At 37.4% G+C, this 60,948-nt stretch overlaps 1 protein-coding gene across 1 annotated transcript; it reads right to left on the bottom strand.

Annotated features, from left to right (window-relative positions):
- Positions 1 to 5,836: 5,836 nt before the first annotated feature.
- On the bottom strand, positions 5,837 to 50,323 carry COBLL1 (cordon-bleu WH2 repeat protein like 1). Its single transcript, XM_062498253.1, has 14 exons — positions 50,190 to 50,323; positions 39,356 to 39,535; positions 34,047 to 34,248; positions 32,925 to 33,153; positions 31,241 to 31,279; positions 30,283 to 30,377; positions 29,919 to 30,158; positions 22,480 to 22,624; positions 21,458 to 21,526; positions 16,012 to 16,270; positions 13,450 to 13,535; positions 10,453 to 12,059; positions 9,659 to 9,841; positions 5,837 to 6,933 (listed from the first exon to the last, which is right to left on the bottom strand). The coding sequence occupies exons 1-14, from the start codon at positions 50,321 to 50,323 to the stop codon at positions 6,847 to 6,849; spliced, it is 3,555 nt and encodes a 1,184-aa protein (XP_062354237.1). The 3' UTR covers positions 5,837 to 6,846.
- Positions 50,324 to 60,948: the final 10,625 nt, after the last annotated feature.

Below are 60,948 nucleotides of genomic sequence, written 5' to 3'. Positions count from 1 at the left end.
CCCACTGATGATCAGGCAACTCACATTTCACATCACCTCCAAATTTTGTTTTTAAAGTAATGTAATAGTTACACAAGACACACCTACTTCCTTTTCCTGACAATATGGTCTAGCAGACCCTTCCTTACACCTTTTCAGCCTTCCATCTTTAGTTGGCAGCAAAGTCTTTTATGTCTATTGAACTTCCAAGCACACCTGCAGTTTATAAATACTTTTTTTACTCCAGAAATTTTCTTTTAAAGAACACAACAGCAGAGTTTGAATAAAATGAAAAAAATTAAACTCACCATTTACAAGTAGAGCCTTGCAGCCCATGTCCCCCAGATCTCTCTCTCTCTCATGGTTCCTTTTCCTGAGGGGCCAAGCCCTAGGTGATCTTGATACATAGAGCTTGTGCCTGTGTCTCATGGTAGCTTCCATTAAAGCCCTTAACACAGCTCACAGTGGAGCTCAGACAGAGGTTACACAGATGTGCAAGAGATGGTCAAAGCATGCTTAAAGAGCTGGGGCCACCAGCAGCTCAACTGCCTGCTGACCATTCAAGAACTACCCTGGCACTAGTGCTGCTTTTGAGAAGGGTAGCAGTATGCAAATCCTTGACAGTGAGGCACCTACCTGTGCAGCTGCCTGGGTGCCCAGCTTGCTCCTAGTCCTCTGCAACTGAAAAAGGAAGTTGGCTGCAATCCACTTCCTCAACCTCCTTGTTGCTTTGCTTCACCTCCTTGCTTCACTTAGATGCTGAAGTTTAGAACTGGCATTCATAGAATAGGGATTTCCTTTTTGGTACATGCACTTTGAAACTGCAGGTGGCCAAATACACTCCAGTTAGCAGAATGCAAGTGTTTAATTAGCTTTTAGCAATTAAAGCAATGGAATAGTGTCTGCTGATCAGACCAATCACGCTGTTTAACCAAAGGTGACCAATTGCAGCTCCTTCTGCATTCTAGCTTCCCATTTAGTTCAAGTATTTAATTTTAAAAACTGCAATCAACCTAACTATTTAAGATTTTGTATTGTTGATAAATCAGAGCTAATATAAAGCCTTAAGCAAATGTGAATTAAATTAATTTTTTCTTGCTTTGCCTCTTCATATTAAGCCTGACTATAGCCTGCTTAGATTGTAGTCTTACTTGCTCAGGATCACATGGTGGGGGGGGGGGAAATGAAAAAGAGACATTAAACAGGCAGACAGACACATATAGCTGAGGGGAACTTACAAAATTCTGAGTCCAGCTACAGATTATTAAATATTTTTAAACTAGAAATACTTTAACCATTATTAATATTCTAGTGGTTAATGTACACCAGAATTAGCACACTGAGTACACTAGCACTTGCAAACAGCCACTGTTGGCCACATTTCTTTTTAACAGCTGTTAGAGGTTCCCTAGTCTTAACTCTGCCTCTGCCCTGAGCTGACTGTATGTTCCTTTACTCCTTTGGATGTTCACAACAACATACATAAGCCTAGTCTTTAGTATTCACATTCCTTAAACTATTCTGTCCCTTGTGAAGATTTCCTTGGGTGTCCAGTGTTTTAGCATGTGCTTGTTGCTCTGGCTGGGATGACATCAAACATAACAGGCAAAGCAAAGTCTGCCCTGCTTAGTATTGAGAACAACTAGTAAAATGGATGAAGAGGCTAAAGAAAATTTATCCTACCAGTCTAGAAGACTAGGAATTTCTGGAAATGCATTCTGGTATTGTCTTAACAATGACAGCTTATATACCATGTTTGTTATTTTACTAACAGTGACCCAACTCTCAGTGAAGAGTGTACCAGTTGTTCTGAGAGTATTGAAATTACTAAGGGTAAACTTAAGAATAAGCTTTCCACCCTACCCCTAAAACTCCTTTTATAAGCATTGTTTGGTAATGTGCAGACACTTATGGAAACTAATGCTTTAGAAATCACCAAGCAGATTTGTTGCAACAGAAGACAGTTGTTCTTCACCCACAACAGCTGCTAACAACAAACAACTACTAAAAATACACTCATTTTACAATCACGAACTGGTAACAAGCAAACATCACTGGCATTTGTGTATAATGACACTGCTATGTTATGGGCACAGGACTATTCTCAAAGTTTGGGAAGTTTGCAGAGGAATTAGTAACTTCCATTCCAATTAAACTCTTTAGGATTCCTTTTGGCACTAGGGGTCTATTTCAGTTGGGAAGGATACAGCCCTTGTTATTTCCAGGTCTATACTTGCATAATCACTCTAAAATAATACTAATACTACTACTAAGTTGAAATTTTTCCTTTTCTCTATGCTAAGAGATTTTCTACCATCACTATATTAGCAAATGTGGAACATGCTGTTCAAGAAAAGCTTCCAGATCAAACAAAAGCAAAATTCCTTTTATCTCTACCTCATCCCTTCTCCTTTCCCCTCCCAGTTTTTTTTCTCTTAACTGTCTTGAATAATTTAAGAATAATTTAGTCCATTAACAGTTTTAGTGGTCTTTTCATGGTGGTGGAGGGATGTGGGAAGAGAAGTGTTCATCTCCTCTTTCCCTTAAACACTAGCTGTTGTACTGTTTATGAATGTGAGGTTTAATACAGCTAAAAATGAGAAAACTATACATCTCTTCCAAAGATGCTCCTTGAGACATAAACCGACCAAAAAGTAAATTGCTTGTGTTAATAAGTAGGAACAGATGACAAAAAGTAATGCAGCTTTGTGTACAATATATTGCTATAGACTTGGCAAAGAGTTCCTGTGTTAGTTCCCATATCACATAGCTCCTTCAAGGAAGTCAAAACAAAATTAAGTATTTAAGTTTGCAACAAGCACAGTTTCCCTAAGCTTGTAAACTTCATGTCTTTTTAACAAGGACACCTTCCCTCTCACAAAACTACCTAATCAGAAATTTTAAAGAAAAAGACATCCATCTTAGCTGTGATTTTCAGTTGGGTTGTATAAAATAATCCCCCATAGAAGGCATGCTTTTCAATTAGAAGCTGTGAAACATTTCCATTGATATTGCTACAGCTTTGCTTTGTCACCAAAATAGAGTTCATAAGCAATCTGTCTACAAGTGATATTTCAGCTACACCACCAGCAGCCAAGCGCTAACGGAACACCACAGCTCCAGAACCTCAGACCATTCACAGCATCCACAAACAGTTTTGGGCACTGATTGCAGCAGCTCCTGTGCAAACATCCCGTTTTGACTTCAGCCTCGCAGCCAGTTAACACAGACACAAATTATGACATGTTCCCTCCTGCAAAGAGCTCTATTTGTTTGGCTACCAACCCACCTGCTTTGTCAGTTACATTTAGTCCTTTATCTTGCTGGAGCTGTCCAACACCTCAGAGAATGCAGTCTGGCCAAGCATTCAAGGATGCACACCCTACTTTTCAACAGCACTTTTTCCTTGTTTCTATTTAACAGAACTACTGCAAACCTTTTGGCAACTTAAAACAGGATTCTAAGCAGCTCCAACTGAAAATGTTTGCTTTGGCTGGTAATAGCTACCTGTAATAAAGTTAAAAGTATTAGGTGCTGTCATGTGTGATACCATGCTTCTTGGTCCATAACCACATAATTTTAATGTCTTCCTTGGAGATCATTGTGTTGTATTTTACAATTACAAGTAGCTGGAAAAACTGGGCGACTGATTACTGAATGTACATCCCAAAAATAGAGACACTGCGTGGTCTAATATCTTGCAGCTGCAAAGTATGAGAGCTCTTACCTTGGCCTTACAACCTTTAGTCACAAGAATATTTCCAAAAGTTATCTGGTGATGCTGTCCCAGAAAAACTGCTCCCTTCTCCAGGTACATCTGTAGTCTTAATTTTGTTCTTCTGTAGAATAAATTTAAAAATACCTCTTCTATAATTGCTAACAAGATAATTTTTACTACCTAACTCTCTTTGCTTTGCTAGACCTCCTTAACTTGAAATCCTTGAAGTCTGAACTGTGTACTATGCTATGTGGATACCTGCTGCTTCTTACAAGTAGGTACCAGTAGGTCATAATGCACCTTCACTAGGGCCTGCTGTTGTGTCTGAACAATTACACTGACATTTCATTTACTTCAGTATCCTGATCTTCATTCCTGGACATTTTGACTGCCATGCAAAAGCAAGGGGATTATAAGAGGTATGGCATAACTAGTAGCCTCCTGTTGGAAGATATCTGTGATGCAGGTTGTCCAAACTGTAAGTATTCTTGGGCTCAAAAAATAGTTTGTTTACCCTGCATGTAAGGTATCCACAACAAAAAAGAAAATGCTGTCTAGCTTGGGCTTGCAGTTACTAGAAACACTTACTTGTTACTTGAGCAGAAACATTTTTATGGTTGAATAATGAATAAACACATCATGTTCATCAACAGGCATTTCTCTAGTAGACTTTAATAAAAGAATGTAAGAAAAAAAGCATCTGTAGAAATACAACAGCAAGATTTTAAAAATGTCTTACATATACATGTTGTAAGAAGCAGGAAAGAAAGTTTTGCTAATCAAAAGTGCCAGCTAGTAACAAAAGGTCTCACTGAAGAGTTTCACAGTACTATAGAATGTGTAGACATTTCAGTCAGTTACCAAGCAAGTTCAGTTACAGAAAGAAGAAAACCTAAAATTCAAGCAAAGTGGTTTTAATCTCTGTTACATAAGATTTGCCTTCAGGAGTTCACATGAAAAGGCAGTTTATTTTTAATATATGGGACTAAGATACACATGGTAGTACAGTTTTGTAGTCAAAACTAAAGAATAAATTATGATCATTTGAATTTTCCTGAAAACAAGAAATCAGACTTTGTTGATTTGTTTGAAAAAGTGAAACATCATATATATTTGTATTAGCACAGATGGAGATTAAAATAATTTTACGAAATAACTTTGGTCACCTTGGCAGAGAATACCAACATTTGAAAAAAAACCCTGTAACCCCCAGACACCCAACGTATAAGAAATTCTTCACAATGCAACCCCTTCTCTGGCAGTTACAGATCAGCATGTTGTATAGGGATGCCTAAAACACAAACTCCAAATATCACAATGAGCACAGACTAGAATCCAGGGAGCAAGTTACAATTTTCAAGTCTGTCCCTCAAGATGCAGTGAAATCTAGAATGCAAGCCCCAGTTAGAAACTAGAAAAGCAACTGTATCTTCTATCTCACTATTTTCAAGTGAAGCTTGAAACTTTCTTATGCAGTCAGATCCTGAAACAGATCTTTTCAACTACCATGTGAGTTTCCCCCACCCTTGGAATGAACTCTTGATTGGAAGCAAGAACAAGGAGATGGAGGTGGTAACACAGTGACAAGGGACTAAGATACAGGAGAGAAAACAGGAGAACAGCAGTGAAAAGAATATTAATCAGATCTCTTTATGAATTTTTATTTACTAAAACATTCCTTAAAGAGTTTCAGCATTAAGTTAACACCATAACCTGTAATCAGTAATTGACTCTCTACTAGGAAAGTAATTAGACCTCTTTGAGATTATTGCACAAAAACCTGGCAGCAAACAATTTGAAAATGCACATATAGATCAGTTTTTGGAACTGAATTACATAATGTTTCTAAAGTACAAAATATATATGTTGTTAAGGAATCGAAATTAAATACAACTGCTTGATTTTAAATCAAGTCCAGCATGAAAATATTTTAACATGGCAAATATCCCAGGACTTGCTACATGCATTCACAATGTAGCTATTTCATCACAAGTGTGATCATATTTCCACCCTCTCCCAAAAATGTATGATCTTGACAAGAAACTCAAAATAGATAAACTATAATGTGAAATATTTTCTTTTAATATATATTCCCATTTTGGTATTTAATGCTTAATCTATAAATAGATGTTCTCTGACATAAGCATGATTTATGTGTTTTTGTGCTGTTTTAAGATTAAAATCTTTCATATGAATAAGTCCAAAGCAGTTCATTTCTTAGTTATACTTTGAGTGAAAAAAATATTCTATTTCATTAAGTATCAAAACTGGAATTTGTTATTTATTAGTAAGTAACTATATGTTGATGACTACTTAAAGATATAATTAGTTCACAAAAAGTATTTTTTATCTGAGTGCTAGGTAAATACTATATACAGATATTTAAAGACTAGTTGAGAAGCATCATGTAGTGCTACTGTTAAGAAAAGGTTTTGAGTAGTACAGAAGTTTCCAAAAATTTATGTCCTGATTTTTGTGTGTGTGTGTGCTATCAGAAAAAAAAAAAAAAAAAAAAAAAAAAACCAAAAAAAAAAAAAAAACCAAAAAAAAAACCCAAAACAAAACCAAACTACAGGAGGGTAAAAAAAAAAATACATATTCCCAATTACTCTGCTAGAGGGACAAAAACAACTATTTTTTTACACAGAAACAAAGTATTGCATTGAATTAAGATTCCTACTAATTACAATTGTAACTTAATAAAGTAATATGGAGGCAGCATGTGGTAGATTTAAGTTCATACAATCTGTTAAAGTAATACACAATCGAAACTTAAATTATTTCCATCTAAAACTTTTAGGTTGCTTCCAATCTGCAATTTCAGCATAGTGCTACATACATATTGTTCAGTCTTGAAGGCTAAAATCAAGAACCTTCAATTCTCATTCTGTAAGCAAAGTTCACCTACACCTCGTCTTAAAAATTTTTAGCAGCATAGTCAGCTTTATAAAGAGAAAAAGGCAAAGTATCACTATAATTTACATACTCTAATAATCTTTTCAAGGCATCAAAAGACCCAGCTCGAAATTGTTATAACTGTTGACAAAAATATATTAACATACACTTGCATTTACAATTTCAAAAATCTGCAGTTAGTATTAAGTTGGCCTATGAAGCAGTAGTAAAGTGCAAAATATTTGGTATAAAATCTAGGGATTAGCCTTAGATTCTGTGGAATACAAAGAATTAAGCCCGGCTCTTCCATTGACAGCTATGGTGTTTGATGGAGGACCAACCTGGAGGCAGGATGGAGGGGAAAAAAAAAAAAGAAAGAGAAAAATTATTAGAGAAATGTTAAACTACATTTCCAGATTTTTATCTCTCCACTATGTTGTACAATGTGAATTCATTTAGTGTTTTTCTCATTGCAACAGAAGACCTCCTATGTGATTTCTTAATTAAGCATGCATTCTACAGAAGTGGAAACAGAAGACATTGCTTAAAAACATATTTTATCCTGACTAAATACTTCATGTATAACTATTCAAAAGACATGTAATGTTTAGCCCTTCTCTGCACATGGTTGCAAAGAAGTACTTGAAAAACATCTCTAAACCAAACTTTTTATAAATTATTGAACAGACCTGACTTCTTACTAAATATTCTAACACTTCTTTACATCATAGTAATATTTCTTTTATCAGAAGAAAACCATAACTTTTAGCACAGCTAGCCAAAGCCTGATTTTCAGTGGAACTGTATAACCCAACAGCTCCAACTGGAGTTAATGGGAGCTGTAGATGCTCCACAGCCAGGAAAAGCACATACCACAGCACAGAGTTTACTACACACAATGAAAACATTCTCAAGAGAAAAATTGTTATAAAGAAACCTCACTTGACCCATTTTAGGTCAGTAATTACTGAGGGCCCTATTGAACAGGAAAGACCAGCAAGACAACAGGACACAGATCTCAAGCACTGTATACTCACATTAAGTAAAGCAGGGGGTGAAAAAAATTAAACAACTTGGCAAGTAGTGCCAGGATTTTATTTTTTAAATGACTCTCAGAGCTGCAAGAAGAGAGTATGGTGAGAGGTAAAAAGAGAAGCAAGCCCTTGATGGACATCACTCATTATTCAAAGGGATCAGATTATGACTCCTTTTCCTGACTGCAGCACAATACTGGAAGCCATGAGGTGTATGCATTCTACAAGTCCTCTCAACTCTCAAAAACACTTTTGGGTTCAAAGAACTTACTGATATAAAATGCTTAATTCCTCTGTCCCACTACTGCCAGTTCTCCATGTTAAACACAAAATGAGACCATGTTTTTATTAAATTTGCTGTAGGGCAAAAAAAAAAAAAAATCTCTTTCTGCTGTCAGACATACCTGTACCACAGCATATGCACTCAGAGTGAAAAAAACAGCATGTACAATTTTATGCTTGGCAAAACTTCAGTGAGTTCTTCACTGCATTTTGTTTGTGTTCCGGGGGGTTTTAAGCCTGGTTCAGATTTCTGTACTGCAGACTGCTCTTCTTTATGGTTACAGCTTCTTCATTATTATAATTTCTTCTTTAAAAGTACAGCCCTTTCATCACCCAGTCTCAACATGTAATTTACTGACAAAGCACATCTCCCACCCACAGAAGAGAAAGGGAGAAGAAAACCAATTTCAGTCATAATCTCTCTCCCCTTCCCCATGCCATTTTTGTACCTAGACTGATAAAGACTATATGGGTCAAACACTTCACTAAAAACATTTCTGTTAAAAAGAATGACTAAATAAATAAATGCCATATTATTCAGAATGAAATTATGCACTACAAGAAAAAAAATTAAAAATATATGCAAATAAAATCCAAACAGTATTTCTGGTAGAACAGATTTTACCTCTAACAGAATCTGAACAATACAGCATTTTCTTAATCTTATCCTGTTACTAATATGATTACTGACATGCAGTTAGAAGCAATTCTACAGTGTATTATATACCAGTTTTACTGACTAGAGATCAAACCCTACTTGAGCATGCTTGCAACTTTTCTAGGAAACTCGGTCTTCCTATTCACTGTAGAAAGGATGGGAGATTTACAAGCCTCAGAGAGGCTGTTGCACTACTACACTGAAACAAAAACCTATGAAATGGAATGTTCCACTATCTGATCATTCATTGCAAGATTTTGACCCAAAGGAATCAGAGACTTCCACAAAACAAACAAAAATGTCCCTTGTATCCACCTACCACACTTCATTAGTTTCTTTCAAGTAGAAAAGGGAAGAAAAACAAAAACCTACTGAATTTCTTTGACCTGATTCCTCAAAACAGAATGTAAAATACTAATATGAATTCAAGAAAACCTTGTGAGACTATGACTGTCTGGTTGCAAACTTAAAGCAGTACAGATTTCAGAAATGTAGACTGTTTTACCCAATGAGAGATATATAGGTTAATTTTAGGAAAGAAAGTTTTTAACCAGAAGGGGTAGGGGAAGATGGATTTCCAAGACTGTTGACAAAACATTGAGAAATATCTTGGTTATGATGCCTAAAAGATTAAGGACCTGATATAGTCCAATAAATAGGAAAATCATCTCAGAAAACAGTCTCAGAACTGTGCGCTGTCTGCCTGCAAAAGGTTGCAGCCACTTCAGGTCTAGAGCAAAGCTGCTCAGCAGATTTCTAAAGCCATACCATTTCAAATCGTGTAAACACAAACAAGTCAGATTTTATGGATGGGATACTCAACTGATAACCTAGAGATTTCTGTTTCGTTTCAGGAAGATTCTGTTTACATTTGTACTGTATGAAAATAACAGACAGTTGAAGCTCTGTGGGTGCATTCACCAGTTTATCCTGCAAAATTGACCCTCTTCCCCACCTCCCTTCCCCATTGCTAAGAGACCTCCCGGCAGCAGTTTGTGCCAAAACTAACTGCTTTAGAATCAGGCATTAGTATGGTAATTTTGAAGGAAGTACCATGAGTTCTTTGTTTTGGATGCAACGATGAAAACTCACCCTTTTCAATTTGGCAGCAGCTTCTCCAGAGCGGATTGCAGCCAGCAAGCTCTGGTGGATCTGTTCGGGGTCAGCGCACGGGAGCGTCATCGCCGTTTGTCTCTTAGTGACAGGGCGTGGGTGGTCAGGGGAAGCACCTGACTGTGCCTGACTCTTCTGCTCACTATGCACATGGCTGCCTTTCTATAAAGGGAGGAAATGGAAAGAAAATAAGCCAAAAGCGTTTAATCTGAATCAGTTATAAATGGAAATCTGAATCAACCTGGCACAAGGTTGCATAGCAAACTGCTGCCATTCTAGTGTTTGCCTGGTTCAAGATTTCTGAAATCAGCCACGTTTCCAGCATAGCATATGGTTTCTCTCTCAAGTAATTATGCCAGCAAAACTTCATATCTCCATTCAAGAGTGCTTGTAGCATGACCACTTGAAACCAAATGGATCACACCACTCAGAATTAAATTTAAGAAACCAGCACGCAGAACTATAAAGAAAAAATAATAAGTATTACACAGGATGAATGACTGTCTAATTTACAGTTCTTTAAAGTAGGAGATGATAATTAAGGCAGGAAATAATTATTTCCAATCATCTGAATGATGTTGCTCTCATTTTTAACACTCCCTGCAATCCTGCACTTCATTATAATGCTGTGCTACTGGTGGACACCGCAGGGTGCTTTTCCTGCACAAATACAGCGCTGTCTGACCAGGGAGTGGTTCAGAAGCCAGCCTTCACACCAGCTGCACTTGATGGCACCAGATCCACAGTCAATTAGTATTAGAAATAAAGTTTACCTTATCCATTAGACTATTTTGTGACCCCGCTGTTACAGTCTGTAAGGAAGGACTTTTCACTTCAGGCATAGAGGTAGCTGAGGAGAATCCAGCTGCCAAAGGGACAGAGGAGAGTTCCATTGGCAATTCCTCTCTCAGTGCCTGGCTAGTGATCGTACGTGTCTTATTGAATGATTGTGACCTTTTTACTGCAGATGAGACAGCAAGAGCAAAAGGGGATGGTCTTGAACTAGAGTATGGCTTAGGAACTGCAAAAGTTCTGAGAGTTCTTAGATTCAACGGCGCTGGAGGGCAGGAGGGAAAACTTAAAGGCTTGTTGCTTTTAACAGGAGAGGTGGAAGATTCAATGTTTTTTCCATCATCAACTTTTTCTTGATCTGCAGGAGGAGAGGGAATACTTGTTTTCTGTAAAGCCAGAGAAGTCATATCAGGTGATGAGACTTTTTTACCCATCTCTGCATTCTTAACTTCATTTTGAATTGAATTAGGAGCACAAACCGTGCTTCTGGCAACTGCAGATGTCACATAGTGACCTGAAGCTCTGCGCTGCATCTGCAGATAAAAAGAACTAGGCTTGGTTGTAGGACTTAATGGACTTAATGCATTTGACTTGTCCTGAGTCTCAGAAGAAGCATTTGTATTATCCAAGTTCAGCATCAGTGGGACATGTTGCTTGAAAGACTGTCCTTCCATCTGGTTGCTCTCAGTAGTAATCTCAGCTCCAGAGGTCACAATATGTTCAGAAATGCTGTTCACTCTCTGCAGCAGACCATTTGCTGCTGCAGCTTCATTTTGTGAACCGGCCTGTAAAGGACCCACACTTTTTGACAGATGAGGAATTTCATTTTGCACTATGAATTCCTTGGGGTCTTCCAAAGTAGATACCTCTTGATCCTTATGATCTGATAGAACTTCTGATTCCCAGCTCTTCATCATTTCTAAGAATTTTGGAGGCACTATCTTATAAGTAGTCATCCCAATTTTTGGTATGTAGTCCCTTGTAATTTCATTAGCAGGTTTGGGCTTAGGTTTGGTGTCCTGTCTATAAAAGGGGTGACCTTTTACAGGACATTCTTCTGGAATTTCAGCAGTTGTTTCTGGTGAAGCAAGACCACTGCCATTTATACAGATGTGAATCTGGTCTTTTACTGGAATTACTTTTTTATTAGTAACTTCTTGTGTTTCAAGATTTTGCTCTATTGAAGTATCTTCACTCTCTTGGTGCATTCCATGCATCACTTGAGCAAGGGAGTTGTTCTTATCTTCATCATGTTGAGGGGCCAGTTCTCTAAATGGGGAAGATTTAACACCCTGAGGAACAATAATTTCCTTCTGCACAGTCCTTCCCAAATTGCTGTCCAACGTCTGGATTCCAACATCCTGAGTTTTTACTGTGTCCAAGCCAGTTTGATTTGTTTTGTTATCTTGCTTTTCTGAAATCAGTTGAGGATAATTCCTATGACTTACAGAGATGTCATTTTTACATGCCTGGCAGTTTGATAGTCTGTCAAGATTGTTATTTTCACTAAAATCTACTGTTTTAATTTCGGCTGTCTGAAGTTCTTTCCCTTCTTCTGTTGTTGGAAGGAGTTTTGTATCACTGTGATCTTTAAGTTAAAGAAAGATTACAAAATTAATAAAAATTACAAAAAGATTCAATCTTTCAATTCAATTACATCATGAAGCTCTGCATCCAGTGTATTTAGTAACAAACACTAGCTTCTCACTGATGCTAATATTTTCCCTTGCCCTTTTAAAGGCTATTTAAAGATATGTTTACATTTGACTAATATTGCCAAATAACTGTTTTCTAACTCAGGTATTCTTCTCTAATAAACAGGTTACAAATGCCATGCATAAACTAAATAGAAAAACTAGTCTAGAACAATTTTAAAAGTACTAATGAATTTCAGTTCATTATATAGGTATCAGTGACTTAAGAACTCAAGGACTATTCAATATTGAGTAAGATGCAGTTTTTATTTAGTTCCACACATTTGTGGCTTCTGTTCTTCAGTTTTAATGTTATAAATCTTGTCAACTACACCTTGTGTATTTGTATAAGGAAACAACTGAAAAACATATGGAGAAGAGCAATTTGCCAAACCTATTTTCCCTACCCTTTAGTTGTCTGATATTTCAATTTTCTACCCCGGACTAAACGTGATCATCTCCCAAACACATTAATATTTTAGTCAAATTGTTTAAAACACTTTCATAAAATTGTTTAAAACAACTGAATAAAAATATTGGGAAAATTAAATTCTTCAGGAATAGTCACATGAAGTGGTATTTTATGGGGGGGGATCCTCATTTCATGTATGCTATAAAACGTCAGTTAAAATTTATATCACATATAAACAGGACTTGTGTTGTTATGATTTATTAACAGAGGTGTACTGAGTAGAAAAGACTATAGAAGGCCTAATATATAAATCTGAAAATCAGTGTCACAAAAGAGTAAAATGAAATCAGTCAGGTCACTAAATCCACAGGGAAATTTATGACCCATTAGATGCACAGGATGTCGTCATTTTGTTTCAGATCAGTGTGTCACTTTATTTTATTTGTTCTTAAAAATATTTGCATTTTCATGCAGAAAACTCACCCTAACTTCATAAGCAAAGAACAACCGATGGCTTCTTCTTCCCCAGTGGGATGTGGCAGCCATGTCACCCCATGTGATTACCATGGGGTAACAAAGGCAGGATTACCTTTGTGTCCAGCCTTCCCCCTCCTCAGCACTGTCCCACCCACACCATCTTATAACAGCACAATGCAGCTTTGACTACTACTAAAATAAAAATATATTAAAAACAAACCAAAAAAACCCCAAACTGCAGTCAATTTTTGCCACTTCATCTCAAAAAAAATACAGTAGAGCTAGGGTAAAGAAAATAATCTGATGATAACAATTCAAGAGTTGACTACATAGACATTTCTTCAAAGGAATAGAAAAGTTCAAGCTTCAAGTATTAACAAGTGGGAACTACTCACCATTAGTTTTATTTTGATCTAAAATGTTAAGCTTCCTGTCTGTTTGAAATCCAGCATCCTCACTGCTTATCTTAGTCTGTAGTCCTCTGCAAAGCACAACAGTATATTAAATATGCTGGTACCATTCATTTCAGTAAACACAAGGCATGATGCAAGAGAACTGGCAATATTCTCCAAACACAGATGGACAAAACAGAACCACTCTGCCAAACACTGGAATACTCAACAGAATCAATTTAAAAAAAAAAAAAAAAAGAGAAAATGCTGCCATGATATTATACCAAAATGACATGTAGCTCTACTTGCTTCTGTGTATGCAGATGATCAGTCCTCTTCTCCCCCTCCTTTTGTTTACATGTGCAGTTTGAACAAGACACTTTCCAATAGCAACTCAATTCCAGTGAAGCCACAATGGTTTTCCACTCATATAAAGTTTTCTGACAATGCCCAGTCTAAATTGTGTCCCTGACTTTGTCCCCACCACACTGCATGAGACACTGAGTGTGTATGAACACACCAACTGAGCAGTGCAGACTTCTCAGCAGTCCCTTTCAAGAAACACCTTAAGAACAGCAAAGGAATATACACAAATGTTCCTTGCATACTAAACATCTTGGAAATGCATACAATAGCTATTTACTCCATTTCATGGGAGACAAGAGAACTGCAGAAATGCTGAATAAAAACCTCATCTTTTTGGGGGCAGGAGGACATATTAAGTCCTTGGCTTCAAAAGGTAAATGAAAAAGGCAAAAATACTTAAAATTTCTTTATAAAAAGTTATTAAAAATGTCAAACTTTGTTCAAGATATTTTTATAATATCTAGTTAGAAATACTGGCACTATGAAGATTCCAAATTATTTGCCACATCAAATGCATTAGTTGTCAGAACCAGTGCCTTAAGCTGACACATCTGCTTTGAATCATTTAAAATTATCCATTTCTCAATAACCATCCATGCCTGTGTTGCCTGCATAGTCCCAAACATACTGTAAGTGTCCCATAAATCACTGAACAGGAGTGTATGCTCCCAAAATTATTGTTGGAAGAAAGCTAAAGCTCAGTCCTGCACTCTGTACTCTTGCTTAGCTCCATCCCTTTTAACACAGCTGGGTGACTGAGCTAAAACTATTAACAACAGGCTGAACTAGATTTTTAATAGGAATTAGGAAAAAAAAAAAATCAAAACCCACCAAAACCAAAAGTACCCAAACACCACAGAGTATCATTATAGAAACCAGTGGGTTTGAATTGAAAATTTTGCATATATTCCCAGTTTGATAAAAAACACACGTCTCAAAGTAACTAGATCTTCTATAAAAGATCAAAATTAAGTTCTCCCAAAATATAATGTCAGAAAAACCACACTCCTTATTTTGGAATCCCCAAGATATTTCAGGAAGCAATTGCCAAACTAAAGCCAAAGTACAATCTACCTGAGTGTCACCAGGATAACAAGATGTAAAAGGTTACTACCAGTTAACAGAGGGGAAAGGAAAGAAACATCCCCTGGACAATTAAGCAAACTGACCCAATAACACAGGCTTAATAAATTACAAATTCACGACTATTTATTAGATCCCCAAAGAGGAGAAACACCCAAGCAACTGGGACAATATTCACGAGGACAGAGTATCAAACATTTTTGCAAGGCCACATTTGGCCTTGGACTGACAAAAAAAGTCCCTTCAAATACAAGTTAAGCCTCTTTTTACTACCTTGAAAGTTCTTGGCTACTAGGGCAGTAACACATTTTGGCTTCAGTACAATAATCGAAATAGTTCTTTCAATTTAATTTGGGAACAGTAGCCAGCTTAGTTGCCCCAGGGAACAGAGAAATAGTGAATTACATTAACACAATGGGACTTCTCTGGACAATCAACATTTATTTCAAGCAGGCACTAACTCATGTTGGAAACCTGCTGAGTCAGGTAGTTTAACAAACATGCTGAAGGGCAAAGGTACAGCACCACCAGAAGGGAAAAAGAGCGGTTAAGGAAACTAATGTGTTTATTCTTTAAAAAAGCTGAATTAACTTGTTTTCCTGAGAGCAAATGGATTGAGACAGGTCAAGACCACATATAAGGAAAAGAAAAAATAAAAATTAAAGCCAAAACAAATACGCATGCAATAAGAATCGTACCCAAAAGAACAGAAATGGCTGATGTATCCATTTCCCCCCATCTGCAAGAATGAATTTGTATATTTTTATTTAACTAACCAACCCAATTTTTTTTTTTTTTTTGCAGCATGCTGCTCTAGTAAGTACACTGGCCATTTTAGAGCTGGGTTCAGCTTTTCTGGGCTCCAGCTGTTTGAGTAGTAAGGAAAGGGAAGATTAAACAGAATAGACTGCAGAACACTTCACTGTCATTTTTGTTGAAAAGCTTCATGAATTACTGTGCACAGAAGAGTGCTACAATGAAAGCTAAGCATATTAAAGCTCATTCCTCTTTCACAATTCTCTATTCTGTGCTTCACAATGAAGCAGCACTCAGTATTTTATTTGCCTCCCCCATTGTCCCCCCAATGCTCCTTTCTTTGTCACAAAACGTACTTACTTGCCATCTGTGCTCATATTTTCTTGTTTTTCTTCCTTGAAGCTTTGCGAGTTGTCTATGGGAACACTGCCAGGAACAGGAGCTGATGAAGCAGGATCGTTTTTGTCATTTTCCAGTGGTACCTCAGCAGAGCTGAAGGCTGCAGTAACCTCTCCTATCCCAGGAGATGTATTGGTACTTCCACTGTCCTCTCCCTGCTGCACACCTATCTCTTCCCTTTCATCAATTTCTTCCAGGTTGCATTCTGAGATCCTTACATCTACACTCACAAAATAAAGGAAAAGAAAGTAAAAGTACCCCCAAACCAAAAAAAAAAACCCAAACCAACCCACAGCTCTTAATGCAGGTTGTAGATTCAGAGGGACTGTTCAAGGCAGCCAAAAAATTTTGAAGAAGGAAAGCTATATTTTATAATTCAGGTAAATTTTAAAAACTAATTTAAAAAAGAGATACATTCAGACTTCACAGAACTTTCTTTTCAGCTTCTCTCTTGACACAAGACTATGCTTATCACCATGCTCCTGTCCACCTGGTTCTATATCTGTACCTACTCTAAAACATTTTCCATATTTAACCCAGGTATTAAGATTGTTAAATATATTTTTATCTCATAACACCAAATCTGATTATTTTTTTGCGGTTGCTTTTACCCAGACCTCTTGTACGTCCATTAGCTCTCCAGTGAGTTTTAAAATACACAGTTCCTCTATTATCAGAGTAGGAATGTTCAAGAACTAAAGAGTAACCCAAATATCAATTTTGCCTATGGTTTGAACAAGTTTCACCACCACTATCAGAAGTTTCCCAAAACCATCCTAAGTGTATTAATGTGTCTTGTGCAGTGCTTCATGTTACAGTAGAAAAATAAAGTTAACAGAAAAGTGCTAATCCATAAACATAGTGACATTTGCAGACAGAGCACAGTTAAACTAAAAGGTTGAGTTGCTGGATTAGGCCACAGATAAAATCAGTGTATTTGAACTAATAAATACACCTGATCAGGGTACTCCCATCAGCTTTGGGTACAGTGACACCTGTTGGGAACAAGTCTTGCACTTGGACAATTAGGTTTCAGTCTAAGTAGTATCAGTAAATTTCCAAGCATAAGCCAAAGTCAACAAAGAAAACAAAAAGGAATACTGGAAAGTCACAGATTCCAGAGTGAAAAAAATTAGTTAGCCTGACTTTTTTTAGTGACTCCAGTCTACAATACTTCCAGTAGAAGCACCTCCAGAGAAGTACAGTGTTACAGAAAAGTAATAAGAGGATGAATGCATTGCAGAAAGGCTCACTACAGAACAGAAACTTCAATGTTTACAAGAGGGTCAGTAGCTAATATTACCAATCTTTGGTAATAGCAAAGATACTCATTCAGAATTACAGAGAAACTACAAAAGACAAACATTTTACTATTTAATTCCTGGTTTTGCATTCCAATCTTGTAACAGTGTTTTGTAGTTACACATTAAACAATGTGATCAACACATGCCATAGTGCTGAATGCAGAGTGGATTTGGATCCCCAAGGAAAGAAAGGCAGGACTGCAAAGTGGTGCAGATGATCTCTTTCCATGTGGTTTCAGCACAGGTACATACAAATATGTCACACTGGTATTACAGGACTCCTACAGGTTTACTAGTCATAAGGACCTTCTCATCTTTTCATTGTCCATCAACCCCTTTTCCACCTAGGGAAAACTCATACCCAGCAACCTCATACTTTGGGGGATCATTTTCGTGATGGCAGTATCATTTCATGTATATATATATATATATATATATATATATATATATATATATATATATATCAAAATGGACAAACAAAGCATAACGAATGTGAGCAAACATTAAACCAGCTACGATCATCCCACAGCCCATAGCTGGCTCTCTAGGACATTGCCTCCTTCACTGGTGAGAACTAGCTATTATGCCATGGGCCTGAGCCATCATCAGCTACAGGAACAAAGATTGAGATTTTCAGTCTAAATGCTCTATGGAAACCTGAATTATACAACAAAGAATAGCCAGGACTTCTGACAGGAGAAATGGAAGCATTCTGGGGCTGCTATGGCTTTGTGCCCAGGCACTGCTGTCATTTCTCTGCTGCTTTTCCTCTGGAGAGCAACGTAACAAAGACTGAGTTGTATCTCCTGGGATGGAAACTTAGCTTGGGCTGGTAGGAGACATTCCTGCTATGTGAAAGTCTGTTCTTTGCTGTGCTAGAAACACTTCCAAGTGTTGGGGTGGACTAACCTGACCTACAAATGGATAATACCAAACAAAAACAGGCCTCACACTTCAAAAATGCTCTACCTCGTTTGTCAGCACAACATCAGCCTTGCTTGCTAGTGGATTTTCATCTGTTACTGGGTCTCATTTCAGACCTGGGCCATCGCTGCTGCAGCAGAGCAAAATCTGAGCACATTTGAACGCAAACAACATTTAACAACCATCTTTCACTTACATCATTCAGGTAACTCCCTAGGGGAGCAGTTCTGATTCTGATTTGTTTCCAAACCCTCAGTCTATAGCTTTTACATGCAATGTATTTTTAGGAAGAACTTACAGCAATACTGACTATATACTGTTGCCTTATTGCTTATACCCCCTATCCATAGTTCCCTATGTAATATAAATTGCATTTCTACCTGCATATAATTTACTCTCCTAGAACATTAGTCACTGGGTTTTGAGTAGCCCTAAACCAGTAGAGCTAGTGTGTCACTGTGAAGGTAGATACATAGATAAGTACACACACCCCCCATGACTGACATAACAACTGCAAGTCTCCTTTGAGCAGTAAGAATACCCTTTGCCCAGCAGAGAACAGGCTGGTGCTTCTCTGTGAGTTCTCATGTTTGTAAGCACCAGAGCTGGAAAGCCTGACTACATCATGCAAATCTGCTCTTGAATCAACAGCCCCTAACAAAGTACTTAAGAAATACTGTAACCAATAGGATTATATCAAGTGATTTGTTTGATGGAAAACTTCAAGAAAATCTCTAATTTCAAAATTTGTTTTGAATACTGTTTTACTGTCTTTCCTAGAAAAAAAAAAACCTAAGCATTAATTAAACTTTGGGAAGGTGAACAAAAATCATAATTGATAAAGACAATTGTTTATAATCCCAAATGTTCACATTACTTTTCTGTCAATGTTTATTTCAGTAGATGGGTGTCTTTGAACTACTTTTGTCAAGGTACACACTGTTTTCACATCATGGGAAAACTGTGATTTCACAAGAGAAATGTTGCCTATTCCATACTATATAGCTCCACTTCATGTGTGTGAGTCTTAGTGGTGCATAGCTAACAGACACCAAATTGAACATCTGCAGTGGTTCATTTTAGGGCAAAAGGTAATACTAGATTTGCACCTTAGGGTTTTTTGCTTATTTGCTGAAGTAGCACTGCATAACAGAACCCCTCTGGAATGCCAGTCACAGCTCAACAAAAACTCACAATGCTTCTCAGATTCCTGACAATCATAGCAGTATTAATCCAAATGGAAGGAACTCCTGGGTTTTTGTAAAGTTACAATTATTTCCACCTTTAAGTGATACTGAGCTATTTTATCCATTTAAAACAATGCCCAAACATGGATAATTTTCAGACTAGGAATAGGACAGGTGTGCTGCATCTGATTTTGCTGTGGGTTAATATTGGTTCTCACAGCATGAGGGACTTTTCTAAAAGGACCCTTTACACACGGGCCTCAAGACAGTTTCAGAGATGCCACCAGAGAGCAGCAGTATCCCATGAGAGAAAAAAAGAGGCAATGAAGCTCTGCTATGTGACTTCTATGTACATTTTAAAAAACTGCAGTACATTAAGTCTTCAGCAAAGGACACTGAATGAAGACATGAGGAAAACTGGAAACTGAAGATTGTCACTAACTGCAGAGGTAAATCCAAGGGCTCAACACAGACTGCCCAGTAAAGATTATTATCTTTTTCTATTTCTTTCCATTACAGCTTAAATTAAAATACTAAATTACAGAATTCAAATGTCTCAAGCAAAAGTTTCTAAATCTATGGAAAAATCAACAAGCCATTCCTTTGAAGTCCAGGGTTGTTTATCTACACAGCATTTGGACATTACAGTGATGGGAGAGGCAAAACTTCTAGAACAGATCAACAATCTTAAGACAGAAACAAGAAAACAAAAAAACTTGATTTAAAATCACAGTATGATAAATTTGCTCATCTTAGACCCAGTGCATGTAGATAGCTTTCCACACACGAAATTCGGTACTACTAAACAAACGACTCACTCAGAATTGATTATTCTCTTTCATCTGCTACAACAGCTAGGACAAGGAAAGGTTACAACTTTGTTAGATCTTCAACCCCACAATGTATGTTCCTACTCCCATTTATTACATTACATATTGTTTCTACTTAATGTTTTTTTCCAATCATTTACATAAATTGCCTTAAACACAAAACAAGCACAAATTTACTAATTACTGATTTTTTATTTTTCCCCTCTTGCCAGAGACCTAGCATCCTAGCAGATTATTTTTTCAGCTCTTGTGGTACATTTTTGTTTTGTCACTCCAAACAATTTGACGGGCATCCAGAATAAAACAGCTGGAAAACAACTCAAAAATTCCTGTCAACTAGCACAGTAACTGAGTGCTTAGCTTCCTATAACAACAGAGGCACTCCACAGGCTTAGCATTTATATACTTCATTCTTATTAAATGCATTGAAGAGTTATTTTTTCAGACTGCACTGGCACTGATTATTCTAAAAGCTTTTGCAAATTTTACAAGACTTCTAGATGTTGTATCTTATAACTGAACTCTATAGTCTGGTGCTTACAAACAGTAGTATTTCACAGTACAAACTGCATAAATTTAAAAAAGCATTATGTTCAGCAGCTAAATAACTGTATTTTAAACTGCTCTACTTTGATATATCACATTTTTCCCATAACACCCAACAAATAATTTAATGTATAAACAACTATTTATGCATTCCGTTTAGATTTACAACTTATGTTTTCAAAGGCTGTTCAGATGCCAACCAAAAGCCAGGCACAGATTTGCTCCTGCCCCTATGTTATGCTGGTCAAGGGCAGCACAAGGCAGGGTTCTAAAAACAACACTGGGCTTTAGCTTTTGAAAAGCTTGTTATGAAGTACAAATAAAAATATCACAGAAATTCTGGATAGTTTTCTCTCCTTCCTCACAAGTTACAGAGAAGAACAGGGATAATGTTTAGTTTATTAAATGTAAAGCACAGATACCAATACAAAATATATTGCATTTTTTCTGTACACAACAAAGGTAAAATATCCTTATTTTAGAAGGAAAACTTAATTGAACAGAAGCATTAAAATTAGTTCTATACTTATGACACATCTACAGTAATTTATTGCTATGAATTATCATAATTTGCTATGAAGTAAATTTTATCTGGATTTTTGTAGAAAAAACCAACCTGTTTCAGGCTTCATTTCAGTGGCTCTTCCTTCTGCTTTAGTGGAGGCTGATTCTGTTGACTCTGTTACTGCAAAAATGAAGCAACAACCTTTACACCTCTGTTTCAGCACCAACAAAAGTTCTAGATAAAATATTAGATTGTGGTCATACAGACTAGTGATTTCTTCAAGAAACTCCTCTGAAGCAACTAGTGCTCATTGTCACATTTTCCAGATATTTTAACCTCAACTCTTCAGTATTTTTGACCCAGAAAATGGAATTTTTGATCAAACAGAAGAATTGCAAGAAAACAAGTGGACTTTCTCTAATCTTGTTCTAGTTAGTCCATTTGCTATTATTACACTTTCTGTGATCCAGAGAAGCCAGTCTTTTCTCCCCACCCCAAGTAGTCCACCTGAGTAACATGAACACAAATCAATACTTAACCTAACTAAAATTAATTTGGCATTGTCCGGGTTTTTTTTTTCCAATCTGCCTGCTCTAAATACCTCTCACACTTTCTCACACTTGTGGGAAAATAACAGAAGATTGGTGAGGAGGATTGCAAACACACTCAAGAGACTTGCAGTAGGGGTGCAAAACCCCTCATATATGATAATTGCTGCTTAGCCTTGTGTGTTTGACAAGTGGAACACCTGTGTTCAGATAATATAGGCGTGTGATGGACTCACAAGGCATCTTATGGGACATGCTGGAGATTCCCGCCCTGTTGTGGGAAAGATCAAAGCCCTGTGGTAAATACACCTGTGTGAATCCCTGACACAGAGGGAAGGGAGCAGGTTTGGCCATCATTTGGCATGGACTGAGCTCCGTGGTGCCAGTGATCCCCCTTGGGTGCCTCTGCCTGGGTGCTGTTTCCAGGCTTCCCCGTTGGTGAGGAAACAAAGATAAATGCATTCTTTGCATCTGCAGTTTTGTGGCTGCCCACTTGAGGTTCTTATCTCATAAGGTGGTGTTGCTTTAATGCTTAGCCAGCTATACTTTCTGTTGCCTTCCAATTAAACAGCATAAAAAGATTACCAGGCTCATTACTGGTTTCACTTTGATCTTCTGGTGCTCTGGAGGGTGGTGAGGGCGCCTTGCGCTTCATCCTGCGCAGAGAGGAGTTCACAGGAGCGGTGTCACCGAGCACCAGGGAGCCTTTCCTCACCAACCCCACAGGGGCCTGGCAAGGGACACAGGGCAGGAACATCAGCAGCAATCAGTGGAAAACAGGCAAATAGCTCCAGTAATTACTCTCCAGAAGTATTTATAATATATATTTGGGAAAGAGAGAATGTATTACCAAACTTACAGCGTTTTTCATCTTAAATCCTCCAAGGAGTTGTTTTGTTTTTTTTTTAAATAAAAAATACTTTCTCAAGTAATTGAATATATTCACAGAGGTGCAACATAGTGCAATAAAAGAAAATCACTTGTTACCTGCCATGGAAAAGAGAATTTGAATTCTTTTATGACCAAAGGCTATTCTACAAACCCAAAATAAGTATTTTCTAAAAGTAGCTAAAATCATTGTGGAAAGAAGTTTCAACTACACCGCCCCCACAACAACATAACAGTGTTTCCTTCTCCACTCTTTCAACAGCAGTCCTAATTGGCCTGTATACATAATTATCATTAATTTCTTTCACTCACTGAAATACCTGAACTTTCGTAAAAATGTTTGGAATGCCTGATTTCAAAACTTATCAAGTACAACCGTCTCATAATATTTAACAAAGTTAAATTTGGTACGTTGCAAAAAAAGTTATAGTACCTACTGATGTTACAGCATAGTAATGTCCTCATTACTGCAGCAAAGTAAAAAATCTTAATTCACAAATAATCAAAACAACTTAAAAAATGGACAAAGGATACCTGCTGAAGACCTCATTTTTATCATATAGCTAACCAATTGCATTTTAAGCTGTTTTAGAAACACATTCTCTGTCTCAGAAAGACAGTGGTTGTAAATTTGCCTGCCATTCTTAACTACAGTTTGCCTTATACTGAAGAAAATTACATCCACATCTACTAGATGGACAATGTTCAGAATTCCAGCAACAAAAGAATGCATTTTGAAACTGGACACAGCTGCCTGTTTCTGTAGTAATTCTGATTCCTATCACTACTCAACAATATAATAAAATCCTGCAGTGACATTCATTTCTGTCTAGAAGGACCCACACAGCAGTTGGGTGTGGGGTCATCTCCAGAGAACTTCTGTGTGCTTCAATTAACCAGCCCACTTCACAAAGCACAATATCAAGGAACAGAGAAGACATAAAGGCACCTACATATTCTTGTTCCACTGACAATTCTTTCAAAACATCCGACAATAGAATTGTTGACCTTGTCAATTTCCATGGAAAAAGATGCTTATCATTTAGAAAGCTACCACTGAACAAATATCCAAAGATTCCACAGTAAGTGGGATATTCAGGACAAAAAGCTAGAGTATTTGGTTGTATACAATCAAATCTATAAAGAAAATTACAACAGAATAGATACTGGCACAAGGTGTCTGTCAGGCAGTGTTTGCCTAAGAGGCAAATCCTGTGAGATTGCAGTACAATACCTGAACGAACAGAGCTTTGAATGAAAAACTATCCTCTGAGCCACCCTGGGCACCCTCAGTCATCTGCTTTGTCCCACCCCGGGATCAGGTACAACAGATCCACAATACTGCACTGTAAGGAGCACCACTGCCCGAAAAGGTACACACCATTCCATCCATCACTGCGCTGCCAAAGCAAGCAACTCACACCTTTTACAGCAAAGCAAGAGTCAGGGTTTAAGAGAGAAAACACAAAGCACAAGGTGAAACAATATTTTAAGAACACCAGAGGATAGGAACACGGCACTCCTAATTAAAAATACTTGCATGCTTGAGCAATTTTTAAACAACTCGGTTTCTAGATTAAAATGTCGCGCAACAAAAAACACTTTACACTTCTATAATTTCTTATTCACAGTTCCAAAATAGTTCTTTGAAAGTGAAATAACTAATAGTATTCAGCCTTTGAACTTATTCAGGAGGAGATATCAAATACAATATAATTTCCCCAAATGAGGCTTTTTCTGTTGCTGAATATTTCCTCCTCGCAGTTGGGCAGTTGTGTCTGTCTCCTCTGTGGCAGCTGTGCTCAGGCTGCAGCCCCCCTGCTCTGCTCAAAGCCCCATTTCCCCGTCCCAAGGTGCGCAGCCCTTGTGGCTCGCACGGGCTCCCTGAGCGACGCGGCTGGCACCGAGCTCTGCGCACCCTCGGCTGAGCAGATGTCACCAGAGTTCCCTTCTGCACACAACAAGGGTGTGTGTAGGGGGGAATAATGTTCTCAGCATGACAGCACAAATGCTACTTGAAGATTTTTATACTTTATATTTTCTACTGCCCTTTGCATCCAAAGAAACAAACAATTTGCAAAGAGAGATTTCATGAAAGTACTAAATGTTCCAGTTAAGGTTCAAGTGTTGAACAGATTTTCTCAGGAATTATTCAACATATGAATATTAAGAGCTTTCAAATCCTAACAAAGGCTGCAATGTGAAAATAGTACTTTAAACAGATGGAAAAAAATTAAAATAATATCATTAAGACGTATCTGACAAAGCTTTTGAATATACATCTGGGTGTTCATGTGTCATACCAACTGCCTATGATAACCAGTGCTTTATCAGCTACGTTTAAATTAAAATTCTTGTTAGGATCTCTACAGTAATTAACTGTGTTTATGCAGAAACACCAGTGAACTCTGTCATAACTTCTGTAACATATGCAGGAGCCCTGCTTTTAACACCATACACCCCCCTCATCCTGCAACAAGCAAGGGTGGATAGGAAAACTTTTTACTCTCAAATCTGGCACCAAATCCCACCCAAAGCAAACACTAGTAGATGTCAGTGCTTCCCAAGTTCCAGCCTCTGTAAGCAGTGGCAGACATAGTACCTTGCCCTTCTTACCATTTCACAAAAGCAAATAAAGATAATTAAGGCACAGTAATTTTGAAGCTCCAATGGAAGCAAAAAACCAAAAAGTGTTTGGGAAAGAATATAGAGGTGGTGGAACATTTCAGTGTGCTGGAAAGCCTACCTCACACCAAGGGTCATTAGACAGATTTTTGTATCACCACATCCTACCTCTTGCTTCACACAGATCTGTGTTTAACAGAGATATATAGGCGACTGTATCATGTAGGGAGCAAAGCACATTGCTACTCATATTTTTAGTATTTCCTTTTTTCCCCTCTGTGTATGCAGGTAAGTGTATGTCCAAGGAGTAACAGCAAAAAATATATATTTGACCCTACAATAACCCATGTACTCAATTTCTATTACATGGCTTAAGCTTCCCAAAATAGTTACACTTATCCTAAGTACTACAAAGGAAGTAATACACCTCTGATCCATTGGAAATAAAAGACATACAGAATATATTTGGAGAAACTCAGCTGGTGATATTCTGTCCAAACAACCAATATGACTGTTTTCTCCTATGGTTTATCTTGCTGGTACAGAAGCAAATACAATAAAGGAGTAAAGTTATGTATTTGATATACTGAAAAATGGACACATGCACCATTCACCTCCAATTCTGAAACATCTCAGAATAATATCAGATGATCCTCATGCAAACTTTGGGCACTTTCTTCTCCCTGGTAACACTGATTCAACCCAAAATTTCTCTGCTGTCCAAAGTGCTCAATGCATCATTGCCCAGCTTCCACTTTAAAGAGCTGACCATCAAGTTGCAGGCAAGCAAGCCTCTGGTGCAATTTCTTTAGCATGGAACTCACCGTTCACAGAAATCCCAACTAAGCTGTCCTATGACAATGGCTAAAGAAATCTTTTCCAAAGTACTTTATGGTTTAGCTGCTTCCCAGCCTTCCCTCATCATCACCTTTCCTTTCTTTTTTAAGAGGTAGCCTAGAGATTTAGATTTCTTTAGGAGCTAGCATTGTGTAAGTAACAGCAAATTTTATTACTACTGTAAATGTTTTAACTAAAAGTCTTCACTTAATTGTTCCTACCCAAGCATAGTTTACACATGCGCCTAACAATAACTGTAAACAGTGTAAGGAGAGAAACATTAATGGGATAAAATGCAGATGTATCAGTCTAGTTTTTATAAATAAAGCAGTAGGAAGAAAATCAGCCATGACATTTTGAGCACAGTCAAATGCTTTTCTTTTAAAGTGTTATTACTAGAAAATTGCAACCACTTTTATGAAAGCTGTGAAGATACACACACGAAATTATACAACACTTTGCAAAATCCCTTCAGAATCTTCTCTACTTGCAAGTATATTTCAACTTGCTAGTTCTAAACATACTTCTGACAAGAATCATCTTGCCCAGAACTAGAACTGACAAATAAGTGAGGGATTTCAATATTAGAGACTAACATGCTTATTTCCCACCTGATTGAACATAGAAATTTGCTGGACAAACATTAACCATTTAAGCTTACTAGGCATCTCCCAAGTCTCATGTAGAAAAATAAGCAAATCATGCAATGTAGTAACTTGTAAGAGGTACCCTGACACTGTACTATTTTCTCCCCTAAAAATAGGACCCTGTCCCTAAAAACTAATTTTATAATCACCTTGAAACAGAGGCAGAAAAAATTCCAATCCTCATCTCAGAATGTAACTACTCACACAAGGAAAAAAACAGTTTCTTTAATGGAAAAGTAGCAGAGAAGCTGTAGGAGGTAAACATTAAAACCCTTTGTCATACTGTGAGAAACTGGACTACAATATGTTGAGAATGTGAAGTAAGACAACAGTGAGAACTCTGTTCCCTTAAAGTTGGCTCATTTCATGTTGTCTGCTATTACTACTTTGACACATTTCTCTCAATACTAGGCAGACAATTAATCCAGGCAAAAGTGACATTTCACTTTGTCTTCCCTGTGGATGTTACAAAAGAGGTCTGTCCATCTCAGGGCCCATGCAGAAGGTCATCCTGGTCCATAGAAGAAATACACTATGTATCCAGTCTGCCAAGTAAAGTGAAGGACAGGCTGTGGAACTTAGGCATTGTTAAAAGCAGTATGGCTTGCAATTAAATGCTTCCTGTAAGGCAAAAGGAGGTAAAAAGTAACCCTTAAGAGAAAAAAAAAACTCTATCTTCACTTTTGTAAATTAACTTCATTGGACACCGAAGTAGCAGTGAAATTCCCAGACATACCAAATATCCCAGTGAACACACCAATCAGCCTGGTGAGCAACCTGAGAGAGACTAAGTCCTACCAGCAGAACACATATTTTCAACAGCAGAGAACATGACAGACCAAATTCTTGTCTTGTTCACAATGAAATACTTGTGATCTAGCATGACCATTATACTGGCCTTATTTACTGAGAGCTGACCTGGATTCAGAGAGACCTTTTGAGATAATTTGGTCCAACCATCTGTTAAAAACAAGTTCTTATACTTCATTACTGGTTATTGCTAGAGTCTGTCAAGGCACATCTCAGACATTTCCAACCACGAAGCTTCTGCCATTTCTTATGAATTACCTATTCCAACAGTCAGTTCTCACAGTGGCAAGTTTTGTTCTTCAGTCTGAATGGAATTTCCTCTGGACAAGCTATTGTCCATTGGTTCTCATCCTGCCACATGCACCGTTGTGAAGAATACACCTCAGATTTCCCTGTAGCATTGTCCAGGTATCAGAAGAATGTCATTAGATACCATCTGAGCCTTCTTTCCATTAAGCACTGGAAAAACCTTTCTCCAAACCTTTAAACATCATGGTAGCCTGTTTTCAATCTCTGTCTTGAACTGCAGGAAAAACATCTGGATACAGTGGTGCAGATGTAGCATAAAATTACTGAGTACACTAGATTCAAGGTGGATGACATGAGCAGACCCCAGCCTGTACTGGTGCTTGGGATTACTTCACTCCAGACAGAGAATGCCATATGCATCTTTTTTTAATCTCATGCAGCCTGTCACTGCCTCCCTGAGTGGTGGCTACAGCACCTGCCTCTCTGCCCATTTGACAAAATATTTTACTTGAATTAATAAATTCTAAGGTAAGAGTAAACATTTGTCCACATCTAAAGTCCTAAGCACGACATTTTCTAATTTTCACTGTGCAATCAAATCCCAGTGAGAGAGAAGTCACCTTAAAAAAGGATGCCAAAGGCCCTAAGTTTTAACCAAGTTGCACAAAGTAGTACAAAACAGAATATAGACACAAAAATATAACTTAATCCGGACGTCCTGTCTTTGTAAGATATTCAATTTCAGTCAGATCACTTCAGATCAGTAAGAAATGTCAGTACAAAATAATAAATCTAAGCAATTGTTTGAGTGACAGCCAAACAATCATAGATTACTTTTAGACATAATAGAATATTAATCATTTAAAGCATGTTAACATTAGTAAGTTATTTTTTAAGAAACTGAATTAAAAGAGAAACACAGTGAAGTAAAAAAAAAAAAAAATCATTATTTTCTTAATCTCCCTAAAGGTTCCTTTTATAAAAATTTAGAAAGAAACCTTTGTCTTCTTCAAATTATAAAGCTTTTCAGCAGGACACAATACACAAAGGCAGAACTTCTGTTAAACAGTGCTCTCTTGTGGTTCTGTGCATCAGTGAAAGACTAAATCATTGCATAAAGGTAGTCACAGCCTGAAATTTCTTATAGCCGAGTCTAACTCAAAATTAATCCCTCAGATTTGGATTTCATTTAGTTCTTCACTTAATTTTTCTAGTACATCAATAACCACATATCAAAAAATCATATTTAGATACTGAATTTAAAGCAAAGTAGGAAATAAAAATACATATTAAAAATTTTTAATCTTCATCTTTAACTGGAATACACAAATGACAATATGTGTAATACCAGGATAGCAGTTAATGCATCAATTCTCACAAATTCTATTGGCAGAATTTCTGCATGTCATGGGATATATCTATATACATGTATATACATATATATATGTTACTCAAAAACGTAGTCCAGATCTCATAGCTTCAACATAATACAGCCCAATTTTTAAAATAAAAATCTTACTTTAACTTGCTGGGAACAATGTTTACCCTGCACCCCATGTCCACTTTTCTCTACAATATAATGTAAAAAACAAACTACTCATTATCCCATGTAACTAAAACATCCAAAATTTACAGGAATAATTAGCCAAAATTACTAGTTATAATAAAGTGAGACCACCTTCTCATATTTAAATATATAAGGTATTCATCCAAAATAACAGAAAGGTGCTTACAAGACCAATTCACATAAGAAGCTGGTTTTACCTTTTCAAAGTACAGCAGCTACTTTGGCTACAAAGTCTAAAAGGAATGTATCATTCAATTTCTGTAGCTATTTCGTAGCTAAAAGTTTTGAAAGCTATTACTTCACTTTTCCATTTATTTCAAGCCTGATCACATATTAACAACAGGGTTATTAGGGGTGCTACATCTGTACTTTTGAAGAGAAGTGAAGCAAATGTAACTGACCTGCTCACTCCTCTCAAAGCTGTTGGATTTCACAATATCAGAGGTAGGTCTGGCTTGGGCTCGCGCCAGCTCCTGGGGAGCGCTCTGAGAGGTCGGCATGGGGGGCAGAGGAGCTCTCCGTTTCTTTGGCATTTCAGCTGGCAGAGTGTTGGAGTCGTACTGCTTGCTGACAGTGTTAGATCTCATGATAAATGGTGGCCTTGGCTTGCTCATCAATGGAGTTGCCGGGGCACTGGCAGCCTTGAGGTGTGGGAAATAAAAAGAAACCCAAGTTGCACATATTTTCTGGAAAATAATCAACAGTATCGATTGCTCAATCTGACTATGTTTCTATTAGTTTTCCTTATACAAAGCTACACCTTACTTGTTCTCTCTTCTTCTTGTTTCGTTGAAAAAAGCTGAAGAATCCTTTGTTTTCTTTCTCCTTCAGAACATCTATGTTTTCAGATTGGTAGGAGCCTAAAACAGAAAGCAATAGTTCTAGATGTTATTTCGTGCAGAGATTATTTCTCCTGCATTCTTACTATTTCACCATGTCATAAACCTCCTGCAATGATACACAAGATACATCATAAATCACCCATATCAATAATTTTTCTAGGTGCTGCAAAAGAGTTTGCCTATCATCCATGTTCTTTGTCTCCTTCTCAAAGCTCAGGGCAGATGAGTTTCAGCTGCTCTTAATACCAGCTCTTAATCCAACCCACCCCACTTATGCTACGGTTCATATCACAAAGGTAGTAAAAGGGAAAAAGAGCATCAGACTTTTCAGCTCTCCATTCCTACTGGCTTAAATTTATGGCAAAGTGTGAAGTGGGACAAGCCAGGTCCCAGCCTGCACATGGTGTAACTATGGAGAAAGACCACCCTAACACTCAGTCAGTCCACACAAAACTGTGTGGCAGTCATAGTGAAGAGTCAAATCTGTTCTTGTTATCTTGCAGAATCTATCGTCCTTAAATTGCTTTATTCATGCAAAGGGCATAAGATTTGTAAATCTCATGACTGACTTTTTAAAAATTTAACAGCATAAACTTTCTTAATGAGCAACAGAAATCAGCAAGTCTGGTAAAAGTATCTAGATAGACAGACAGACAGATAGATAAAGACCCAAAATTGAATAAATTGATCTAGGGTAAAACTATACAAAAATACTTTCTATAGCTGTGCATATCCAATTCTGCACTATCATTTTCAATATGCATTTAAGATAGGACAGATATATTACTTATTACTGTCACAGTTAAGGAGATGTTATAATCGGAGCAGGGACTAGTGTCCTGTAAGTGCTAAGTTTCACTGCCTATTTCAGTAAATCATACCTTGAAAAGATGGCAAATTTAAATCAACTGGTGATGAGGCTACAGAAAGACAAAAAGAAAGACAGAAAATGTGAATCTGAACCAAGGATGTAGTAACAACATACAAACACAGAAAGCCAAGCTGGATCTTCAACATTAGGGAAAAATTACTCTGGGTACTTTACAGAAATAAAAGGAAGTGCATCTTTACTGCCTCATCCTTAAATCACTCAAGAACTTGAGCCTGAAGACACGCAACACAGACTGCAACTGTGTACATAAGTAGAGAGGCTCCACTTATATTTCTGAAGCAAAAAATCAGTATGTAGAATAGTTTGCTCCAGTTTGGATGGTTAGGCAGCCCAGACTTGAAAAAAAAAAGAGGAATGTAAAATTAAAATGTAATAGTAATTACATAAAATCTGAATTTAAATTCTGTGAAGTAAAAGATGCACCTCACTATTTACTTTCATAAAGATAATGGAAAATTCAGAGCTTTGAGCCTGCCTGCAAAATTGAAATGCCAAACTACTTCACATTAAGAGAACTGAAGAGTATTTAAATTTCCTAGCAGGGCACTGCTTTGTAGAAAGTATATACGCCCTGGTATCCCCTCCTAAGGATTTTTGCTTCAGGTGAAACACACATCATATCATGCAAAAAGCAGCTTTTCCAGTATGTAGAGGAAAGCAGTAAATAACCAGACAAAAAAAACCAAATAATGCACTTGGGAGCACACGTAGTCAAAGTAACATGTTTAGGCAAGTTAAAATATGTTGGTTTCCAGTGTAGAAAATATTTCATGTTTGTTTTCTCTGTGGAAAAATGAAATACTGTCCAAACCTGTCATTCTGACCTTTAGGAAGTAAACTGAGAGAACTCTTGAAACTATAACCACCAAACAGTAAGGTTATCATATTTAGGTAGAAAGGGGCAAAGACAAACAAAATCCCAACAAGCCTCACAAGTTTTTATGCAGAAATAAAATCAAGTAAATAAAACAGTGGTCAATACCCAGAGTGAGTCAATCAATATTGCTGCTTTCTACACTGAGGTAAAATTTCCTGTGAGAAATACCTGAAATGGAACAAAACACACGGCACAAAATTTTTAATTATACTATAGTAAACCTGACACCTGTCCAGATGAAGTTAAAATATGGCCTAGGAATGGCTGCACAAATATTAGGAAGTCAGTACATTGCATCCCTGTCAGACAGGAATTAAAAAGACAATTACAATTCCTTCATAATCTATAAAATTAGCAAGCAGCACTCAGAAGTATACATAAAGACCATCAGAATATGCTAGTGCTTTTAAAATTTTAAATTATTTTAAAGAAAACTAATCTTCTAACGTTTTGGCTCCTGTCAGGTCATTATGATGTCATGTAGGAGCTAAGGGAAAAAGGGTGTTGTTGGAGTTCTAGGGGAAGGTGTGAGAGAAGGAAAATAAGGCTTTACATTTAAGTAAGGATTTGTCCTCAGCTAACTCTGCTGGTGGTAAACACTTTACTAGAAAATAAAACTTTTAAACAGCACTTCTGTAGAGTTTTGTTGAAACACAAGTCAGTTTCAATTTTGTGGAAGACCAATGAAATATATATTAAATTTCTAGAAAATATTTTCCTTAGTAAAAACCCTACATGTATACAATTATTAAGCAAGTATCTGTTATGTAACAGCAGTTCACAGAAGTTATCTTACCTTGACTGATATCCATGGCATACAGTTCTCTTAGTCCGAGGTCATTAAGAGACTTTGTCATATCAAGAGGTTCTTGAGACTGGTAACTCTTCAGTAGCAGAGTGTTTGAAGGATCAAACTCACATTTGCTACAGATAATTGGAATGAGCTCTTGAAGGGGTGAATGTGGACTGACTCTTACTACTGTCTTCTGTGTCTTCTTGTAGTTTATCACTACCCTTACTGTTTGCTAAAGAGAAGAAAATTCCAATAAATACCGGCACAAATCCTGAGAGAAAAGGCATTTTTACAACAACCTCACAGTAATCACCAGAATTCCACTTATGGCCAACTTGAACAGTGCTGCAGGTTCAGAATCATTACATAAGAAAGAACTATTTTGCTATTTCCTTCCATGCAAGAAAATGACACGTGCAGCAGACTGCTCTGTCCTTCAGCAGTGCCATTTGCCTGTGCAGCAAATACAGGGTTGCAGTAGGCAGCTGTAGAAGTCAGGTGATGAGCCACAAGCCAGTGCCTGTGAACAGGTGTGTAGGAGCAAAGTAGAAGTGCAGCAGAAGAGTACTCCTGACCCTCTGAAAGTGCTTTACAGAAATTAAAAGTCAGTGTTCTTCTACATAGCAGAACGACAAAGGTGGAAGGAAAGATGTAGGCAACATCCAGAAATTGGTTTAGTACCTCCAAAAGCTCCTTCCCTCTTCAGGGTATATAAAAGAAGCCAAGAGAGAACAGTATGCATTGAAGGAAAATGAACATACAATCAGAAGGGTACATATATCACAGCATGACAGATGGTACAAGATGTTGATTTTCCATTTGTTCAAGGCTGTACTCAGCCACGCTTCATCTGCAGAATTTTTCAAAAGACTGATCAAGCATGGAATTTAAAATAATACTGTAATATTTCCTTCTTTCAGCAGCAAAGATGTTTGCTGTAACAAATTGACATGTATTTTACCTAAGAGGAGCTTATCAAAAACAGACTAAAGCATTTCACAGAGCTTCAAGATGAGAGGATGAAAGACAACAGGAAACATTGAAACAAGAGGATGAGCTACCAGCTTAATTTGTTGAATACAGCAGTAATTCTAATTTCTCAATATGCTTAATTTTAGTTCTCACCTCTGGTATAACTGGAGCGGGTTTCTTCTTATCCATTTGCTTTGCCTTTACAATGACCTTTTCCACTTCAAGCATTCCCACTGGTGTGTTGGGTTTGAATTTAATCTGGCTATTTTCTGCTGATACCAACTCTATGGTATAACTTGATGGATTTAAATGATACTGTGCACAGAGAAAGATCAGCAAGTCCATCATGGGCTTCCTGTAAAAGACAAATGGAACTGTCACAACAGATGACAATTAAGCAGGCTACAACAAGATACGCTGCTAAACATTTAATTCAAGCCATCCTTTCCCCTCCAGGACTAAATAATTAGTTAGACACCAACTTTAAATATGTTGCAGCTTTAAAAAACATTTATAAAAAAAAAAATAAGTCAGCCCCCCAAAAAGCCACTAAGAAGAAAATTAAACCAGTTTGCACAAAAGCATGCCAGGTACTTGAACAGAGTGGGAACTTAGTGTTGGTGTGAAGCTTCTCCGGAGGTCAACAGAGAGATGTGGATTAGCTACCTCATAGTGGGAACTTTAACAGTGGTGATAAATACTCTGTTATTTGATAAGAACAGTTCTTTTGCCAAACTTGGCATTTATATCCATTTTGAATTACAAGAGACTTTATTTTCAGAAAGTCTCTACATGAGCCACTTAGAAGATGCAGGAGAAATTAAGTTTGAGAAAGCCACATTTTAAGCAGGTCTTGCATTAGGGAGTTAGCTAGGTGCTTAATACCAACAGTGAGGAATAAGCTAAATGACAATATAGTATAGGCAAATGCCATTTCTTGAGAAGCTCTGTGTGATGTCAGATGTCCTTCCCACAATGGAGAATGGCCAACAATTTTTCAGATGTGGTCAGTACCTGCATGTCCTTGTTCCCACAGTGTTTAATGAAGAACATGCAGAACAGGGTATTAAGATAGGCTGAGTACTTCCAGTTGCTACTGAAACACATCTAATAAAGTTGCACTATAAACAGAAATGTCACAGATGTTTAAACAGACCAACAGAAGAAGAATGTCCTAACTTTGCATGTTATGGAACTGAATTAGATTACAGCACTATCAGATCATTCCTCAATATATTTTTTTTTAATTGGATATGGACAATTTCATTGTGACACCCTCTGCACCTTTCAGTTACAACTATGAACAAGGAAATCCATCACCTGCTCTGTCTCACAAGGATATTATGAAAATAAAAGTCTGTGAATCAATCAAGTGGTATGTTGAAAAAATGCTGACATATCTCTGAGAAAATTAATACAGGGTTTGGCTGGTATGGCTTTATCAGAAATCTAAAATTCTAGATGTAATCTCATAACAGAGGGAAGTATTGCAGTATCACAGCCAAATGTGGAAATAGCTTCTACAAAGAACCATCAGATTAAGCAGAATTCTAGATAACAAAGATCATTAATATATTTATTAAACAATAAGTTAAAGCAGACTTCCCATATGATACAGTTCTGTAAAAATAATTAAGAATGACTCAGTATTAAAAGCTATTGTGAACACTGAATTTTCCCCCTTTAATTTACCCTAGAATATCATTCCTATTTCCCTTCATCTTAAAGGATAAGTCTTCCATAAGCAAACTGTCTTCTGATTTCCAGCAGCGAGGCTGGACTCTCTGGAGCACATGCTGCACATCCAGCAGATAATTGCTGGAAAGCTGACAGCTATTTCCTTTCCAGAGGAAAGCTTCTGCCTGCTAAAGTGGCAGGAAAACACTTGCCTCAGGAGACAAAGCAGGAGGAGCAATAAAACAAAAAGCCATATGAAATTAGTACTCCAATCTGTGAAAAAACAGTTATCAGATGGTCTGAAGAGGTACAGGAGAATGTAATATGCTCCCATGCTTTCACCTAGATGATATATAACAGCCTGAGGAATACCATGCAAAATGCAGAATAACAACTGCTCCTGCCTCTTCACATTGCTAAATGACAAAGTTTATTTCAATGCATCTCCAGCATATAGCACAACCTGCTTCAGTTACAAGACAGAAGGAGGGCATACTTGTATTGTATTTTATACAATTTACAATATTTGCACTTGTAAGTTTCTTGTACTTCTAATCCCTAATAAAACAAGTACATCCATCCCACTGTAAGAAGAAAAGGGCTGCAAATGCAAATCTCATCATTCCCCCATCTCACTGGGGGCAGAGCAGGGCAGGGTAAGAAGGAGGAGGGAGCCAGAGGAGGCTGCAGACACTGCTTCTGTAATGACCCTTCTGGTCACCAGCGCTTCCAGTAAGTTACTTGTTACCTTTTTACTGGTGAATTTTTATACACTGACTGGTTTAAAAGCTGCCCTTCAGTTATTGGAGAGGAGTAAGAATATCAAAGATGAGCAGAGTAAGACTTGACAAGCAAGGACCCCAGAGAGCCATCCTCTAGAAAAGCACCACAGTGACAGTGGCACACCTTCACATTAACCAGAGTCACAGTAAGTCACTGATAAGTGACAAACAGCTGCTCACAAACAACAGGTACATGCAAATTAGTACATGAGAACAGTGATTCAGTGCAAATTTGCTTTCCAACAGTACTTCCAGAAACAACCTGCTGGACTGGAGGATGATGGAATTTCAAGTCCCCCCCCACTCCGCTAGAGCCAAGATATCTTCAACAACTGCTTTAGAAAGACATTCCTGCAGTGATAAATGAAAAACCAAACAAGCTTTTCTTGTAATCATATCCCCAAAACTGTAAAACTTATTTCCTAAAGCCTTCAAGGATTATAGGTGGAAGAACACATCTATCACAGTACATTTAACAGCTTCCATAATTAATATTAAGCAAAGCACCAAGAGGAGGCCATCAGCTACCTCAGAGTACATAATCTGCTTATCCTCCTTTATTTAACCTCAGTAAAAAATTTATTTGCAACTTAACAGCATTAAATTACTCTAGGTTTTCTGGAAATCTCTGAGCATAAATGTATTTACACAGTCAAACTTCTACATAACCAGGATTTTTATCTCACTAACACCTTGCTTTGTGCTACATAACTCTTGCTACCCACTATGCCAAAGCAGGGAGCAAACTAACCCCACTTAATCTGAAAAAGAAAAGTTTCTTCTAGTGGACTATGGAATTTTGAGCACACAGCTGTTAAAACTCACCAGTTTACTTTTTCTACTATGAGATTTAAAAGGTGTTCTCTCCTCAGGACCTTCAGAGCTGCTCACCTCCAATTATGAATGAGGAAAGAAGCAAAGTAATGATTTCTCATTTATATCATTTCTACAGGGATCATGCCTATTTGTTCATAATATATGACTATAAAGACAGAGCAAAGCTAGAACAAGAGAGTTTGAGATACATTTCACAGTGGACTGCCGGTCCTGCACATCTCCCCTCATTCTGAGACCAGCCTAGCAGTGCTAATACTGGTTCTTATTTGATTTCATAAGTGACTGTCGTGCAATCACATACAGTATCTTGACTGAAAAATCCTTTAACTGTGGGATAATAAAACTGATTGGGAAACAAGTTCAATTCCTGATAAGCCTGTAAGGCCTGTCTTGAACACTGAGTAATTACACACAATGCAATCTAACCGAGTGAAAATAGATGCAACGTTCCTTTCTGGCACTTGGTTCTGAGCAAAGCATGAGAGAGGGGCCATGGGACTCATCAATATGGACAAAGGGAGCAAAAAGAACAAGAAGATTCTGGCAGTGTACGCATGGAGCCTCATGTCTAAGAAGGTTTAAAAACAGAGGAAGGCATCATATTTACAGACTGCAGTATTTCTTGCTATAAACGTGCTGGAAAAAAAAAAAAAGCATCAAGCATCAAGCACTCACATTATTTCAGAAAATTTCTTCTGAGAAATAAAATCTCACATTTCAGTTATGCTGAAAAATCACAGAGTCAGGGGGAGGTGTAAAAAGACCCACTGCAGCCCTGGTGAACAAGCTGATATTTGATGTCTAAACAACAACCTCATGAACCCCAGCAAATGACAGCGTGCAGACTCAAGCCAGATTTCATCTCTCATTAAAAAGTAGGTATAAGCATACATTTACAGTACCTGGTTTGAATTAATAAGTCAGTCAGCCTGCTTGGTTTCAGTAAGAGAGACATGGGCTGTACACTAACACAAGGACAACTTACAAATAGGTTGCCTTATTTCAGCTTAAGATAGCAACAAAGCAGCATCTAAATCACTGTAATCCATACACAGCCTTGCACAGGACCCTTCTTTGTAGGCCTATATTTTAGGTCCCAGGATTTATCATTTCAGCTCAACAGTAAGTGTTCAGGTTTTTTTGAACAAAAGATGACTTGAGATTTACATTCACAATCTATCCTACCAATTAACAGTCTGAAATTAACACTTGGCATTTCAAACTAAAACCAGCTTAAGCAAAACACAATTGTTAAAAGAAATCCAAAGCTGTAGCTATAAGGTTGGTTTTTTTAAGTTATGAGGTTTGGGGTTTTTTTAAGCATTGCAGGTTTTGTCTGGAGTGACAATATGTTTTCTGATGACCACTAATAGTCTACAGGTAGCAGTGCTCAACACAACTTTGTACCCAAATAGGATGAACAAACTCATCTTTAATAAGCAAAACTTATGTGGTAAAATTCACTGAATCATAAAAATAGATATTTGATAGAGATTTTTAGTGACTAGAAAAAATAACAGATGTGGCTACACATACTGACAGGTACCATACACAATTTCTGAATCTTAAAAAAAGTCTTCTGAAATGGTAGGTAAATGTATAAAGAAGATGTTTCCACATCTACCCAAAAATCATAACAGAATCACAGAACCATTTAGGTTGAAAAAGATCTTTAAGATCATCAAGACATTAACCCAGCACTCCAAAGTCCATCTCTAAACCATGTCCTTAAGTACCATATCTACACATCTCTCCAGAGTTGGCAACTAAACCACTTCCCTAGGCTGCCTGTTCCAATGCTTCCTTTCCATGAAGAAATTCTTCCCACTATCCAATCTGAAGCTCCCTCTAGGCCATTTCCTCATATCCTATCACTTGTTACTTGGGAGAAGACAAACTCTACCTGGCTACAACCTCCTTTTCAGGTAGCTGCAGAGAGCAGTAAGGTCCCTCCTGAGCCTTTTCTCCAGGCTACACAGCCCCAGCTCCCTCAGTAATCCCAACCCTCCTAAGACTTGTGATCTTGACACTTCACTGCTCTTCTTTGGACACACTTTATGTTCAGGCTTACACATTTTACCAAACGATTAAAACCTGGATGAAGGTTGAAGTAAACTTGAGCAAAAAAAGTAAAATTAAACAAAAATATCATTCTGTGTAACATACCTCCCGTTAACTGTAGTGTACTTGACCACATCTCCTGGCAGGACCACTGATAATTCAATATCTTTATCGATTACATTCTCTTTCTGTTCCATGATGAGGTTGGTTGGCTCTGTGTTATCAAATGGAGAAACAGCAATGGATTTTGTTTCAGATGGAGGAGGTGGTGCTTTAGATTTTCTTCTGAAATAAACAGATAAAAATTAAAAATCAAGTACGCATTTTTATATATATGATTCCAAACTGGCCAACTAACAAGTCTCAAAACAGAAATGAACAATACTTTATTCTTTTCTAAAGTAATATGGGCAACAAAGTGATAAGAGTATCTTAAATATGTTATCAGCAGTGATAGAAGACAAAACAGGCTAAAGTATTCATCACAAGAAAAAAAAACTGCACCCCATAAACATCAAGACAAAAAAGTTCATTAATGTACTATAAAAGAGTAAATTAGTAGGCTGTTTTTTCTCCCTTGGGTTATGCAAAGACCCTATTTGTACATTCTCCAAAGAGATTTACTGGATTAGTATAAAGAGAAATATTGTATTATGCAGTATGAAGCCAATTGTACTACCAGTGTGCTTAATACAGGATAGATACTGGATCAAATAGTGAGACTTTTCCTCCCCAGAGTTTTCTTCTGTTTATTAAAATTATTCAAAGAAATCCTACCAGTTCTACATTATTTAACTTGTATACAGTAATAAAACTACAGTATAACCAATTCTACTGTGTTGCAATATATCCTGACATTTCACTCACAATATGATTTCATATATCCCCCCCACCCATGCTGATCTCCTATTTTAGTTTTCTCCATACCCTTTCCCATGTCAGTGACCAGGACAGTTTACTCTTGAATATACAGACTGTTCACTAAATAAGATGCACTTATTTTACCTAAAAAAAAAAAAAAAAAAAGAAATCTAAAAAACAGCATAAAACCCTCTCTATCACTAAATATATGTATGTTACAGTTAATTCTGAATGCAGGACTCTCATATCCTACAACAACTAGTCCAAGATCTCCCTTATTTAAATAACTCTCCACAATTAACCAGTATATTCAGAAGGAAAAGACACTATTAAGAATTTTACCAATAGAAACAAAACCAAACCACAGTCAAGACACATTAGCCCATGAGAGCTTTTGAATTTCTTATAAACGTTCTTGAATGGAGCCACATTATCAGAAAATTAACATACATTCCAGCACAATACAGAGTTCCAAAAACATGCTCGCCATTTAGATGGAGCTATACCATTTTGTTTACTTTCAACCTAAGAAAAGAAATTAACCCCTATAATTGTCCTACAGAATTAAAACAAAAAAACCTAGCATACAACTAGAAACACACACATTTCTTGAGAAAACAAAGTTTAAAGTCACTCACAAAGAAGAACAAACAAGGTCCAGAGCAGCATTGGAAAAAGCTGTAACTAGGCTTCACATGACTGATCTGTTGCTGAAAGTGCTTAGAGTTTTGAACTTCAGAACTCTGTGCTGAATAATTAACTATTCACAGTCCCTCAGAGCTAATCAGGAGTACTCACAGGCCTCCAAAAACATTGAGTGAGGATCCACACTGAAAATTTATACCTCCTCTCTCAATGTTTTACATTAGTTTGGTGTGCTCCACATGCAATTCATGATGTGCAACATGAGCTGAAAATTTGACTTTGGTCTCTACAGCAGCTTGCCTGGTTTGTTTCAGGGTTACATGAACATCGCAAAATGTATAAATCAAACTTCTTTGTATTCCTCCCCAGCTTCTTTGGGGGTTTTCTTGCAAGATAACTGCCAAATATATAACTTATTGCTAGTATAGAGCATCAATACAGCTATTAGATATTAATAAAATCCCAAAAACGTAAACACTTATCCTATTACATTAATAGCAAAAAACTCAAAGTGAACTAGTATTGCTTGTCCTCCCTTCTCTACTCTTGATTAAACCTCTAATTTTGAAGGACTGTTAAAAGCTATTTATCACAGAATTTAATATTTGAAGAAGTGCCACAGAAAGACTTCAAAGACTAGTAGACTATTTTCCATTAAGTACACAAATGCAATTTTATAACTGGAACTACTATCACCAGAGTGCTTAATGACACACAGCAATAAAAGTGGTTTATTCATACAGTGTCTAATTCCACCTGTAGAGAGCTAAAACTGACCAAATACTCTCATCAAAATGCGTGTGCAACAGTTGAAATTCCATGTATTTCTAAAGAACACACACACACACACAAGGGGTCAGGCAGTCTCACAAGGTCTCTGAAGCCTCTCATCCCCCACTGCAGAGCCACGGACCCCACCCATCTCTAAACAATCTGAATGTGCTTTATGATTAGTTATGCTTACCTGTCCCACCCCATACAAAGGAGGAACAATCCCAAATATACTTTCTCAGAAGTCATGCCAATTTTTTGACAACCTCTTATTAAACAACAGGGCCAATGCTTTCATTTTCTGTTTCCAGATCCCTTGTTTGCCCTTTTGTTTTTTCTTCAATTCTCATTAATTCTCTCATCTCTCCTTCTCAGTCCAAAATACTTACATTTGGTCTCACTGCTTTTTCATTATTTCAGCTTGTGTTTCTACCTTATCAGGGGAGGAGCTGCCTAACAGGCAAGCTGGGCAGCACTCCCAGCCCCAGAACTGGCACTGGACAGCAAGAACAATTCAAGTGACGGTGATTATATAAACAGGTGATGGTGCAAATACACCTGCAGAGGTAGCTGTTATCTACAAACCCTCCTCTCCCTACTCTGCAATTCAAGAAGTCAATAAAAGTGATTTTCTCACCAAGGCATCCTCCACACATCATTTTATCCTAACCATCAATTCAAGTACTTCCTCATCATAAAGAACCAACAAAAGCCTGGTTCTCTCTTGCATCTTAACCTATACCAAGTACTCAGCAAACTAGGAGAGCTGTTGATTTGTAATGATCTTGCTAAAAAGACAGAGAAATATGTTAATCTAGTTTCTTCTCCTGAAAACAAAACCTGTTATTTTTAGTAAGACAAAAATACAATCATAACAAAGAAAGTTATTCCCCAACATATGAAAACAACAATTCAAAGCCAGAAAAAAGGTGCTAAGTGGTCTTGTTCACAGAACCTATCATGTTCAGACAGCTTCCAGATGTGCTAGAACCTAAGACAACCTGTTCTAATTTTCAAAATAAACATTAGGAGTTAGAACAACCAAAACCATGATCTTCATTTTCATGGCTACTATAGAATTATGAAAAAAGCTGCAGGAAGAATCAAACTGCAGCTTACTTAGCTATGAATTAGTCAATACAGAGGGGACTAAAAGAAATTTTAACCACATGAGGTCCCAACTCAATAAGAAGTCAGGAATTTGTGCTGCAGTATCCTACATGATGTGGGTCCTCACTCATTCCTTGTCCCCATGGGTCCCAGTCCCACCAACTGGCTAACCTTCCCTATACACCAGACATTAAAACTGCCCAAGCCCCACTCTATGGAAGAGATGTGCTCCCCAATGTTTATCATCAGATAAACAATCCCAGCACCACATTATCTTCTACATAAATTTTCTGTTAAAACTACTGCTTGAGCCAAAGCAAAAAATAAATAAATAAATGTTTATTTTGATTCTTCCTAGCCCTGGACAAGGCTGTCAGAGGGATACCTGCAATGCTCTTAGAATAAAGCAAGGGACAAGGCGGTGCAGCAGCCTGGCAGAGTTTCTATTTCCCTTGTTACCAGAGTACCTGGAGCCCACTGCTTATGCCAAGGCATTCAGCTTATTCTTATCTAGTAGAGATTATATTGTTCCCCAGAGAACTGATTCGTATCTCTTAGTAATTTAAATTTCTGAAGTCCCACCTGCAATTCCTGCCAGTCTGTGTAACAATACAATTCCTGTATTAAAGAATTCTTTCAGCCAAATGCAAATAGAAGACTCTCATCATTCTTTAAGAAAAACAGTGCATGTTTAAATCAAATCCAAGACCATAAGGTCAACATTTTATGTGCTTCAGATCCCAACTCAACAGAATAAAATGTCATTGTTGTATCTCAACAACTTTTCTGCTTGCAAAGGAAAAAAATAACAGTGTCAGAATCTGGATGCATAGAAGCCTTTTTAAAATAAAGATTTGACACAGTAAATAAATAATGCATCTATTTATTTGGTTTTCAAAAAAATCCTGTTGGGAAGTTACAAGCAGTATTTTTTTAACTATCAGTAACTATGTAATAATGAGGAATACTTGAACTTACAGTGACCGGGGTATTCCAGTTTTCACCAGCATTTCCTTTCAATAAGAACCTCTCTCCCAAAACAACAGAAAAAAATAAAGGAAATCCATCTAGATTCGTGTACAATCAAAGGTTACAGCATCAAGGAATATTACTGTTTACAGCTTCCTATTTGGAGCACAATTACATGAGAGTAGACAAAGACAGCTTGATAGCGTTCTCACTGAAATTATTTTTAATCTAACCTCCAACATCAGAACCTTTTCCCAAATTTTCTACAGCATTCACCTAGGACAGGAACAGTCATAAAGAATCCACTTGCAATTCAGTCATCTCCCAGATACTGAAACAGTTCATTAAACATAAACATTAAATATTAAAAACCTTTCAAGCACAACAGGCATACTTCAGTTGGTTAATTTGACTTAGGGCACTATGAAGAACACTAGTTTATTCAAAAAGCAACTAGCTGTTTTGTTTGGTTTTTAATGAAACTTTACAAAATTATACTTGCCAAAATTACAAGCAGCACTTTGTTTTATTTTCACTCAGAGTCAGAAAAGGATTTAACTCTACTAAGATTTTATGATGAGAGGGAAAAGCCCACTGTAACAAAGCTTCTAGAGCTTTTCTTGTCCTCAGCTTCTCATCCCAAGCAATTATTATAATGCTCTCCTGACTACTACAATAATGCTGTTTCACTGCCATGTCACAGAAGCAGACAGACAAAACCTGCCACACAATCTTCTCAAACAAGGAACAGTTGAATAAGACTTCAGGCCCATATTTAAAACATAGGGTTTTTTTTAACAATGATATATCAATTTTGGCCAACAGGTATACAAAATATTTAGGCTCAGAGTTTAACCTATAAGCATCCTCAGCCCAATTCTCATCTTTAACACTCTCAGAACAAATCTGTCTACTATACTTAGTTTATTCTGTTCCCTCTTTGTAGATAATGGTTTCACAGCATCACCACTGCAAGTCTTCAAGATCAAACACTACCTGCTAGGAAAAAGCCTGGAGACAACTGCAGCATTACTATCTGATCTGCTCCTCACAGTCCAGCACATGACTGAAGTTGTCAAGGCAGGTCACTCAAAAAATCACTCCTATATATTTCAGGCTTAAGTATAGATGCAAAAATACTTTAAAAATAAATTCTATTCACCTTCACTAAATTATTACCAGGCACACGTTTCTATTCAAAATTTGGGGTGCCACTAAGTGCTTCAAAAAGGGTTACATTTAAGTTAGAGATATGGTAGTATTCTAGCATTTTTCCTGAACGTTAAGGAGCCCAAGTATTTGCTGTGCCAGCTTCAGAGCATCTATGTAACATGACTATCAGCCTTGATACTGGGCTTTCATCTCAACATCAATATCACTGTTTGATATACAATCTCTCTTTATTTCTATTATAAAAGCACTAGCTAGATGTTAAGATCAAGGTATGGATCAATGAGAGTCAAACAATGTCCACTCTTAGGTTATCCCTTCAAGCCAGGCTTATGATACATGTAGGATGATATAAAGGAAAAATATTTGCTGTATCTGCTCCAGAGAGAAATATGATCTTTCAGATTCTAAGCTCATCCATTTAGTTACATGGGGAAGAATGTGAGGTCATATTGTACAGATACTGAGTCTAGCAGGTGGTTCAGTACGTACCAAGAAAGAAAGAAAAAAAAAAAAACACAACAAGTTTGGATATACAATTTAGTTTCAATTTCCAGGTAGAGGAACAAATATGAACAGTTTGCAAATCTTTTGTAATAACAGGTTATTTTACAGGGCACTTCTCTACACATATTTCCAAGACTGAAAGGATACACTGTAAATAATTCTGGTATTTTAGAAATAATAGAGAAAATAATATGGCATAAAATAAGGCACTGGGTATATAGCACTGCCAATACAATAATTCATAGTGCAACTGATATATCAACTGGCATGGCAGTAGTAATGCTATGGGTGATAATTTCACTAATTAAGTGATCTTTGAAGATTATCCCTATGGATTTACTCAGTGAGGTTTCACCAAACAACAGATCATCTGCAGACGTTCTCTTACTCATGCTTTTATTCTGCTATAAAGAAAGAAAGAAAACTAAAATGCATTTCCACTCTCTCTCAATAAATTAAGTGGATCAAGAAAAGGAGGCACCCCTAGAATCAGAACATGTTTTCAAAGATCTTGTGAGAGAAAAAGTTTCCCTAGTCAATGGGATGTATGGATGTACTCCCTAGCTAGCCTCATTGCTCGGAAGATTTTCTTTTTAAGTCTCATCCTAGTGAAAAATAAATCACAGAACTGGGACAGTAACCATGACAGTAAGGTGAAAGCTTAATGGAATCTCTAGATGTCTGGTTCACACTAAAAGCAAGAAAGCAGCAAATGAATCCTTCAGTTCCCTCCAGACCATTTGGAACAGGCACTTGCCCCCTTTGATTATCTGTTCCCATGGCAGTGACAATCTTGAAAACAGAAGCTACAGTATTTGAGCCACAATTCATTAAATATTTTCTATCATTACAAGGAAAATGAGGCAATTCTAAGACAACATAAACACAAATCTGTATTACGGGCATGTTTATAAATGCCTCTTAGCATTAAAGGGGCACTAACTCTGGTATAAACATATAATTGAATTTAGTACAAATTTTAAGCTTTTCTAGAAAAAATATTAAGTCATTGCCCTTCAAAGCCAAATCGTAACTTTTATTACAATGATCTTTTCAAGCTCACTTACAATATATGAAAGACCCAATTCCAGAGAACAGAAAGCTGCTGACTTAGTGTTGTACCATCCAACAAAACAAAGTTAGCTCCTCTCTAGGCATAAGAATCACTTTGCTCCTAGGAAGAGAGCCAAAAGCTCAGAATCTTAGCAGGCAAGAGAGGATTTAAAAAAAGGAAAAAATACTTTCTCCTCTAAATTAGCATAAAGTTTATTATTATTATTATTATTATTATTATTATTATTATTGAGGGATTATAGAAACATGTTCTGATATAAAAGTTTTGTTACAACATGTTCTGTTGTGCCAAGAAGTACTTCTTTTTCTCCTGGAAAAAAAAAAAAAAACTAACCAAAACAGATAAAATGAAGTGGAAAATTAGTTCCAATGACATTACTTCTAAAGAGGTTGAGAACTTAGACTTCTGAAGTAAATAGGGCTAACGCAAAATACAAATACAAATTTGGCATGTCCATTTGAGACACACCTCTGCAGAAAGCAGATACTTATATCTATTTTCACAACCTTTTCTCAATGCAAAAAATGCAAAAAATATAGCCTAGATTCACTACCAAAAGAAAGAACAAAAAATCTGAATGGCATTCAAAATTATTAAATGCTTGTATGGCTCAGTTAGCCTTTATTATATTTACAGTTACAAAAACAGCCTAACAGAAAAGGCTAGCAGGGAAGAGAAAGCAGTAAATCTGTAACAGTAATTGAGTAATATATAACTGGCTGAATAAACAGGAAAAGAAAACAAAGAGCAGCTTGATCTGAAAGAGGGAGCTTAACCTTTGATACACTAATAAATCTAACAAATACTTAAAACTCAAGCAAACGTATGTTACCTCCACTAAAAATAAACTCTCAAATCTTTATCAGGAACTGCTAAAAAGGTTGCTCATACAGCTGTTTTTCTTCCATGACTAGCAAGAAAGTTCAGTTAAGGGCTCTCAAATAAAACAAAACCTGAATCTCTCCTGCTGGTTGTTACCCCCAGTCACAAAAGCAGGTATAATGCCACTGTCTTTTTCAAAGCCTGAAGATGAAGTACCAAGCTCTGCTCCTGGCTTTTCCAGCTGCTATTCTGAACACCAATAGAAGTAAGAATTGTCAATTATCTGAGCTTTGCTGCTGCTGTTTTTTTCTCCTGCTCAAAATCATGCTTTAGAAGTAACACTGGAGGCAGGGACTGGACCGATTTAGAGGCTGGGAAAGGTAAGGAAGAGAAAAGAAGAGCTGCTCAGTTTCACAGCAGCCAGGAAAGAGGCTAATATGGACCCTTCCCTTTTCCCTCTATGTATTTCTAGACATACATGCCTCAAATACAGGTAACATGGGTGTAGATGTAAGTGGGTAACAGAGAAAGTGCTGCAGGACAGCAGCTAAGAACTCTACATTAACAGGCAAGACAAAATCCAACCCCTTTCCTTTTACCTGCTGTAGAAGGCTGGGTTCAACTACAACAGTAGCACTTCCCAGCTGGCAATTCAGATACAGGAAGAATAACTTCAAAAGTATAAAATGCAACTTTAGAAAGCACTGCAATTTATTTTCAGTTTTCCTGCAGGTGTTTTGAATAGAACAAGCTTTCTCCCTTTTAGAAAGTTCTTCATTCACCAGAAACTTTCTCTTAGCAGTTATATCCTTTATCTACCTAGAATTTGGTAACACTGAAAGTCTCTTGTGCAGTCACATAGCCCAGAAATAAGAGAATTTATTAAACTGAAAACAAGACATGATGTTAAGTATTGGAAGAGAATGGGATGCAGGAAAAGTTTCTTATCCTAAGCAAGATTAAATACAAACATCCCTGTGCATACATCTATATGCATTTATACAGAGATGCTATGAGACACATGATGAAAGTATAGAGTTCACAAAAGACAACCACGTGAGCAAATAAGGCACCTTGCTCATTACAGAAAAGAAAGAGAAAAAAACAGTTAAGTTTAGGCTAAGAAATTATACTAAGCCAGGCATTTTCTTTACTAGATTTGAAGAGGAGCATCTTGATAGTTAGCATCTGGAAAAGCCTGATGTAATAAAGAGGTTTCTCCCAATATATGAGGACTGTAGCTATAGTCTCCCAATCAGAAACACCAAGCATCTTGGGCTAGCACTGTTTGCAAAACTAAGAAATGCTTTGAGTGCCCACCTGCCACCACATTCTCCTGCTCATCCTTTACAGCTGCCTCCTCAACATTCACTCTCTTGCCTGCAACTTTCTCAGAAAGCCAAGTGGAAAAACCTTTTTACCATAGGGAACAGGGCCACATTTACTACCTCCTCACATGCCAGTGCTGCTGCTGGAGCCCCAGCCTCATCTCAGGCACTCTGTGAGGGGCAACAGGCAGTAGGAAGCAGAGCCACAATCCCATGCCAGCTCTCTGCACAGCACAAACATGACCAGCAGTTTTCATGGCCACCTTTGCAGCCACTGACAGCAGGAGCTCCCTCCCCTTTGTCCTGCTTTAACTTTACCTCCCTCGTTGGTTGGCAGCTCAGGGCCCCAAATGAATGCTCTTATTTTGTCTCCAAATTCATCCCTATCTGCACACAAGAGCTGTCATTGTCCCCTTTCTCTGCTTATATCTGCACACTCAAAATCCCCTGGATCCAATTCTTAGTGTATTCTTACAACAGGCAAGGAAGAAAGAAGATATTTCTTTGAAGAAAGCTGTCTCCCTGCATGAGGGTAACAACAAAGCTATTTTGGACGACCAACTACTTCCATCAGAAAGCCTCTGCACTTTCTGTAAAAAGTTACAGGACTTCAGCATTAAATATAAAGTAGGAAAAAATTCTTATTTATATAATAATGATTATAATCATCAGCAGTCTGCTCTGGGAATGAAAAGAAACTTTCCTGATGAATTCTTTGCTCTAAATACTATACTTAACTTCTATATTCACCCCTGCATCCTTTCCAGCTTTCTCTACCACAGCCAGTTTACAGCCAACTTCACTGCTGAGTTTTTAATATGCTAACACATGATACAGTGCCAGAAGCATACTGACTTCTGCAGGAAGTTCAACTGAACACTGTTTCTTAAATTCTTTATTTGTAAGCAAAGTCCATCTTGGCATTGTGCAGTTATTTAGGAATTTAGTCCATTTAGGTACTGCAAAACACTTTAATGCTTTTAATGATAAATGAAACCAGTATACACCATACAAGGAACACAGAGAATACACAGCAAGAACTGTTAAATTAAACACTACGAGAATCAACTTTTACAAGGTATTACAAGAAGCTAATGGGGCTTTTTTCCCCAACAAAATTTTAGATCAAAATCTGATGAATGCAAATCAAAGAAATCAAAAAAGCCTTACAGTCTGCATGAAATAACATCATTCCTCATTTAAACTCATCTCAAAAACCTCATTTGAGCTTCTAAGCACCAAATATCAACTTAAAATAAAATAGGCAACAGCTTTTATACCCAGAAATGTACCACTAAAATTTCAGCAGTCTGTCCACATGGATAAATGTCTTTACACACCCTCACCTCCCAGCCAGAGATGGGATTTTAAAAACATTTTGTAGAATTATTACATACTTTGTCTGAAAGAGGATAACAGACATTAAGTCTTCTTTCTTTTTACAGGCCAATATTTAAGTTCTGGCAATTTGTGTACTGACCTACACCTGAATTCTATGTTTCTTCCATGAACAAGGAGTTACATGGTACTGCAGGTATATAATTATTGGTAAATGTTTTTCCTCATAGCAGGTGTTAGGACAACACAACATAAACATTACTTTGAAGCCATTCTGCTCAGCCTCTAAACAAGGAGAAGGAAGAGTAATAGCTAAAATTGATCACACTACTTCTCTGCTTACCTCCAGGACAGCACAGGTGGTTCTTCTCCATTAATATCAGGTGGGTTTCCTTCAAGAGCATATGGAGGTAGAAGGGAGGGTGTGTGTGTGGGCATGGCAAGCTCACTGTTGTTCCCTTCTGCTACTGCTGACATCAGTAAGCCTACCTATTTATAATCCCACCACCTGACCAAACAGCCCACAGAGTGCATCTAGAGATTTGTACAGCCTGTAATCCTGACATATCTACTTCAGCCAATTCAAAAGAGAGTATTAAGTAGCTTTGTTATGTCTTCTGTGGCTTTATACCATAAAAAGAATCCAACCCTGTTTTCTGCACCCTATTTATTTGCACAAAAAACTTAAATGAGGATTTTTAGAATTAGGACTAGTTCTTCCATCCATGCTTTTTAGCCTTCCCCATTTCTCTGCCTGTGTTATAGCCAACTAAACACCTCAGGTGAGCATATTCTAGGGATTAATGGAATATTTAGACATCAGAGGCAAATACCCATTTACATCCACTTAATTTGATCATCAGTACTACCCACAAAATCACTGAAATATAAGATTTCACAAATCAGTTTCACAAGCCAAGTAAGTACAATATTTACCACAAAATCAAAACAACTCATAAGTGTTTAAAGTAGGATAATTTACAGAAGCTTGACCTCATTGTCAATTAAAACCAGAAGCTGCTTAAAAGCAGCTTAAAAGCAATTCTTGATTCAGTTTCCACTTCCCAAAGTCAGCCCTAATGCACTCAACCATGGGAGGGCTGCTTGCAGCTCAGTCTGCCCAGGGACTGGGAAGGAATGCAGTCAACAAACTCTTCCAGCAAGTGCTGTCATCAGTGGCAACATCCTGTGGCAAGTTTCAATCACTGGCAAATGTTGCTTCTAGATCTGTATCCGGCCAGTGTGTTTCAAAGTGGCTCGAGTATTGCTTCAGGGAGAGGAAAACATCTGCTCGAGTGCCTGTGTGCTGAGTAAACAACATTACTGACAGCTCCTTACCTACCTGAGACCTAACCTGTCCTACCTGAGAAGTCCTGTCATTAGCATCCATCCCACACTGGTGCCAGACAAAGGAGAAATCTAAATCAGCTTTGCCTAAACGTGTGTACAGTTGAACGAAACAATTAGATGAATCAGTTGTGTTCCAAATCAAATGCACTCTGCAATCAAACTCCAATAGTTAATAATAAAAGAATAAAAATCCTTTCACTTGATTGACAAGCTGGAAAGGGCAATAATGCAGATGCAGCCAGGCTTGCAGGACAAGACTGCCTGTAGGAAAAGTTTGGTGAATGCAGAGTAACAATGTTGGCTAAAACACCAACATATTGCCTGTGACTGGTATGTCCCACACGGGACACAATATTTGAGAATTTCCCTTGGAGGCATTAATTATTATCTGGGTCTAAGGGTTACAGCTAGAAATATACAATTAATACTCACAGTAATAAAACATCTGATTTTTTTTTTTTGTCCTGCTGTTCACTTGTGGTTATTTTAAATACAGTTAGCAATATCCTCCTTATGGCTTTCATAGATTAAGCAGTAAATTTACCACTGTTGAAAAATCACAGGGCTTTCATTCAGGGAGTGACAATCAGTGTGTCCAACATTTCAGATAACCTAAAAGGACAGAAAGGTTTTCCATTTTTACAGGTATGTACCTGGCCATTTTCTCTTCATCTGACAGAAGTTACTTTTACTTTTTCCCCCAGTACCACGCAGCATAGATGACTTGCTTTTTAGGGGTTTGGGTTTTTGTGGTTTTGGTTTTGTGTTTTAAGTTCCCAGAATACTTGTGGAAGGTAAAATTCTAAGAAATATTATAAGATAGGGAAGGAGGAGACCTTACACAGGGTATTAGGGGAAAAAAAAAAAAACAAAAACCACCATATAAAGGAACAGAATTTTAAAATTTTGTTAGAATTTGGTTTAGAATTTTAAAAGTGCTTCTCATTTTTTCATAAAGCACCTCCTTAAATTACAAAACCTGGAATTGCTGTGTGGCTACACTTCCTAAAGTGAAGCATCAACTTAATAGTATCAGCAATGAAAGGCAATGTATATGAATGCACCATAAACTGCAATTTATTTTATAATTTCTAGTGTGTGTATATTTAAAAGAAGCAAAATAATTCTATTTTGCTAAATAGAAAAACATTATAGGGCTAAATACAAAACACTTCCCAAAGAGGTCCCTGTACAGGTCACATTTGAGTACAGATCTTTCATGCTCTTCAAGCCATAGAATAGTTTCCAAAACCAAAAAGTTAGGACTTGCATGTACTACTGAGGAAAACAAACCAAAACTTTCCCAGTGTTCATTTTTGGATATTTAATACTTTCAGATTCATTTGCCTATGATTATCCAGAGCATTTAGTAACTTTGCAATGGGGAGGAAAAAAAAAAATCCAAACCACAACTCCAAAAGCCCAATGCACTGTTAGAACTCAATGGATGTGTATCAATAATGTGCATTTGGAAAACCTTCTCAGAATTCTCTGGTTTAAAAAATACCCAAGAGGAATATATCTGTGAAGCTGGGAACTCTTTGATCCTATTGTCTCTGTTGTTATAAATGACAGTTTTTTAAAACTATTTGATACTTCATCTAACCCTGAAATAGTAATGATTATTTTTTTAAATAATATCCATGAGAAACTAAAGTCAGAAAGCAGCAAGAATAGCAGGAAACAGATTACCAGGGTAAGAATGCCATTCTTCCAGATTAAATTCTTGCTTTATTAAATACTCTGTTTCTTCAGTTGCTTTGTACCTACTGAGCTGACATCTCATCTGTGATGGACAAAGGACAGTCAAGTCTCCAGGGAAAGGCAAATAGTTTTATTAAACCAAAAGAACTGGAGAAGAGAGCACAGAGAAGAGGCTTCCAAATGGCTTGGAAGCAGACCAAGAATTTCTTTTTCTTGTGCAAGTCACACATCAATGAGGAAAGTTGATTTTAGTCTGTACCATCACTCAACAATAAGTGGGACTTAATTATTTTACCATTAGTTAACATTTGGTTTAAGGATTTCATGCATCATCATGAGATAATTCTGCTGCATGTTTTCTTTTAACTTTCTTGGAACAGTTAGAACACAACACAAGGTAAACATGAGAACACAGTGACACAGTCTCAGTCCCCATGTCCCTTAAGCCATATCTCACCTTTGACCATTCTCTCGAGTCTCTCTGACCCTTCTTCCATTTACTATATCCCTGTGGATATGGCAGAGACCAGAACCACAAACTGTATTGTCAGAGATTTATACATTGGCAAAATCCTGGTTTCCCTTTTGTTCTCTATTCCTTTGCTAATGCACATGGCAAACTGATTTGCAATAAGTCTATCTAAAGTTAATTTAATCTCAATTAGTTTTGAAAAGCCTTTCTGCAAGTCTTCAGAGTCATATCTCCTTTTATTGCAATGAATAAACTTTTTACCACCAAAGTGTCACCTTAGTATTCAGCTGCTTTGCTAGACTACTAACATGCTGAACTAAGAGTTCCAGCACAAATCCCTAAGGAACTCCAAGGTAGCATGCCCTCACCTTCACAGCAGAACATTTCCCATATTGCTATTCTTATTGGAACAAATGATACAACCATGCAAGATTTACTGTCTTATGCCATGTTTCTTTAGTTTCCTCAAAAGCTTTGGGGTAGAGACCAGGAGAAGCTTTTAGACGGACAAGCACGACTGTGCCAGCGGGCTTTTCCTCAGATATTTGGTCAGCACAGCCCTTAGATTGTTGCCTCTTTCCACAGCCTGAAGATATTTGCATTGTAGATACACTGCTACATCAAAGAACTCCTCATTTTATTCTAACTGCGCTTGGAGCATGAGTCTGCAGAGAAACAGATTTTCATTGTTAAACTCAGTCACCAAATTTAGTTTGTCCTGAATAAGGTAGCAATTAAGAGCCCTCAACAAAGCTGTCCTAGCTGCTGTGCAAATTGAGAACAAGAGAGTGCTTACTCAGAAAACATGTGTGGACCAAAGGACAAGCCTGTATTTTGGGCTGCCTTTTGACAGTAAGACTTCAATAAATTGGTGCCTGACCCTTTCACTTCTCTACCTCAATTACAACCTTTTATCCTCATTTTAACATTACAGGTCCAACTAATACAAAAGGTAATATGCAAACACTAGCACATCTTTTGACCTTACTGAGTCATTATTTCATCACAGCTGCAAAGGATCTGCCTCACTACCCCAATTTTTTTTAGTATTTTCTCCTGTGCCAATTCTCTGTCCCAGCCCTCCAAGAGCAAACTAACTTTTTCCACAGGACCACCACCACATTCTCACCTGTGGCTCTACTTGCATTACACCTACAAACATCTGACAATCAAGAATCCATAATAATTCTTCGTTAAGTACAAGGTAATACATGACAACTTCCCTCATTGTTGCCTTCCCTTAAGGTCAAAAAGAAGCAGAAAGCAAGGGACTTGGGAGAGCTTGTGACAATTAAGCTCTGCAGAGGAACACAAGGCTTAAGGTAAAAGCAGCAAAACCCCCAGTGTCTGATGAGCAAAATGCTTCAATTCATGCTCACTAGGTCAGAGAATAAGAGCATACTAATAGATTGATGTTATCCAGAAGTTTTATTCACTTTAAACCAAAAAGAACTGCAAATTGCAAGACAATCCTCAACTTCTGAGTTTTGGTGATTCAGACATACTTGAGAGAATATGACACTAAAATTAAGAAGTCATTAATCACCTAGAAATTATCATTTTGGGAAGACAGCAGCTCCTCCCCCCCAGGTACACATGTTACAATACAGAAATATCTAAGTGAACCAAATACATCGTTGAAAGAGTAAATGACATGTCACTACACATTGGTAGGTAGCACTGACATGGGATTAATGGTTGCCAGGAATAAAAGATAAGAAATAAGACACAAGCAGGGTTGTAAACTGCGTGACTTTTTTCCAATATTTTTCACGTCAATTTGATATAGCTAGGTAACAGATGGTATATTATGTTTTTCCTGCCTTGACACAATTTAAAAACAAGTTACAGATGGCTATAATGAAATCCTCATTAACACACTTATATTTTCACAGTTCAGTATAGCAATAATGAAACTTTCAGGTCTGGAATTTCCTGTTGGTTAATTAGTGGTTAGGTTAATAGCCTGAGGAAGTGCACAACCCAAAAAGTTTCCTTATTTTTTAATCATATAATTACTATATTCATATTTCTGGGAAAGCTATCAAGACAGATTTAAGGTCACAGTGAAGCTACCTTTATAGCTCTCCCTCGTTTTGTGAAACAATTCTATTATTTTATTTAGCAGAGCACGTGGGCAGGAAAGCCATGAATAGGCCTAGTTCAGCTGCCTCTGGGAAGTTTCAGCTTGTTTTTATTTTGAAGGTACCAACTTAGACAATTCTGCCAATACACATTACACAAAACACCCTCTAAAGAAAAGCTAGGATCAACAACTATGGGTCTATTGCTACAATGTTATCATAAGAAAACTGATTAATAGTTAAAAAATTACTTTTTTTTCATTCCAGTTTATAATCATCTACCAAAGCTGGAAATATGACATATGGTTAACAGCATACTGTGATATCCCTAAACCTCTCTTCTAGAAAGAAGACCAGAATCACCACAAATCTTGCACTCAGGTTATTTCCACAAAGGGGGTTGTGTCATTAAACAGCATGGTAAAAAGAGATGTGGAATTCAGCACTAAAAACCCTCTGGATTTTAGTAACCCCATGCTAGTTACTGACTGATACCCTCATTACTGTGCTCCTCACACTGTCAGGCCAAGGCTGCGGCCAAAGCCACAGGGTGGGCTTGAGTGCCTTGGCAGAACTAAGTGCCAAAATATTACTGAGTGCTGTTGCTCAATTTTTTCCTTTTTTAACTGCCATCATCAAAAAACTACATTGAGAAATTGTGACACCCTTGATACCAAGCACAAATGGAAACAACCACACAGCTCTTTGAAGTGCTAGAGCTTCAAAAGAGGATAGCCACTGCCAAACCATCATGAAAGCCACATAATGTGGAAAAACTGATTTGTAACTGAAGTTACATAGTTAAAGGGACAGTATCCAAATATTTAAAAGCTATAATTCTAAAAATATCTTTTAAGTCCAGCAAGCTCACTTATGACAAAAAATGGCAGGGAAAGAGAATTTGGATTCTCTAACAAACACATTACTATTATTATGACTATTCTGTAAGATTTTGCAGCCCTCCCACTTCTTCACAATCTATTTTAACATAAAGGAGAATTGAAGCAGTATTATCTTCCTTAACCAGAAGAAGTGGGAGCCATGTACTTCAAAGACTTTCTGGAACACTAAATGTTGCTACTGGGTTCAACAGTCAAATACTTGCAGAAACCAACCGCAGAAACCCAGAGTGTTTTTAGAGATTGAGAACTACAGCTCCAAGCAGAGTTACAGCGCTTACTTAAATCACTCTCAGAGATCTAAAAAGCCAATAAAAAACATAACAGACAAAATAAAACTCTTAGAATGATTTTCTTCTGGAAAAATCCCTATTTTAATTTAGAAAGTTTCAGATGCAGTTTCACATACAAGTTTCCATAATCATATCCATTCCTTGACAGAACAGTCTGTACTGTGACAGATCCTTCTACAGCAGTGTTACAGTAAGAAATTTAGATGTAGCTTTAGTAAGAAGTTAAACAAGTTTCTTGTTCTGAATATTTACACACAATATAATGCTATTTTTATAAACCTGTACCTCTGGTCAAGTTTAATAACACTCACTCCAAACCAAACCAAACTCCAAACCAAAAAGTTAAAAATAACTGCAATGTTTCAATGTTAAACAGCAGTTTGTGAAGCAAGGACACCTTGTGTTTGCTTCACCCAGGATACTCTCACTTAATTCTTCAGAACAGTGCACCTGGTGCAACAGTTCTCTTAATGTTTTGAGTTTCTGTGCTTATCAGATGACAAAAAGAAAAAAGGAAAAAAGTGATTAATATATTGCAGTTAGAAACTTTGCCATGCAAGCTTCAGGTACTTCTTCAAAGTGAAGTACACCCAAGAAAGTGGAAAAAATATCCAGTTAATTACACTACAAGGATAAATACAAAAATCTGTATAGAAAGTCCTCCCCTTTTTAATAATGACAAAGAAACAACTCAGAAAAGAGTTTTGTTTCACAAAAGCTGAAACTGATTTACAAGAGGGTCTTCATTCCAGAGGGGTAAGAAGTTGTCTGGGGAGCAAAAGTCCATGGCTATAACGATGGCATGCGGGAAGGAACAGGCCACAGGTTCCCTGCTACCCACCAGACAGGAATGAGGAAGAACAATACAGTGCTCTTTCCTACTTAATACACACACACATAACCTCCTTAATTCAGCTACTCATCCGCCTTTGGAATCAGCACCACAGACAACTAAACCAGGAGTGTATCACATCAGCTTTGGCAAGGGGCAGCTAGTCATGTTTGGGGATCCTCTGTCATTCTGCAGAAGAAAGCTCTAATCAACAAAGCTAAAGTATGAAATATAAGGAAGTATGCCTTCCAAAATACAGACTTTATTCCAGATAAAGCAGAGATTACAAAACAGTTTAAAATATCTCAAGGTTGAATGTAATACATCAGCATGATGAAAATGTTATTCGTATTAAAAGAATTTTTAAGAGGCTCATCTGGTTTTCTCTGCTTCAAACTCTAATTCCAGATTAATATTCAAAAGTGCAAGTGCATGCAGTCTCTATTACATGAGGTTCTGACCCAGCACAGAGTACACCCACCCAAGCCAGGAGCAGCCACAGATTCTCCAGTCCAATACTGTGAGAAATGGTATCAGAGGCTTTACTAAGGCCCAGCTAAGCACCATCCACTGGACCTTGTCACAGGAGTACAATAAGTTGGTCAAACAGAACCTACCTTTACCAACACCGTGCTGGCTGGGGCAGACCCCCTGGTTGTCCTGTGCATGCCACATGATATCACTCTAGATAATCTGGTCCATAACTTTCCCTCACTGTGTGGGGCATTCAGCTCATCACACAGTGCCATACTGCCTGTGCAGACTGTCTGCTCTGTGTAATGGCACAGAAATGCTTAACAAAACTTTGTACACTAATACATTCGATTGGTCCATAAACTGGACCATGCCCTTGATTTTCTACCTTCTCAGAAAAGATTAAAAGAGGAGGTGATACAAATATTCAAACACTTCTATTTGAGTGTACTACAATGTTATATATATATATATATACACACACATATATGCACACACACACACACTCATGCAGTAATAGGCCTCTTATACCATAACAAGTTCACAAATGTTTCTAGGGAGTCTTGTCTGGACATGCTGCTAGAAAAGCATTACATTATTATGGTTACAGTCACAGAACATTTGGTCTGCTTTATCAGCACTATCTAGTTTTAAACTTAAGAATACAATACACCAAGTTTTTATGACTCAGTGTTTTACTGTAGTCCTGTAAACATTGCAAGCCTTCACAGAAAGGCAAACAGTTACAGTAAGTGACTATTTCTGGCAATATTTTTTCCTATAAAACATTAAACTGTCCAAGTTAGAGACAGCATATCCCAGAATTCAAGGAACAGCATGTATCAGAAGCATTATTTTTCCTTGGGTTTTTTGCTGTTTCCCTCTCCCCTTCTTGGCTGTTTGTACAATCCAAAATGTGCCTTTTCATAAAGGCTCCTAGAGACAAAGTTTCAGAGGTGAGCTTTTGAGACAATATTCTATTTTTTTTAAGAAAGACATAAACAAAAGCACCTATCAAAAGGATATGGCAGGGCTTACAGCACAATCATGAATTTCACTTTCTCAATAGTGAGCAGCGATTTTCTCTCCAAGTGAAAAGTACCAGACACTAACAGGCTTTTATTCAAAATGCCCAAGACTAATGAGATTTCGATACACAGTACACAACTTTTGAAACACATTTTCTTAAGATACAATTACAGTTGTTTTGTGATACATAGTATTGAAGGAAACAATGTGCCAGGCAAAATACTAATACAGGAAGGACTTAAGTCAGGACCTGTGGTATAGAAGAACCTACATTTAGGTTTCCATACTGTCTTCTGTTTTAAGGAGTAATCAGAACTGTCTGTGACTTCTACTTGAGTCACTTTAAAAACAAAACCCAAAATATAAAGTACAATTAACTTGTTCCTTCCATTTCAATTTATAGCAGCCTGAAGGACTTCCGCAATAACTGATTTAAATCACAGACTTAAGTTTACAAACCCCAGTATCTCAAAAGCCTGATGTGCAGTAGAAAGAACAAAGAAGCTTCCTAAATAAAGACAAGTAATCCAACATCTGTCCCTGTTCCTCACATCCCCTTCTACTTTTGGCTGTTCCTGCATGGAAATCCAGACTTACCAAAATATGTATTTAACTGCAAGTATTATAGCACTCAAAACTGACAAAGCAAAAATAAAGTGCAGTTTTTAACTGTTTATTTATAAGCTTTTTGTCCATCATTTTGCTTAGATACACGCTGCATTTATAATAAAAACAATAAATAAAAGCAGCACAAGTCTGGTAGACAAATAATGGAATCCTGACAACACTGGAAGAAGAAAACTGCATTTTTATCTCTGACTACTTAAGGCTTTCCAACTTTTACTACTAAACTTTCCAATAAACAGTACAACTACAAGGATGGACTGTGGCATCAGATATTTCCACTGCTGGTTTTAAGATTCTACGAGAATTCATATACCACATTCACATTCAATTGTAAGCTCTACTTAACAATTTACACACAAAATAAGTCAATTTGGGAAAAGAAGCACTCACTTTCCAAAAAAAAAAAAACTATAACTTTTGTAATTAGGAGACAAATGTAAATGTAAGCGCCTGCTTATCAGAAAATCCTAAACACATTAAGTATACAGCTTCATCCTTACCATGGTGTCACATTTTTCCTTTCTCTCACTGACAAGTACAAAGCCCTCGGCGCAGACGCTGAAGCCCAGAGGTGTCTCAGCAACACACGCCGAGGCTTTGCTAGCCCAGACTCGACCTGTCCCGAGTCACTCGCTGCCACCGCACAGCGCGAGCGGCTCTGGGGCGGGCAGGGAAACCCAACAGCGGAGCGCGTGGGAAGCGTCTTTCGTTACAACAAATACTTCTGTGGCAAGAGAACACCGAAAGCGTGTTCAAAGCACGACAACAAAAACTCTTACAACACTAAGAGCACCGACTCAAATTGGAATCCAAACGCTGGAGCCTAGGGAGGGGCAGGCCAGCCTTTGGGGCGTGGGGAGAGGTGCTGGGCTGCGGCCCTAAGCCCAGGGAATGCTGCTGAGGCCCCACTGAGCAGGGATGCTGCTGCTCCCACCTGTGCAGAAGGGCTGTTCTGCTGCTCCCTGCCTGAATGATAGCAAGAAAATACACAGGTAAAGCCCTGCCTTTCATCCAGACATGTTACTAAGTTGGCTGTGAGGATGGAAAGTTTTTCCTCTCCAAGACAAGCCAAGCAGGAGCAGTGCTGAAAACCTGCTTCCTATGTGCTTGCTTGGTATGAAACATCTTTCCACATTATATTACTTCCTATGTATGAAAACCAGTCTTAAACGTTCAGGTACTTATCCCACTAAGATTTGAGCAACTCTGTAAAACGGTGCAAGGCAAAGCACTACTACTTCAAAGCATAATGCTGCTTTTAGAAACAAAGTTTCTCTGACATCCTTCAGTTTAAATTAAAAATACAGACGTCTTGAATACAAAATAAAATCAACTACC

This window comes from Cinclus cinclus, chromosome 9, assembly GCF_963662255.1.
Source record: "Cinclus cinclus chromosome 9, bCinCin1.1, whole genome shotgun sequence".
In the NCBI taxonomy this organism is placed as follows: domain Eukaryota; kingdom Metazoa; phylum Chordata; class Aves; order Passeriformes; family Cinclidae; genus Cinclus; species Cinclus cinclus.
This window is presented reverse-complemented; position numbering and strand designations above follow the sequence as displayed.

Coding starts and splice junctions, on each gene's coding strand:
- COBLL1 (XM_062498253.1), bottom strand. CDS start 50,323: ATGTCAGCAGTAGCAGAAGGGAACAACAGTGAGCTTGCCATGCCCACA. Junction 21,527..22,479: donor TGAAACCAGTAATGAGCCTG/GTAATCTTTTTA, acceptor TCATTTTTGCAG/TAACAGAGTCAACAGAATCA. Junction 6,934..9,658: donor CTGCTGCCAAATTGAAAAGG/GTGAGTTTTCAT, acceptor TCCTGCCTCCAG/GTTGGTCCTCCATCAAACAC.